Raw genomic sequence first — 72,089 nt, 5'->3', positions numbered from 1 at the left:
TTTTCAAGAGTGAATTGCATCTTTCCTAAAAGCAGGTTTAACCTCTAGTAATGAGGATCTAATCTAATCTCCTGCAAGGACTGTGTTAGGAAAATAAAGGTTGTTTTATTCTACATGTTTTGAAAGTGAATGGAAATTCTACCTCCAGCTCCATCAAGATTGGCTTAACCGCCAATGTAAATTACTCTTATTTGGTTATTGATGTCATATGCTAATGCTTTTTGAAGCAAGAACAGACAATCAGTTCAGATTTGTAATAAAGCAGACGTAGGCCTCAGCCCTGTTACAAGCTTGGTGATCATGGGAAAGCTCCTTCCTCCCTCAGCCTCAGTGTCCTCTGTAAAGTGGCAATAATGCCTCGGCTGCAGAGTGGTGAGGGTCCTGTCAAATGCCTTATACAATTCCTGCAGCTCAGAGGACACACTCAATAAGTGTGTTGTTATCTTTTTTGTATTGTTGTTATATTTGTCTAGTGTTCAGGTCTTAATTATAGGTCCTAAAGAGCCTCCGATACAAAGGTAATGACACACTGCTACTATACCTAAAATGGCAGGAGCATAATGCATACTCTTCTGTAGAACAGAGTTAGACTAATACGAGGTTTTTACTCTCTGCCATTCTAAATTCACCCATAATTCCGAGTTCCCTTCACTGAAGTTATTGCTATTTACTTGTCTCTGTCAAGTGAGCAGCAGGGAAAGCAAGGCCGACTCTTCCTTAGGCCTCAGATAGTCTTAATATTGTTATGGAGAAAACAAACCAAAGAGTGAAAATGCCCAGTACCAGCATCACAGTCTTAGGAGGAAGCAAAACTATTAGACAAAAAGCTTTTCTGAATGCGATCTTTATTTTGAAACTGGCTGGAAATTATAGCCCTCGCCTCCTCTATTCCGTTAGCCCCCTGAAGTTAATTGAAGCTAAATTACATAGTGCAAACTTAGACGAGGAGACTCCTAGGAAATGTTTGCCGCTCGCTCACTCTAGTGTATTATTCTACATGCCAACCTTGAGAATGGCAGAACTGAATAATTAAAGTTCAGCTGGGTCATAAATAAGGTAACATGAGATATAATTAATTCTCTACAGTTTAAAACCGGCCATCTTTCCTTTGAGCTCTTGTTTCAGGTCCAGTGGGAAGTAGAGAGGAACAGACAGGGTGGGTGGGGGTGGGGCAGTAGAGGAATTCTAATTCTTTGTAAGTAAAGCAGTTCTTGTATTCTGTTTTGATTCGTGTTTGTGCCCAAAGGAAGGCCAAGAGGCAACTTCATCATGTGACTGAAGAAGCAAAGCTTGTCAACTGCCTCCACAGCATTCCAATGCTTCCTCTCTTTATTTTCACTTGATCAAAATTATTCATTGTTTCCAGAAAAAGTTTTGATCATATCAAAGTAATTTTTCTCACCCTTTTTTTCACCTCTCTCTCTAATCTCATGGTTGACTGGAAAAATGAATAAATAAGTTCCTAAGAGGCCAAACCAAGGGCCTTTTGATGATACAGAGGGAATCCAGATGTTCACCCTGCCCCCACCTCCTATAAAGAGTTGCATGGAATTTGCTGCTGGTCATAATATGCCTCCTAAAAGAGAGGAAACTCTTTTATATTTACAGGTAATATTAAATTAAGTTTCTACCTTTTGTTTCAAATAGCAGATGAAAAGCGTATCTTGCAGTGCTGGCTAGATTCCATATGTTTTCATAGTTGTACTAGCTCAACATGATGTCACTTAAGAATGAATTATATTTGAGACCATCCATTTCTTTGCAAGTCTATATTTTTGTGCCTCTGACTAGTCATATGGACACGTTGCTCTGATCTTCTGCCCTTTTAGAGGAAAAGAGACACAAAGATGATCACCAGTATAAGACAATAAGAGATAGTCAGGTACAGTTTCAGTTGATGTGATTTAACTGCGGAAATTATTTTTTTTCTTGATTAATTTCAGACAATTATATCTCAGAGTTGGAATAGGCTACTTTCACCCAGCACTTTTCCAACTTTAAAACATGTGTTTTAAAAATGTGTTTATGAAGTATGCTTGTGGCAATGAGTAAGAGCATTCATAAAACCCACATACATTTAATAATTGTCCAACATTATGTACCGTTTCCTCGTATAACCCTAGCCCAACTGGGGGAAAAAACTGGGAATGAACAAGTGAACCTGGTCCTGTATCTCTAGTGTTCAAAAAACACAGGAGGTTTTTAAAATGAAATTCTTACCACCATCTCCAAGGTAAAAAAACACCCAGACTCTAACGTGTAAAAATTCAAGCCCAGTAGATTAAACAAAGAAGAATAGGAATGAGTGAGTTCTAAGGAGTCCCAGGGAATAAAGAGGGTGGGGTAGAGGGATCATCCCCGAGGCAGGGTGACGCTGGAAGGGGAATTTGAACAGGAGAGTCAATAAAGCATATTAGTGTGGTAACTGGTTTCAAGAGACAAGTCATTCTGAACCCCTGTTTTATGGATGAGTGAGATTCTGAAATTTGAGATAGGTCGTCATGAATTTCAGGGCAGCAACTAGCAAATAAAATCGCAGCTGGGATCCTCGCTTAAAGTCTGGATTTTTTTAGTGGCTTAATAATGGTAGCAATCCTTAAGATAAAAACCTTTTAGAAATGTAAGGTTGTTTTAAATGTATATGTTTGCCTAACAGACTATGGAAACTTAATATATGGTATTCTATTTGCAAGGAATAAGAAGAAAAAATTAAAAGAATGTATAAACTATCCAAAGGAAAACAGAAATCTCAGTCCAAGTTTTTCTGAAAATATAGGTTTTGTTTGAAGAATAAAAGGTTTCCATTATCACTCTGGCTCTGCCAAGAGAGCAAACACAAGCAGACAATTGAATTTATGAGACTGATGGTGTCATTTTACCTAAAACATAACTTCCCTCCCATATCTCTTCTCGCCCTTTGAGGTACAGGATTAAGATGCTATTCTCATGTCCTGGGATACGGGATTAATAGTTCTCCACTGTTATTTCTCATTCCTTATAGCTCTATTACAATGCTCCATTGAGAATATAACATTACATGTAAAACTACAGGAGAAATCTCATCAAAGAATTAATGAACAAAAAGATGTAAGAAAAGAAAACTCTGTTAACCACAGAATATATTTATAAAGTCTTCATGTCGTTTACTTAAATACTTTATATGATTAGAAATAATACAAGAAAGAGACTTGGTAGAAAGTGATTTTTGTACCAGACATGTCAATCACTTGGAATGTGTCCACAGCCCTTGCTGAGAGTGTAGCCAGGATCAGCTACATTCTGGGCCCTGAGACCCTTCCAGGATGACCACAACTGACTGGACCCGGGATGGACACCTGATCCAAGGGCTGCCAATTCATAGATGGGGCAGAAGACTGTTACCTTGTCAAGCATGAAAAGTCCTGTCTAAATAGGGATGGTAGTAATTACCTAGACTAATCAGATGCTCTTTCATTCAGGAATTTGACCCGAGAATATGAAAAGAATCTACTAGACAGCAACAGGGATGAAAGTAGATCAATACAAAGGGAAACATATCCAGAATAGCTTTAAAATCATGTGACTGAGGTACCCAAAGCTGCCCAGAACACCATCAGATCCAGTATCAATGAGACCAGGCTTAGATTTCTGCCAAAATTCTTTGTCTTTTATTGTCACACATATCCTTTTAATAAACCTCCATTGCAAAAGCTAGCCTAAGCAAGTTGTGAATTCCTGCTGTCAAAATAGCCTAAATTAAGCAGAGAGGCAGTTAACAACAAACCAACCTTTACAGAGCGTCATGTCTGTGCATTCTGGGGATGCCAAGGGAAGCTTATTGTAATGTGCTCTGATTTGAAGGATGGAAAATAAAACAATAAACAGTATGAAGTACACTGAATTCCAAATACTTGATATTCACCAAAAACCCTTTTGGAAAGTAGCACATTAGTACCAGTATACTAGTTAAAGATGCAGGCTTTGGACACCCATGCTATTTGTTGGCTGAGTAAATTTGAGCAAGTTATTTAACTCAGTGGTCTCGGAGAGTGGTCCCCAGACCAGCAGCATCAGCCCCTCTTAGAACATGTTAGAAACGCACATTCTCAAGCCCTCCTATATACCCAGGGAGTCAGGACCTCGGGGGTGGGGAGCAATAATTTTTATCTTAACATCTTATTTTTATTTTACTTTAAATAAATAAGAAAACAAGCAGGATCCAAGATAGAGAATGGGGTGGCAGGTTATTATTTACCTTATTTAATCATGGAAGTTTCACTGAAGAGAAGACACTTAAGCAAAACCCTGAAGGGTGAGGAGGAATTTCCCATTTAAAAAACTAAAAATCATAACAAACAAAGAGAAAGCAGGAGAAAAAATAAAGAATTTAACAATAAATAGATACTATTAATGATAATAACAACAATAGTAAGTTGTAAATACCAAGCATTATCCTATGGACATTACATATGGTATCTCATTTAATCTTCCCAATAATTTTCTAGAATTATTATTATTCTCACTTTAAGTAAATTTATTCCACTTAAGTAAATCATCCAAGATCACAGAGCATGGAATTGGTGGGGTCGGCATTTGAACCCAGGTCCGTCTACTGTAAACATTGCCCAGAACCTACCCAACTCCAATACCTAATGAAATCTCTAGTCACTGACCTTTAAAAACACGGTGTACATTTCCACCTCCCGGAATGACCTCATTGCCCTCCATACTTACCTGATCCTACCCACCCTCTCAACTCAGCTCAAGTACAGCCTTCTCCTCTGTACTTCAATAATAATAATAAATTAGCTGCCATTTGTGGACCCATTATGATATAACATTTGGTCTTCATAACAACACGTAACGAGGATCTTGATACACAGGTTAAGTCGTAGCTCTCAAGATTCAGTGTGCATCAGTACCCTTAGAGGGCGTGTTAAGATAAAGCTTGTCCCCTCTCCCAGAGTTTTTGACTCTGGGTGTAGAGGAGAGCCTGAGAATTTGCATTTCTGACAAGTTCTAAAAGGGGCTGATGCTGCTATTCTGGAGACCACTCTTTGAAAACCACAAGCTGAAATAATTTGCCCAAATTTACTCAGCCAACAAATGGCAGAGCCAATTGAGATTTGTATTCAGGGACATGGGTGTTCGAAGCCTACATCCTTAACTAGCAGTACTAATATGCTCCTTTCCAGTAGGGTTTTTGGTGAATACCAAGTATTTAGACTTAGTGTACTTCATACTATTTACTGTTTTTACTTTCTATTTATTTTCATTCTCCCTAACTAATAAGCAAGGCCTTCTGACTGTGGTACTCACTCTTAGAACAGTGCCTGGTACATGGTAGAACTCAATAAATACTTGTTTAATAGGTGAATGAACACTACCATTGATACCAATGTCCATGGGAGTTACACCTACCCATGGGATCTTTGAGCAAGTACTCAATTTACATCAAGCCACATTCTCCAAAAACTTCTCAATCACACTTGTGGCCAAAGGCAGATGATGAAAGGGACCATCTGGAAGGTAGAAAAATGAAAAGTGCCCACTCCTTCCCCCTTTGTCATGATTTAATGACGGCGATTAAAACAAAGTCATCTAGATACATATTGACCAAAAATGACAACCTGCATGTTAAATTTTTACACATCTCTCTGCCTCTCCTTTCCTGTTCGGTAACTTCCTCAAATACACATTCATAAGTTTCCCTGGAAAGATGTTTTTGTGGGGATTTTTTAGGAAGCAGCAATGGTTTAAGTTTTGTTAATTCCTACTGAAATTTTTGAAAATGCAAAAATCAACAAATCTCCAACAAAGGCCTTTTGGAAAGCATATATTTAGGGGAGATATTTATATCTTACTGTGGCTGAGAATATTTCTCCTATCTTATAATTCCCTCATAAAATTTTGCAAGGTTATTTCAATAAATGTAGATTACTAGTCCTGTACGTTAATACTGTGTCTGGTATTTTCACCATAAGCATGTTTGCCATAAACATCTTTGCCACAAGCATTTTCACCACGAGCATTTTTGCTACACAATTAATTGTCTGTAAGGCAATTTTGCCGTAAATGATAAAATAACTAGATGACAGCTCGGTTTACATTTGACAGACTTAACTTAAGCTAGTTGTCAGTTTGGTTTCATTTCTCCACTGATGAATTTCATTACTCCCACTTTTAAATTGAATTTTAGCCCTCAGAATGGTCAAGACAGTGGTGCTTAGACAAGGTAGTTTTAAGATAGTAGATGATAACAACTACTTATAAAGCCAGATTGTAAAGATCTGTGTAAAGCCAGGTTGTGTACTGTACTAGAAGATGGTAACATGCCAGTTTGCAAATCCTTAGGTGAGCAGAACCATCCCTCCCACTCTTCAAAAACAAAAGTTAACCATGCTATGGCAACTATGGAAGAGGTGGCTGCTAATTCACAACAGTTTTCGAGAGCATTAATTATTCCTTCTTTAATTGGAAGTTGATACCTCTCTTAGTGAAGGAAGAGACTGAAGCAAAAAGTGAGCTGTCCGCCAGGCCAGCGTGGCTCAGTGGTTGAGTGTCAACCTATGAACCAGGAGGTCACAGTTTGATTCCCGGTCAGGGCCCTGGCCCAGGTCTGGGGCTCGACCCCCAGTAGGGGGGTGCAGGAGGCAGCTGATCGATGACTCTCTCATCATTGATGTTTCTCTCTCTCTCTCCCTCTCCCTTCCTCTCTCTGAAATCAATAGACATATTTTTTTCAAAAAGTGCGTTGTTGAGTAAGACAAATCAAGCAAAAAAAGTGTAGCACTGTGAACAAAATACTTCAAAGACAAAGTGTTCTCATTTTTTACAATAAAGTCTTTTAAATTTTGTTATTAATTTTTTATGTTTTGTTATGTCTTTTTTTTTTACTGACCCTCTTTATTTTATCTTTTACGGCAAAATCACTTTATGGGAAACAGGTTTATGGCAAAGAGACTTAACGGCAAAAATACCTTGAGCCCGTTAATACATACCACACACTCATGGATAATATAAAAATTCCTGTTTAATTTAAGAGACTAACATATAGAAGAATATACAGTGGTTACATTATTGTGAAGAACCGAAACTAAACACGCATTTTAAAAGGTTAAGTGAAGTATAATAAAAAATATATATGGAGATATTTTTCTTTCTTAGTAAAGTATTTATAGAAATTTGCTTATAGAAATTATTTATAGAAGCATAACCTCCTCTGGTGCCTAAACGAAGATTCTGCTTCTTATGATTCTCATTGTCTTCCACAGGTAGCACACTTTTGAGGTGGACATGTGGAGCTGACAGGTTTCAAGCCATGTTTGAGGCATGTCAGTCAATTGTCAGAGCTGGAGGCAAGAAGAGGATGAGGTAGGAATGGGTTTTGGGACCTCCCACTTGGCAGGATGCACAGTGGGCAACTGGGGAGGGTGTGCTGAGATATTTTCTGAAACTTGCCCTGTCCACTGAGAGAAGTGTGTGACCAACTCTATGCAAAGACCCCATTTCCAAATAAGGTCACATTTATAAGTACCAAGAGGTAGGACTTGGACATATCCTTTTTAAGGGTCACTATTCAACCCATTACACCTAGATTTCCCTAATTTCAACATGTTATGCAAACATAGTATAATTATCAACTGAAAAATTAACATTGGCACAATATTATAAACTACCGATTTATTTGGATATAATCAATTTTCCCACTGTGCAGGAAAGCATAACCAGGCCTGAGTTGCTCAAGTCTTGCACATTCCAAAAAAGGTGTGTCTTCAGGAGCGGACTTTGGCTCCTAGAAGTAACCTCTAACATTATTTTGATAATATCTTTTTATTGGTGATGTCAGTCTTGATTCCCTGGATAAGGTAGTATTTGCTAGAATTTTCCACTGTAAAGTTATTGTTTTTCCCTTTGCAATAAACATTATTTGTACATGTGGGGGGACACTACATGTCAAAAAAATCATCTAATTTCAAATATTGGCAACTCATGCACATTTTTAAGAAACACAATGTTATTCCCCAGAAAGGTATCTCAGGGTTAACTCGGTTCAGGGGCAACCTCTGGACAAAAGCAAGAATGGAGGGAAACTGGGCTACCAGGCAGGGTAAAACTACAGAGCTTTCAAGTAGGCTTCGGATGGGAGCAAAAGAGATTTAGGAAACAAATTGTCGCGCACCAGTCAGCACTGTGTCACCCAAACACTGTTTAGGAAAGAGTCTGAGACTATCTCCCTTCAGATGTGTTTGGGACAAAGGGAGGGTGGCCTTCAGCTGATGTGGGTATATTTACTGTCCTGGTAAGATTTGGCCTAGGAACAGCTGTGACACAGGAGCACATCGGTGACTCTGCTGAGAAGAGCTACCAACATTGCTCCATGTTTTAAACCAGTTGCGCACTCATTGAACTTCAAACCACCTTTTAGGCTGTCCCTCCTCTTCAGTGTTATGCACTTTTGATAGTATGAGTCATATAACACGCTGTTCCCAGCACCACTCTAACATGGCTCGGCATATCATGACTTCCAGAAATGGCTAATAGGAAGGCAAAAGGAGAGAGCAGAATAATTTTAGATCTTGGCATAACTGTAGAGGAAAATTGTAAAGATGAATGACCCACACAAGGTTTTGATTTTCTGTTTCTTTTATTTGTGATGGGCTGCTTTTTCTATTATTAAGAATAATAAAGCATAATCCTGAAATAAATATCTTTTTCATTAATATAGCAGGTATTTGGTGACTTTAGGATATAAAGAAAAATACATGTTGGTAAACTATTCAAGATTCAAATGACTATTTCAGATTTGTTTCTTTGTAATTAGTCTTTAAAACTAAGGAAATTTATCCAGTAATCGGTCAATCACAAATCAAGATCCCTATTCTTATTTTCGAGCATGAATCATGTTTTCAGAACATTGTTTTTTAACTAATAGGGATCTCAGCTTTTCAACAGGGAAATCCACATGTCATAGATCAAGGCAAAGAAGAGGAAAACATGAACATTTTCCCATCCATGTTACTCCTTTCAGGGGGCCTGATAAACAAAGGGTTCAGTGATTGAAATTGGAATGATTTTTGTCTAGATTTTTTTATAGGACCCACAATTTAAGTTCACACCATGGATCACAGATAGGATATTTATAGTTGTTTCTTTCATTAAGAAAGTGATTATAAAATGCATGTTCAATCTCACTTTAATTTCTTCAGTGATAGCTCGGCAAACAAAGATGATAGTGTCATTTGGACGCAATTCAGCTATCTGCTGATCGCTAGGTCAAAATTTGTTTGATCCAGTTCCTCTTGTTGGCTCAGCTGATAAGTTAATTCCAAGTGATTGCCGTGAGGGCAAGCATTGCAAGCCTCGTCCTCTTATTGGGAGGCATGTTCTTGGCAAGAAAAGAAGCCCACGTGTGGGAAGTCTATAAGCATGCCCTCTGTTTTCCTCTTTCTGAGATTTTTATTTCATTATACCTAACTACATATTCCGTTGGAATTCAACCCCTGTGGCCTCAAATACTTTCATTTTGATTGATGGATGATTAAACATCAAACATGGGTTTGAAACTTTTGTCTGAGTTCCTTTTTTGGTGCTAACATTCCTTCAGTCAGCAAAGTTTCCCAGAGCAGTACCTGTTCCAGCCTTGATACAAAACTCTTGATCAGGTAGAGAACTTTTAATTTTCTATAGGGTGGCCAGATATGCCCCCCAAGTTCTAGCCTCTCCATGTTTGGGTGAGTTGTTTGTGTATATATAAAATTCTTTGCTACACAATTTCAATGCAACCTCTGAAGCGTCAGTTAATGAGATTCTTTTCATTTGTAAAATAAGGGGAATAAGAGTAGATTATTTCTAAGATGGTTTCAAATCCTGAAACCTTTTAAACTTAGAGCTTTTAAATATAGTGTGTGATTCAAGAATTTATCCCAACCGTATAATCTTTATTCTAGGTGATGTCGTTTAGTATTATGCACTCAATGTAAATTTTTTTTTTTCAAGTAATGCTCTAATTGCAGCTACAGAGTTACCTAAAAGTTGTCCTAAGCAACTCCTGTGTTATTTATCTTCACGGATTTGCCTCTTTTCCCCCACCCCCATCTTATTGTAAACTGTGTTATCAGAAAGTATACATCAAACTTAGAATGCTTTTGGAATCAGGGAGTGCTTAGTAATAATTTTCAAAATATGAGCACCTCTTGTGTCACAACATATCTGTCCTCCATGTAAATCTGCATCTGGCTATGTAGAATTATTTTTCAGTTTCTTAAATATTCTGCACATTTTCTTCCACTTCTAAGTCTCTAAAATAATCTGAAAAGCAGCAGAATCACCACAAAGCAGGACCAAAAAAGGGGTAATATCCATGTATAAGTTATTTTTGCAACAAACTATACTTTTAAAAAACCCCATCATATATTTAGGTGCTTGTTAAAATGTTGATATTATATATTAAGAATACTTTGGAGAAAGAAAGTAAAAAATAGAGACATGCTGGGTGTTTGAGAGTCCTTTGACGGAAATATATCAACTAAGTTCACAAATCATTGGTGGTAAATCTCTGGGGCCTGAGTCAAGCAGATTTCTCTTCTTGGAAAGTAGACGTTTGGTGACCAGCTTTTGGCCTGAAGCAGTTGCCAGGGACTTTCAACTACAATTCCTCAAACTTCCTTTACAGACTGTTTATGGTCTTGCTTTTTTCTTTGTTGGTTCTAAACAGGTAACATACATTCCATATTGATAATTAGTGTCATCCGGCTTGGGGCCTCTGCTTCTTTTTTCAGTTTCTTGTGTCCTTTGCAATGTTACATTGTCCCTGTTTTACATTTGTCACATTGAATCACCTCAAATAAATCCAATAAAGAAAACATTTTGCCTTTCTCTTCCTTTTAGTGCTTTCACTTCCTCTTAAATGCAACATTTTTCTTTTCTTTTTTTCTTATCAAGTTATGTATTAGGATTTCTCAGAGTGTTTCCTCTTAAAAACTGCATTTTTTCTTTTTAAGTTATGTATCAAGGTTTCTTAGATGATATCTGGTCAACTGTTCTAGCCTCACTGATATTTGCTGGATTCACTATCTGCATATGGTTTCAAATAGCTTCTAGTACTTGTACATACATATTTATTTAATATAAAGGCCTTTAGATCAGTGATATGGACTAGCCACTTAAGGTCAGTCAAAATGCAAATGTCATAAAACTCACCACACTGATCACTGTGGCTTAATTACTTTTTAAAATGGCTTTTCCCCTCGCAATTCAGCATGTCCATGAGACGAGAACGCCGTTTTATTTTGGTTTGGCTTATTTCCATAGCCCTCAGTGTCTAGCCAAGTGCCTAGTACCTAATAAGAACGCACTGAATTCTTGTTGTTCCTGAATGTTGGTGACACTGAACAGTCAAATAACATCAAACAATGATAACATTTATGGAGGCTTCTATGTATAACTCAAATAGGAATGAAAATTATTACTAAAGAACAGGTTTAGTGCATGACTGAGCTCTTAGAAAATTAAGGGGATTGATAAGGAGGTTTCTCCTGAAGTGATACGGCCATCCTCTACAGCCCAGAATCTGATATAAAGAGCCGTATGCCAGATATGGACACAAGACAAAGCCTGGGGTCAAATCAAGACTGGAGGTTAATAGGGATTTCCATATAAAACCAAGTACTCATCTTTACTGATTGATGTATCACCCTTACAATAAAGAAAAACAAAAAAGCAACAACGTAAAAAAAAAAAAAGGACCCAAGCCCATGGAAATAGAAAGTGATGATGGACACTTTAGCTCTGCACAGAGCAGAACAAGGAACCGCTTCTCTGAGAACGTGTAATCCCAACTTTGTACTCATTTGCGTTGGAAGTCAGAAGTCATGCTGCTTGTGTGACTCTCAAAAAAAAAAGAAGATGAAGAAAAGCAAAAGTCCCCTTTGAAGATAATAAATTTTAAACCCAGGCTTCAAACAGCTCTCCAAGGTTATGGTTCAAAAGCACATTATCTCACCATTTACAAGAATCACTAATTCACAAGAAACAAATTATTAAGTATGAGAGTCTTGGAAACAAAGCACAGAATCGGATTTGGAAGAACTGAGATAGTAGAGATAAAAACTATAGGCTATAAAGATGCTCACTACATTTAAATGAATAAAGGAAGAAATTACAATTATATTTAAGGAATGAAAGAATGTAAAATTTAGGTAGTCATTTAAAAATTAATGAGATAAAATTTCTAAAACTGAAAAATAATTTAAAACTCATTGGAATGGCTAAACAGTAGATTTGACACAGCTACAGACAATCAACTGGAAGACCTATCTGAAGTATCCACATAGTACAGAAAGAGAAAATAAGTTGCATGAACAAATTGTTAAAAGACATGATGGAAAAAGCTAGAAAATTCAACATACATCTAATCAAAGTTCTTTAAGGAAGAATTAGAAAGAATGAGTGAGAGCCATCTCTCTTTAAAAAGAACTGAAAAAATTCCAGAACTGATTCTTTAAACCTGCAGATTCAGGAATCCCACCAAGTCATAAATAAAAATGATTAAAGGAAGAAAAACATACACCTAGTTTCATCAAAATGCAGAATACCAAAGACAAGGAGATTTTCTTGTCTCAAAAATATTGATTGATGTTTAGCTTGTTAGAAACATTTTTCTTACAACTCTTGTTAAACACAACAAAGAGATTTTAAAAAACTGGTGAAAAGAAAAGAGAGAAAGGCATCATTAAGCAACATCTAAGAGCAGGAACTTTGGAGCCAAAGAGCCTGTGCTCAAATACTGGCTCAGACCCTTGCTAACAGGATGACATTAGGCGAAAGGGTGAATGAACTCTCTGCGCTTTAAATAATTAGTTTCTAAAATAGGGATGACAATTACAGTTCCTACCTCATACTTATAGGGTTGTTATGAGGATTAAATAAATTAATACTTGTTAACTGCTTAGAACAAAGTCTAGCACATGGCAAATTCTAGATAAATATTGTTTAATAAATATAATTTAAATATACAGCAGAATAGCAAATGGACAGCTGACTTCTCAACAGCCTCGAAGGAATCTAACGGAATATATTATAATATATTCAAAGTTCTAATATAATATATTCAAAGTTATATATAATATATTCAAAGTTATGAAAGAAAATAACTATTCATCTCGAATTGTGCACCCAGAAAAAATGTCAATTTTTTTTTTTTTTTAACAAAACAAACTCTGACGGTTCAACAGACACTTTGCTAAAATCCTTCTAAAGGGTATCCTTAGAGAAGACTAAAAGCGATCCCGGAGGAAAGCTCTGAGATGCAGGAAACAATGCTGAACAAAGGAAACGGTATGCAGAGGGTAAACCTGAACAAATGGTGACTCTTTAAGAATATGAAAATAATTTCTTTATCAATATGGAATAAAATACTGGATAACAATGGCATATAATTACCAATTAGGTGACAGGAGTTCAAGCAGTCTGAGATCCTTTTACTCTCTGAAAGGAGGGCAAACATACCCACCTTTACAATATGCAGAGGTAAATATGCAAGTTAAATACGCAAGATAAAATTTCTAGGGAACCTAGAGAACATCTAAGAGTAGATTACAGTCTGTAACAGGAAGAGACAAGAGGGTGCTACTATTGGAATAAAATTAACTCTCCGCAAGACCTGAAGTAAGACCACCCCTCTACAGGCCATCATTGCAGGGGCAAGGACATTGCCTGCACTTCCAAGTAAGGCCACACTTGGTAGGACTCTGGGGTTCCATCGGCAGGAGTCACTGGCAAGGACAGGCCCCCCTCCTGACCCTCAACACTTGCAGCTTCTGTAACAATCACAGCTTCTCTGCCTGGGGGCCCCTGGCCTTAATGATATTTAGCCTTTTATCTCTGTTCATGTCAGTCACCACAAAAAGCAAGAATTCAGAAGTCATCCCTCAACCACTAGATTCTGATTCCCATATTACTTTGTATATTGTCTTTTCCGATTGCTTCCAACTTTCTAAAGCCTCCTGCCTCTTACCTGAACATTCCCTTCACATTCTCGCTTTCATTAAAACCTGGCCATTCCATGGTGATCTTGCTTCTCTTTCGGCCATCTCAAAGGGTGGACATTTTCTTTCCCATGCTTCTTATATCACTGAAGCTGGAGGTTGGGTAGGTATCCTCCTGATCAGCACTGATACTTCCAGGCAATTGTTGTTCCCTCATCCGTAGATGCCTCCTATCTTTCAATAGCAGGTCATGAGATTAAACGATTGACTACTTGAACAAATGCAGTTACCTACTCCCTTTCTCAGGGACATACGTCTTCATTCCTTGAAAATGTTAGCTTCTGGCCCAGCCAGGCATGGCTCAGCGGTTGAGCATCGACCTAGGATCCAGGAGATCGGGGTTCGATTCCCGGTCAGGGCACATGCCCGGGTTGTGGGCTCGATCAATGACTCTCTCATCATTGTTTCTCTCTCTCTCTCCCTCTCCTTTCCTCTCTCTGAAATCAATAAAGATACATTTTTTTAAAAAAAGAAAATGTTAGCTTCTGGCTCACTGTCTACAAGTTCCTAAAAGCCCAAACCTCAGTGGCTTTTTCCCCCCCAGAGTTCATTTGGAGATGGTGGGCAGGAGGGAGGCTCTACTCCATGTGGTCATTCAAGGATTCAGGCTGATGGAGGCTCGGCTGTCTTTACTTCATGACTTCCAAGGTTATGATGGAGGTCAAAGTCCTAGTGGCAGATGAAAAAGACAGAGAATAGGATTGTGAAAAAGTTTTTTCTGAGACAGGCTAGAGAGTCTGGGAAAGGTAGGTGAGCATGCCTGGGGGCAAGAAAATGAGTTAATGAATAGCCAGTGTTTGCCTCAGTCTTTTTCTGGCACCAATTATCTATTGTGTTCTTCCTCCCACCCACTCATTCCCCTGGAAGGAGATAACCCAGAGTCCCATTCATTTACTGCATTCTTCCCAAAGGTCAGGATCTCTTGATGCTGTAGTACATAGCGCTGTTCATCAGGTCTAAACATGGCTCCTGAGACCTCTAAATTGAAGGCAGATTTATGGCCCCTACCCTTCCAATCCATCCCCCAACACGCATACACACACACACCACACACACATACACAATGCACCATGCTGGAGCAGGGGCAAGATTATTACAATTTAAATTTCTACTTGGAGGAGGGGGTTTGGGGCTGAGGGAGAAGGGTGAAGGGACTAAGCAAAGAAAGAAAAAAAAGACTCGTGGACACAGACAATAGTATGGTGATTGCCAGAGAGAAGAGGGGTGGGGAGGTAGGAGAAGGTAAAGGGGGATGAAAAATAAAGTTTTACTTAGAAACGGAAACCTGTGGCAATGATGAAAGGCCAAGGGGCAAGCATTGTCAAAGCCTTCTACTCTGGGTGAATAGAGTTCCTTCATTAGACCGCTTCTGCTCTGTGGCAAGAATTCTTTGGCTCATAGTCCTTTGTGTCCTCCAGTTCCACTTTCTGGGAGGTTTGTCCCTACCTATTATCTTCCTTGGCCACAACTGAAGTGGATTTGGGAGAGTATGATTTCTGGGGCTGTAAAGCTTTTGTGGCCCACTCCATTCTGGCTCAAATTTGGGACCCCTGAGATTGTTTTGTGGCGCAAACATCCCAAACCCTTTTCAGTTGAGGGTTGTCATTTCTTTGTCAATACAATTCCCTTGAAAATTGAGTAGGCTTTGGATTGATTTGCTTTTATTAGTTTTATGCATCAGTAAACATACCCACATCCTTTCCTGGACATAATACTCAAGCTTCCTTGCCTCCAAGCCTCTCAACAGAAGGGCACCAACCTTGAAGCCATTAGTTTTAGGGGGAAGGCCACGCTTTGATCTTATCGTTGCCACAGGACTGAGCCTTAATGGGGCTTTGTTCGAGGGCTTTTTACTCTTATTTCTTATGTTTGGAGTTGGTAGCAGTGAACTTTGCAAATATTTTCATGTCTCAAATCTCTATTCCTTTTTACTACTACTTCTAAATAGCCAATTTTTGCCTGAGCCTATTTCTTTCTTTGGAAATATTTCTGCATGAGTAAAAATCAACACAAACTTTTAACATTTTTCTGGCCTACTCACTTAGAGTCAAAGTTTCAAAGGCAGTTGAGTGTAATAGAAGATGTAATGTAAGTATTACAGTAATTAATTACTATCTAGTAATAGAAGGTATCAGTAATTAGCATGGTTTGTCTCTGTATAGCAAGGACCTCCATCTCTTTAGAGTCCAACATGCACCATTGTCACTTGGCCCATAAGCCGATGCCACATGTTCCTACTGTGATCTGCACCCATCGCTGTTCCGATACCATCTTTCACTATTCTCCCCCTAGCTCTTCATGCTCCACCCACACCGGGCACCTTCGCTTTTCAATACTCCAGGCACCTTCCTAGTTTAGAGCCTTTGCATTTGCTATTATCTCTCTGGGTGTAGAATTCTCTTCTGCCAGATAGTCACATGCTAGGTCCCTCTTACAGGCCTCTACTTAAAAGTCAACTTTTTTTGGTGCGGCCTTCCATAGCCACTCTAGTACCAGTCCATTTAATCATCCTCTCGTTGCTCATTTTATCTGTGATTTTGGGCAGGGTGACACCTTTTAAACTGACTCCTGTGTACTTTTGATGTGACCCCACTGATTTTGGAAAACTTCTTTTATTTCTGGCACAAAAATGTGTCCAGGTTCACATTATGCCTTCTTTATCCCAGCTTTGAAATGAATATTTCTCCAAAGAGCCTGGTCTTTTAGAGGGCAAAAGTGAAAGTTAAACCCTAGGTGCTAGAGGTACTCATTGATACAGAGGTGACACTGCTTTTAGGTTATCAATAGATGTGTGGGAGTAAGAAATTTTCCTCTACTCTTCTAGGTTCCTTCGGATGGTCTAATAATTAAATTGATATGCCTCAGATTAACAAGAAAAAATAACCAAATTAATTACATAAGTATGTCTGGGAACTCCATGTACATGAGAGGTTCAGAGACAGAAAGGGAAAATGAAGCGTCTGTGGCATCTTGAGGCAAGGTGTGAGGTAAGGTACCCTGGGCTTTGAAGGGGAGGAGGGCAATTTGTTGCATCCAAGGAGAGCAAATATTCAGTAATTAGAAAATTTCCCTGCCATATAGAAGGTCATAAAAAGTTATTTCTGCCCTTGGCTCAGTGGTTAGATCATTGGCCTACAGAAAGTATAGGCCCATAGACCAAAGGGTCTTGGGTTAGATTCCCATCAAGGGCACATACCTGGGTTGCAGGTTCAATCCCCAGCCCAGTCAGGCGAGTGCTTGAGGCAGCCAATCGATGTGCTTCTCTCACATCGACGTTTTTCTCTCTCTCTCCCTCCGTCCTTTCCACTGTCTCTAAAAATTAATGGAAAAAATATCCTCAGGTGAAGATTAACAAAACAAAAAATTTTCCTGGTTATAACTTTTATTATGATCAAGGCTCCCAATTTAGATTCTTCTAGGTATTTAAGAAAGGGGCAGAAGTTTCTCCTGAACCCACAGGGTCTAGATTGCCTTAAGCTCAAAGTAACTTGCATACCACAGAGGTGCATCTTGGGGAGAGTCATTATGAACTCCTTTATAGACAATTTCAATTTTAGATAAGTGTTTTGTAATTAGAGTTAGATTTTTAAAATAATAATTCATTTTCATGATTTGAAAATTAAAATCACATAGAAATACATGCACAGTGTTTTGCTCCCCTTCTTTCTCCCTGCATCCTACTCCCCTGCCCTCTTTCGGTACCTTACAGGCTCGTTTCTTTATGCCATACTTCTCCCTTTCCACCTTACTCGGTAACCCTATAGTGATAGGTAAATAATTTTATTCGTTTCTTGTTCATTCTTTTGTTGTTTCATTTTGCAAACACACACATGTACACATTTTCCCTTTTCCTTACCCAAAATGTGACATAAGATAGTCCTCTGCACTTGAATATATTTGCTTATGAATGTGTGCAAGCGGTCTCTCCACAACAGTGCATAAAAATCTTCCTTTAAAGAAACTGCGTATTTTGCATTCAGTGGCTGTGTCTCAGTCCATTCAACTGATTACCTATTGCTACATACCTGGGTTGTTCCTAATTCTTTGCTCTTACTAATGATGTTGCAATGAATACTCTTGTGCATATGTGACTTTATACTTGTGTGGGTGTATCAGTAGGATAGATTCTTGGAAATAGAGTTTGGGAGTCAAAGATATATCTAAAATTTTGTCAGAGATGGCCAAATTATCCTGTATGGAAGTAGTACCATTTTGTTTCCCACCGGTATGAACTTTAGGATTTTTACCAAGTTGATAAGTAAGAAATGGCACCTTGGTGTATAGTTTTACGTTACATTTCTCTTAATATAAATGAAATCAAGCGTCATTTCGTGTGTTTAAGGGTCATTTTTTTCTCCCTGTGAACTCTCTGTTCATATCTTTTCCTCATAGTTCTATCAGGATTTTTATTCTTTTCTCAATTTCTAGTGGCTCTTTACATATTACGGGAAAATTTATCTTTGTCTATGATAATTGTTACAAGTTTTTTTCTCAGTTTATTATTTGTCTTACGATTTTCTTACGGTGTTTCTCCTCATACTCTTAACATGTTTAAGTTTTTAATTTTATGTATTCTCATTTGTCAGCCTTTTCTCTTATGACTTTTAGATTTTATATTATATTTAGGAAGGCCTTCCCTAGTTGAAGATAATAAGAAAATTCACCCATGTTTTTACATAATATTTTATATGTTTTTCTTTTATATTTTATAATGTTGGATCATTATTCTTTTTGGAGTTTTTCCTGGAGCATAGAGTGAGGTATCAGTCCAAGTTTATCTTTCTCCAAATGACTATCTAGATATTCTAATATCAGTTACTAAAAAGTGAATCAGGAGCCTATTGATATGTAAAGCCTGATTTATCATATTCTTATTTCCCATGTGTATTTGAGTCTATTTATAAAATTTCTGTTTTGTTCCATTGCCATTTTAATTATTGATATTTTATAGTATGTCTTAGTATCTGGTTGGGCTAGTCCCCTGCCATTCGTTTTCAGAGTTTTCTGGATACTATTATTTATTGTTTATTTTTATATATAAACTTTAGAACACAAATTTCAGTTTTAAAAAAAATTATTTCAGCCCGGCTGGGCGTGGCTCAGCGGTTGAGCGTCAACCTGGAATCCAGGCGATGGGGGTTTGATTCCTGGTTAGGGCACATGCCCGGGTTGTGGGCTAGATCAATGACTCTCTCATCATTGATGTTTCTATCTCTCTCTCTCCCTCTCCTTTCCTCTCTCTGAAATCAATAAAGATATATTTAAAAAAATTATTTCACCACTTTTATTGGGATCCTGAGTCTCTTTTTATTATAAAATATTTGAACTAAGATGGCCAGACTGACTATTCACATCTCAGTTCTTGAAGTTCCTAACTGCTTAAAAACAGAGGCTTTTCTGATTCAAATCCAAAAATAATAATCATGTAAAACTGGTTTTTACTTAAGGCATTGCATATTTCTGGTAGCTATGATTCCAGGTTTTTCAATTTATAGGCTTAAAAGCTTTCTGGAAGCTTTGCCCATGGTCACTTGTAGGCAGGTTCACTTTGCAAGGTCACTTTGTCAGCCTCTTCCCCCAACACTCCATGCAGTTCCAAGTTTTAAGCTTTTTAAAATAAAACTATTTTCTCCTAAAATGATTAAAAGTGCTCTAGGGAAGAACCACTGGTTTGGAGGTCTGTATACAATTGTGTAATTTCTGGCTCAAATAATTTCTAGTTTGCCTGGAATTTTAACAATAGTCCTGAGGTTTTACACATTGAACAGACTTTGAGCTCTTTGGCCGAGGAGTCCTTGGTGACTGACTTGAATATTCCTGAGAGAGCTACACCTGTGAATATTGCTGGATGGATATATTTGTCTCTCTACAAAAGACTCCATTCTGAAATTTAAATTGCATTTCCTTAGAGAAGTTACTTTAAAATATATAAAAATTTTACTAATGTGCAGAAATAGTGCCATACAAAAAGAAAAAAGTCCAGTGATACAGGTGGTAAAACTCTAATAATAACTATACCTCACCCACACTGCACATTTATATTTTTTTGTGATTACTAGCTAAACTGTTAAAGAGGGTACCTTAATAGACATCATGTGCAATGTGGGCGAATATATTACAACAATTCTAACTTACACATTTCCTGACATCTGTGGTGTCCAATGCATTATGGTGAATGTTGGTCTCCTTTTGATATTTTTTAAAGGGAAGAAAACAATGCAGAAATTTGAAAAAGTGCCCAATGCCTAATTGTGTTTATGTGTCAGATATTTATGGAACTTTCAACAGTTATTTATGTGCGATATCAGATTTCACACCATTATTTGTGATTTGTTTACTCAGCACATGTCTCGAGAGGTTCCTCTGTGTTAGGCAATGAGACAGGCACCTGGCATACAAAGATGAAGATAATTCCCGCTATCAATGAACTAAAAACCAAAGTGTTGCGGGGACTCAGACATATGAGAAATGATTACAAAACACAATGATGAGAATTTTTCAAGCACTCTCGTTGAATATTTATAACAACCCAATGCCTTAAATCCTATTATAACCTCTATTTTATAGATGAGGACTGTGGTGGACAGGAAAGTCAGATATAATGTGGAGGTGCATTCAAAGCATTAGGAGAGTTCACAGTAGTGAGAAGGTTGGAGAAGTGGGGTGTGGTGGTCAGATGAATCTTTGTGAGAAGAAATTCTGGGGAGCAATATGATGGGCTCTATGCTAGGTTATGTGGTAGATAGAAGGCAATCGACAAATACGTAGAGTACAGGTTAAACATCACGTGTTGATGGACTGGATATGGTTGAGTCAAGAGAAGTAAGATATTTCTATCTTGTTTCTCGCTTAGATAATTGGTCAGAGGAAGTGATTAATGGAGATTACAGAAGGTGAAATGCATATGGGGAGAAGATAGTTTGCTTACTTAAATTATAATTTTAGATTTTTATAATTTATAATTCTTGTATAAGTATTTTTCTTTTTTGTCTTACATTCTTTTATTATATATATGCAGATCTGTTTTACGTACAATAAAAAATAAAACAGATTCAGGTAAAACAGATCTTTGTGTACTTCATGGACAAGCAAAACTTGAGACTTTATTACTGATTTCAGTCTTGAGGCCGTACACACAATTCAAAGTATACATAAACTGGGTTAAGACTGTACCCAGTGGGCTGAAATAAACCACACGATCCACAGCAATTAAACTGTGTATTTTGCTTGCATTAGAGCCACAGTGTGGACACAGCAAATGTTGCGTATGGCATAGCTCTTTCATTGTAGTGCAAGGAACTTCTGAAATCTATAAAATCTAGGGTGAATGCACGTGGGGTGGGAAGCAGCTGGTGTCCTGCTCCAAGGGCTCACTCCTCCCCCTCTCTTTGGGCTCTTGTTTCAGTCTGCAGTCAGCCTGGGAGGCCTTGATCGCATCTTCAGCCAGCATGGCGCAGTGCAGTTTCCCAGGGGAAGACTTGCTGAAACCTTAGGGCGCTTGTCCTTGGTGATATCTGTGCGTTTGATGGCCCAGGTTTCCTCCACCATCTTCCCTTTCACGCTTTTGGTGGCTGAAGAGCTGGAGGCAACCTCAGAACCACAGCCAAACGTTTTAAAGCTACACCCACTATCTTCCCCGTTTCATCCACTTGCATCTGCAATTTCTGAGCACCCACCAATCCAGTTCCAACATTTTTAGATGCCTTGTCAAGAGACCCCACGTTTCTGGGATTTCCATAATGACCAACAACCTTCCAGTGCTAGAGCCTGACCTGAGTGACAGCCCCAGGGCCAGGGGGTGTGGCCTCCGCAGCCTTCCGACCTCAAACGGCCCAATCAGCAGCCATCTTGCGGGCATGCGCCTGCGCCTGCGCACGGCCAAGCAGGAGACCAAGGGGCGGGGCGGGATGAGGCGCACCCGCGAGTGGGCGACCGGTGTCGCCTTTGCGATGCGTGTTTTCTTTGCTTATAAGGAAACACAAACATAACTTTTTTAAATACTCTTACTTCTCGCAACCGAACTATAAAATAAATCCTTAAAGAATACCTAGACTAAAGGTAAGGATAAAGAAATTGCCAACAGGCAGAGCGGGAGGGGCTTTAAAGTGTCGCCTGGCTTCTGTGGCGGGAACAGCGGCCTAAGGACACGCCTTCCTACTGTTTCACTTTTCCGGATCCAGAGTCGTTATTTTGGCCGCCCTCCCAGCCCCCGCGAGCAGCCTGAGTGCGAGAATCCCTGCGTCCGTCCGTCCCTGCTGGTTCTGTGCCCGCGCAAGGCCCTCTCCGCAGTCCCGCGGTTGGGGGAGCCGTGGGGCCTGGTGGGGAGCAGTCGCCGACGGGAACACCTGCGCTCCCGGGCTCTGCGGCCCCGCCGCGCCCGGGGCCCGGCGGCAGCTGCTGCAGTGACTCTCAGCTCATTTGGAAGTTAAAGCAGTAAAGCTTGATGCAGACTTGCTGAAACCTTAGGGCGTCCATTTCAAATCTAACTCCATTGAGCTTCCTTGATGTCGCCATGACTAAGTGGTTTTGACTAGAAATTCCGGCATGCTTCCGTGGTACAGAGTATACACAGATCTTTGGACATTGAAAAGGTTAAGTATCCGACACGCAGATTGGCATACTTCCTGGAGCTCCCCAACCCTGTTTCTTCTTCCTGTGTATCCAACTAGACTGATATTTCCAGTCTTCCTTCTAGTAGGTGTAGCCCTGTAGCAGGTTCTTACCAATGGAAATAAAGGAAGACATGTGTCGTTTAAGAAGCAGGTATACCTTCACCAGGCTCTTTTTGCCTATTGACTGGTTGCTTAAATGACCGTGAGGCCCCAGGTCATGGTGGATACTCAAGACGGAGCGCGACTTTGTTCCCAAATCTTGTAAAGAGTTACCTGCACACAAGGAATTTTAATCTTGGTCTTAGGTGAGAAGGATACTTGTCTTAGCTGAGGGATAAGCCATGCAGAAAGGTCCTCTAGGGGAGCTAATATTTAAATTAAGAAATTTAAAAGGTTGAAAGAGAGTTAGACTGATTGGTCTAAGTGAATTTTCAGTAAAGTTTGTGTTTATCTCCCCCAAATAAAAAATTCCATGAAGGATATTTTTAACTCACTTTAAGAAGCGATGTGCTTTAGAAATCAATGAGGTTGACCAAAAAAATACCCTTCGTGAAATTTTTGGATCGTTTATCAGCTTTAAGCAATGAGTAGTCGTTGAATGGGAAGGGGGCATTTTAAAAATGTGTACATTATCGATACTCACTTGACAGTCTGAGTCTGTTCTATTCATTTTTTACTAAATATCAGGTGCCGTGTTAGATCTTGGGAAATAAATTATGAATAAGACAGAGTCTCTGCCCTTATGGAACCTACAATATATTAAAAGAGATTACACCAAATAATCACAGAAATGGAAATATAAGGACAAACTGTAATTAGTATGAAGGGAAAACACAGGAAGGTATGAGGCACTACAAGGGTTTCTGAGGTAGTCAGGGAGGTAGTTAAGAAGTGCTTTCCTGAGGGAAAGTGATACTTGAATTGAGATCTGACAAATGAGCAAGAGTTAATATGGTGAGAAGAGGCAGAGGTGAACAGTGTTCCCAGACCCTTGGGCGGTCTGAGCAGAGAGGAAGAGAAAGTCAGTAGGCAGAGTGGCGGCAGCAGGGTAATGAAGGAGAGGGTGAGGCACAGGAGTCAAGGCCAGAATGGGATGACGTGAGGCCGTGAGACGATTTCACTGTATTATAATGCCAGTAGGCTACACTGACAACAGGATAACATTTTTGTTGTTGTTTTGTTTTGAAGACTTCCTTCTGATTAAAGTGTGGACAGAAATGGGAAGGAACTGGAGTGGATGGTGAGGAGACAAGTGAGGAAGCTTAGGGCAGCCCTTCAGGAAAGCAAGAATGGTAGCTAAGTAGGATAGGCTGTGGAGATGCATTAAAATAGATGGGTTAAGACGATGTTTTAAAAGACTGAATTAACTAAGCAACCAGTAGTGGCATGGAAATAATATTCTAGAGATTTCATTTTTTAAATTCTGATTTATTGCCTAAAATCTGTGGAACAGCGCTAATAGAACAGAAAATATGCTCCATGATCTTGGCATTCCATTCAGTCAATTTGTCCACTTTCCTCTCAGTGTTCATACATTATTTCTGCATATGTGTATGTATCTTAGATATTTTCTAGACTTCTACTTGTCTGTCTTCAATAAAAAATGATTTCTCTGAGTAACATAAAACTACAGTTCTTTAAAATTAATTGAAAACTTTGCAGTAGTTTTCTTAGTATAAAGAAGAAATAGTTTGAAGCTCAGAGAGGGGATTCTGGAGTTACTGTGGAAGGATCTTGGAATAATGTATTCCAGATGAAAACACAGCAAGATTGGAAAGCTTGAGTCCCTAAGGACTCTTCTCAGTTCCCTTTCTATCGCCCCCAACCTCGTCTCTCAACTGTGCAACTGGACAATTCCTCCAAATTTCCAGAATTTCTAATGCTTTTCCTGTAATTCTGCAGGATTCCCAAGTAAGAAAGTATCCTACTGTCTATTTTCCCTTACCAAAACTGCACATACACCTCTTTTAAACAACCATCTTTTAAAAATGTACTTGCCCTAACCCTGGGTTTATATCCTATGCCTTACACTGTTATTTCTCCTTTTACTTGTGAACCTTTTCTTCTGATTATTTGTATTTGACCAATTTCATTAAGTCTTTCTCATTTTAGAAGGTTATTGTGTACTTTACTTTTGGGGCCTAAGAACTAAACCACTCATGGAAAAAATTTAAAAGGTGATTGGGACACGTCTCTTAAAAAATAGTAGAGCAGCTATGAGGTTGGAATGATGTAGGTTCAGCTACACATAGTATTGGACAAATAAATGTGAGTCACAGAGTTTCAGCAGGTATTATGGAGGTGGACATAGAATCAAGAAAACAATGGAATTAAAGACAGAACATGAGTTATGACAGCATTCTCCCCAACAGCTTTTGGTTTTTAGGGTTTCATCCGATCAAAATTCTACAGCATAGAAAGCGGAAGGGGTGTGTATCTGCTTTACTTTTAGGAAAATGAAAAAATTTAACACTACTTTTCCATTTTCTTGACAGCAGAAAGTTGAATGTAAATAGCATGTACACACAGAGGTGATAATTAAAATTTCATTAGTTCTTGAGGCCCAACCTACTTCCAATCAATGTAAAGATGGAAGACTTTGCATTAACAGTGGCCATGGTCTTAGGGCAGCAAATTAAAATAGATAGAAAAGGTTGAAGTTAAATGTAGTGCCCTTGCAGCCCTGTCTTCCCAAAAGGGTGAGGCACATAATAAGTTTAGAAGGCAGGGCGCGTAATTGCCCTTCATCCGCCTCATCAGAAAAAGATGTTTTCTTGGCTAAGGTTGTGGCATTGAAGGAGAAGAGCAAACTATAAGATACTGCAGCTGTCATCTCACTTGACTATAATCACATCATAAGCAACTTAACACAGGCTCTTTGTTGGGTGAAGAAAAGCATTTCTTTCCATGGGTACTATTTTGAATCATATCCCAAAAGTCTCACTGTGAATTAACTGTTCTTCAGAAAGCATTTTACCACAAACCATATGATAATTTAATGTATATAATTATAGTTACACTTTTTTTTTTAAGGGTTCAGCTTCAACCACCCAGTGGACCATTCTTTTCCTGGCAAGGCATTCTAATTTGGAAGAAGAAGAATATCTATTTGTTACAAGGAAAGGGATCAGTGACTGGTGTAAACAAGGTGAGCAGATGATATTGTTCTGGAGGTCATATGAATGCCCGTTTCCTCCTCCTGCCCATTTCCCAGGAGCATTAGCCTTAGAACTGATGCCTATGGGTCAGTGGAGGATTCATCTGGCCCAGTGAGGAGCTGAGGGTCCAGAGCAGGGTAGACACCCCAGACACCAGTAATTTGTTAATTTGCAGTAAAAAATAATAATTTTCTAGTTTTTTTAATAATAGAATATTTTCCATAAAAGTAAATAAACTTTTTTTCCTGATAGCAAATTAATTTTATTTTTTTTAATTTGTCTTTATTGTTGAAAGATTACAGATGTCCCCTTTTTTTGCCCCATTGACCCCTTTTACCTGGAACCCACCCCCTCTCCCCAGGCCTTCACCACACTATTTATTGTCAGTGTCCATGGGTTATGCATATATGCATATAAATTCTTGGTTAATCTCTCAACCACCCACCCCTCCTTTTTATTTAAGTAACTCTCAACCCAGATGCTGTACAATGAGGAATGTTGTGGGGGTGAGAGTGAGCCTGCAGAATGGACTCCCTTCCTACCGTTTGCAAAAGTAGAGAATACAGCGATATGAAGGAGTAATTAACTTGAGATTTAGGAAGAGAAGGAACCTATTAGTGAGGCAGCAACAACATGTAGTACACATACTTAACATTAATAATTTTACATGAACACGCACACACATCTTGGTTGGATAAACTTTGAAAACCTCTATATGCCAAAGCCTTGCTTCAGCTGGCCTTCTGCCCCATGGGCCATGCCTTCACTATGGTAAGAATGTTGACGGGTTTCTATATAGATGAGATAACATTTGGGATAGACTTTGTTCTAAAGCTGTCCTCCAGATGTCTAATTTATAAACCTGCACTAACTTCTTTTTATGGTATAAAATATGTTGCAATGGTTTAATTTTATATTCTTATATTTTGAGGGAAAATGTTTATAAACGTTTTGTCCTATTCTGATCTGAAAAGTGTAAAACAATTCACAACACAAGAACAAAGATACTATAATAGTGTCAGGAAGAATAATTTTTAACATATATCAACATTAATGTGTATATTTCTGATAATTCTCTAAAACTAATAAGGAAATCTTTTGATGAGGATAATATTCTTTCATCCATAAGAAATTCACTGTAGTGTACAGAGATTTAATTAATTCATCATCTTTTATTAAATCATTCAGCTTCATATCTTTCCCTACCAAAAAGACTCTTTTAGGACACATTCCATGTCTAATTTACTTTTATACCTTCCACAACTTTAAGTATAGTAAAATATCAAATAATATTAGTTGAAGAAATAAATTTTTTCTAACACTGATACCTGTTTCCTTTTATGTGTTTGTGTTATGGCTAACAGGAACATTCTGTGGACCTGAAAATATCCTAGAGGAAATGACAACCTAGAAAATCCTTAAGAAATTTTCATCAACGTTTTTATTTTTAAAATTTTGCACTCAGGTGGACTCATAGAGTTTTCTGCTTTCTCTTTCAATCAAGAATTTATATTCTCTCCAAATTCTTTCCCATTTGACAAATAGATTTAATTTGATAAATAAGTGTAAGCTTTTACAAAGCAGCCTTTAACTTTATATATTACAAAAACATATTAAAATCCATCTACATTTGGGTTGGCAATGTATCTTCTTGATCTCTATCCTAAAGAAAACATACCCAGTCAAACGTGTGATTTACTTTCATAATTTTGTCCCAAATCCAGCTGTTTTTCATTAGTACACATATTTCCCAGATCCTAGGGTAAATTTAAAGATAGAAATTTAAAAAATAAATTAGCCCTTTTTCCTTTGGTCTTTAAAAAAACTGATTTCCAGACATTGCTGCAAAGCTGATGATCTTTCATCAGTTTGCTTATCTAAATGTGAATTTTTGAAACTGTTTGAGGATTAATTTGCCATCAAATCAATACCAATAATGTAGGTGTTATTCTTATTTGGGAAGTCATGTTATAGTGAACAGAGCTGGCCTTATAGATGTGTAGTATAAGAACTAATTACAAGGTGACATGTCAGGGACAGGCAGGTCACTTTCTGGAAAAAAAGCAGGTGAATTTTCTCTTTATCTTAAACTTTCCCCCATATCAAAAGGCAAATACTCCTGTGAGGGTGGTGCTTGAAATTCTCAACCATTTTTATTTTGGTGTAATAAAAACAAGTTTCTCTAAATCTACTGAAAGAAGAGAGCACAAAGACTGAATGACTAAAAAGAGTAAGGTGTAGCATGGAAAGCTAAAGAGGGCTTAACAAAATCCTGTGGGCAAGGACAAATGTCGAAGCCTGTCTCTTGTATTAGTTATAGTTATCAAGATCTAACTACCGTGCTTATACCAGTTACCGCATTCTACAACAAGTTACCAACTGATGTAGTAACCTCTCCAGGAGTAACATAGAAGATGCTTGCTACTTAAAATCCTAGATTTCAGTGACTACAAACCCAGGAGAATAAATGAAAGTCATGGTTGAACAACGATGCAAAAGTTGGGAGCGGGTCGTGGTGTATATTAATTGTATGGAAGGAAAATGGTTCAGAGGGACAACTGTAGAGTAATGGAAAGGGCTGCGGTGAATATCATTCTGTTGGGATGAAGCTCAGGTATTGCAGGAACGAATGCCAATATTTTTTCCATACAGGGATTAATTACACGGTCAACAGCTGGAATTTACAAGGAGGTGCATTAAATAAAATAGCAGGCAAGCTTGAACTGCATTCCCACAAAAGCCGTAAAATGGGAATACTAAGAGAACTGGCAAATGTAATCTTTCACCTATTTTTTTTAGGCACAGCTGTCCATATACAGGTTAGGGAGATGGAAATTTGCAGTAGCAAACTGTGTGCCACATTGTAAAGGTTCAGTATGAACAACGTTACACAGCTATTAAAAACAACTGTGCCTTAGAATGGGAATACCTTAAGTGAGCTTGATTTTGAGTGGGGACAATGTATATATTTTGCCGCCATTGTCCTTTCCATTCCCAAAGGGAAGTCTTCTGTTTATTCATTGGTGACATGAGCTCATCTCATACATGTTGCTGTATGAGCCAATCAGTTCTTCTGGATCTTGGCAAGTTTCTGAAAATGCAGTATGGAATCTTCAGCAATGGAGGTCAAAGGACAGACTGATTTCCAGTAATGTTAGCTGCACAGCCTAATTTAGCACAATTCAAAAAATCTTTCAGGGGCTATCCACTACATTTAGAACTAAGTCCAAACTCTTCACTCTTGCCTACAAATCCTGCCTCCCTTTCCAACCTCATTTCTAACCCCCTCTCCTCTCTCACTACAGGGAGACACGTTGGCCTCCTGCCAGCTCTTCAAAAGGCTCCTTCCAGCATCGTGGAATGTGGTCGCCTCTCCCTGGAATGCCATTCCCCCTGCCCTTGGTATGTCTGTCTTTTTCATCCTTTGGGTCTCAGCTTACTTCCCTCTTCAAAGAGGTCTCCTCTGACCACTATTTCTAAATTAGGTTTCCTAATTTTATCAGAGTTTCCATCTTGGTTACCTTCCTAGAATATATCACGAATTATAATTATTTGCTTACTTCTGGAATATCTCCCACTCTGACTACAACTACCATGAAGGTTAAAAGTAGGCACATGTCATCAGTGCCTTATATAGGGCCCAGACATCCTACGGTGCTTTTTAAAACTGGGTCATAAAATCTGGGTTGTGAGATATCATGAGCATTAAAAAAATTCAATAGAAATGAAAATATCAGAGTGCACTGCACAGGCTCAGATAAGTATTTTTTAATCAAAATACTGTTTCCAAAGCTGGAGTATGTATGTGTGTATGTTGGATCATGATGTAAAATATAGGCCTCAGGGGAGAAAAAAGTAAAAGCCACAGGGGGAGAATGTTCAATAAATATTTATTGAATTAATAACTTTTTTCAAATGGAAATGCCTGTCTATAAGTCTTCCCGTACTTAGACCGTTCAGACTAGGAACATGCTGATGTATCTTTTCAAAGGCACGGGAAAGTCTCCTTTCCTCGAGAAAAGAAAGCTTGTGCTGTTTGCAGCTTGAAATTGCTTAAAGCTCCATTGTTCTGCCTTACCGTGTTGTTTCCACTTTCAATGTGGAAGTTCCTGTGACATCTAACACTTAAAGACTTATTAATTATGCATATGTTAATATTCTTTAAGAGTCTTTCCCAAAAGGAAGTTTGGATGGAAAAAAAGATTGAGAGGAGAGCATGAAGCCTTCAGGGAACATAGTAATATTTGGAATGGGGAATATACTGTAGGCAGGGTTGAAGAATCTAGAAAGTACATGTTGAATTAGCCCACTCCAAATATTTTTCTCCTTCACAATTTGCAAAAGCAGGGTGCTAATGCTTCATGTGGTCAACTAGAAAAGTGTAGTGGTGGAAAGGAAACCAAAAGAGTGTGTTTAGTTAGTTATATGATGTGATCTGCAATGGTCCTATTGAGCTGTTTCTGGATAGGTCACTTGCTTCTAGCTCGCATGTAGAAAATGCATATATATTAGTGATATTAAAACATATTTGAAAATGTCAGTTGAGCATCCACCTTTGAAATAAAGGAGAATGGAGGATAATTTGCTTCTATTCAGCAGTGTAACTTGCTTCGGAGACTTAAGAATTCTTTTTACCCAGCATGGTTAAATTTAAAATATTTCCAAAATTCCTTACAGATCAGAAAACAGCAAAATAACAAACAAATAATTAAAATAAAAGCATTGTTGCCAAATTGGGAGTTCAATATATTTCCATTTTCCTTTGGAGTTCGGCTTCCTGGGAGGAAAGTCTTTATTTCTGTTCCACACAAGCGACCGTCATCCACACCCACTTTCCTTTTAAAGGAAAACATTTACCTTTGTGACTTGGTCATAATGAAATACAAAGGACCTCTTTGTGTGTGAAAATGAAACTGGGCGTGAGCCTTTCAAGGAAAAATTAAAGAAGGATGTGTATGTGGGGGGTGAAATTCCCAAGTCTTGCTCAGCTGTTCCTGCCTACCTCCTACTTAGAACCAGGCTGCCCTGCATGGCGAGGCCCACATGTTGTGTACTGGGAAGCAAAACAGCACCTCCAATGGCTTTGCAGATGAGGCATTCAAACAACGCCTGGCTAAGACCATTCACACCGCCAAGTTAGAGTGCCTGGCACCGAGCACATTTCAGCCAGGCAGCATCTGACAGATGCTTTCTACAAGACTGACTTGTATCTCCCTGGAATTTTTGCATCCTATTTTGATTTCCAAGCAGAACAAGAGGTTGTAGTTAACATAAAGCAGATGGGGACAACCTAGTTGAAGTAAGTCGTTATGTGAGCTGGGAGAAGTCTGAGTGGGACTGGTACATTTGTGAACGTAGTACTTTAGGGGAACAAAACAAACATGCCAAAGTAACAAAAGAAACAGCACCTCTGAGGCAATTTCTGGAGCTGGCTAGGAGATTCTAGGAAGCTTGATCCCTAGCGATTCCCCCACCCTCCACCCTGTCCAACACTCTTCCAATCTGCTGCTTTCTCTGTCTTCCTCAGTTACTCCCAGGCCCCTGGAGTTTTCTCCTCAGCCTCCAGGCACCTTGTGGCTCAGCCTATCATTTTCTCCCATTTTCCTCTAGCTTGTGCTATTGTCCTTCCTTCCACTGGAAAATGTCGTAAGAAAGTGGATTTTACCGCTGCCTCCATTTGTTCTAAAGCCACTATGGTCCCACCATGGTACCGAGACCGTGCTACAGAAATCCACCAAATAACCCTTTATGCTTAAAATTCAGTGGTCTTTCCCCAGCCTCATCGTGCTTGTCCTCTCCAAAGCATTTAACGCCATCTCGCTCTGCTTTTTGAAAATCCCCTCATGCTCTTTTTTTCTCTTTTTTTAAATACTGTGATCAGTTTACCTCTGTCTTTAGCTCCTCTTTATCTGTCTCTTTTGTTATCTTCTATTTTCTGACATTCGCTCTGTGGTATCTCTTGTGACAGCCAGATTCATTTTTGATTAGGCTACACTGCTTCCCCCTTGCCTTCCCTCCCTTCTTCTGTCTTAAAATTTCATTCTCACTATATCAGCCATAGTAATTCTTTGAAAACCTTTAATCTTATGATGTCACCTCTTCCACTCAGAGATCTTCAATGGCTTCCTGTCTCAGGCCATCAAAGCTAAATTCCTCACAGCCCTTACAAGCTCCTATTTTCCTGAGCTGAGGCCCCTGACTCCACCCCTTGCTCATTCTCACTGCACTCGATCCTTTAAGGCCTACCCCAGGGAATTGGCACTTGTCTTCTCTCACGGAAGGTTAGGTAAGTGGTTTGTTACCCTGGCTACAACATTTAAAACAGATTCCTTTCATAGCCTATGCCTTTTCCTGCTTTATTTTCCCCAAAGGACTTATAATTATCTAACTACTTATTTATTTATTTTATTATTTATTTATTTTCCTGCCACCAGAATATAAACTACATCAGGATAGAGATTTTTTAATGTTTTGTTAATAGTTATACCCCCCTCGCCCCCCCCCCCCCGCCCGTGTCCATTACAGTGTCTGGCATATAGGAGACGCCCAATAAGTATTTGTTGATTGAATGAAATTACAAGTATCTTTAATGTTGAAAATAAATGGTCATGTAAATATGGATCTGTTTCCCAACTGTGCCACATCATTGATCTATGTCTATTTTTATGCTAATACCCTGCCATTTTTTGTCGTAAATCCATATAGTAAGTCTTAAAATCAGGTACTGCAGTAAGTCCTTCAACTTTTCCCTTTATTTTCAAGATTGTTTTGGCTTTTTTAATCTTTTTTGCATTGTAATACATATTTTATAGTCAGCTTATTCATTCCTTTAAAAAGTCATCTAGGATTTTTACTGAGATTGCATTGTTACAGACATATATATTAATAGCTATATAGATCCCATTGCATACCTACTGAAATGGCTAAAGTTTAAAAGACTGACAATACGAATATTGATACTAAAAACTAAGTGTTGATAAAGCTGTAGGGCAATAGAGCTCTTACATATTGCTTGAGGAATGCAAAATTATACAGCCAGTTTAAATCAGTAGAACCATGTATTATAAAGTTACACATATACTTACCATATGGCCCAGTAATCTCACTCCTAGGTATTTACCCAAAAGAAATGAAAACATATTTCACACATAGGCTTGAAAGTGTTTATGAGAGCGTTATTCATAATAGTCTCAAACTTGGAAACAACCCAAATGTCTATCAAAAGATGAACAAATAAGTGAATTAAGTAATACTACATTTTTTGATAAAAAGAGTAAAAATCAGTGATAAAAGGAGCAAAATATTAATATATTCAACAGCATGAATGAATCTGAAAAAGAGTATGCTAAGCGAAAGGAGCTAGACATAAGAAACCACATATTGTACAATTTGATTTATATAAAATGTCCACAAAAGACAAATTTATAGAGACATAAAGCAGATTAGTGGTTGCTTGGGGCAGAAAGTGGAATTGGATGAAAAGAGTGAACAGGAATGAAGGATCTTACTGGAGTGATGAAAAAATCCAAAAACTGATTCATGGTAATGGTTGCTCAACTTGGTAAACTTATTAAAAATCATTGAATTGTACATTTAAATGGGTGAATTTTATCATATGTAAAATATGCCACAATAAAGTTGTAAAAATCATTATGCTAAATTAATGATAACAAACAATATAACTATATACTACATGATTCCACTTATATGAAATTCTAGAAAAAGCTGAACTCTAGTTACAGAAGTCATATCAGAGGATGCCTGGGGATGGGGGTCAGGGAATGAGGTTGACTGCAAAGGGGCAAAAGGAAACTATTTAGGGTAAGGGATCTATTTTACATCTTGATTTGGACTGTGGTCACATACCTGTATACATTACCAAAATTCACTAAACTGTGCATGCAAATCAGTAAATTTTGTTGAATCTAAATTATATCTCAATAAAATTTAAAAATAGCCCAAATAATAACTGTATGAAGCTAATTCTGCAATTTTGTTTAGATTAGTCTTAGCTAACACCTTCCGCTACATTTAAAAGTTCTAAGTTCTAAAGTCTTCAGTGCTTACTGGATATATACTTGATTCATATGACCCTAACTGTTCAGATAAAAATGACAGAGTAAGGGAATTTTCTGGAGATTTTCTATTGATTTTTAAAATTAAATTTTCATGAAATTATCTATAGGAGAAAACCTGCAAAACTTTCTTAAGCAAATGGCAACATTAAACAATATTCCAAAATTTAGTACACATTTCTGCATATTTCCCTTCAGCCTAAGTGATGGAAAAGTATTACACAAGAGCAATAAAATCTAATTTGAACTCCAAAGTAACCCAAATGTCCATCAGAAGGAAACTAGAAAGACAAATTATGATATAAAAGGAGTACTACTCAATAACAAAGAGGAATAAATAAATTCAACATCAGTTGCTCTCAAAAAATTTTTGAGTGAAAGAAACCAAACACAAAAGCATACAAACAATATGATTCCATCAATATCAAGTTCAGGAACATGCGAAAATAAATCTATGGGGATAGAAGTCAGAATAGTGGTTCTTCTGGTAAGGAAGGGATTGACTGGAAAGGGGGAAACAAGGGAACTTTCTAGAGGTATAACAATCTTCTCTAACTCTGTTGGAGTGTTGGTTACATGAGTGTATACATTTGTCAAAACAGTGAATTTTACTATGTATATTTATACCCCAATTAAAAAAAAATTGGCTTTCATGAGACTAGGTTTCTAATGTTCAAAAAATTACAAGGAAACATAAGAAAGTGTGAGGAAAACTATATACACATTAAATTGTATCAATCTATTGAGAAATTTGTAGAGCATAAAGGAAAATTCATAAATAAATAACCAGTCTCTAAAATGAGACTGTATGTATTAAGTTTTAGGTAAGAATTATTGGCCATTTGGAGAGGAATATAAAATACATATAAAATAATTTCTGCTAATGAAAAATCCAAATTAGAAACAGAGAATATGGAAGAAATTAAGACAGATGAGAGGAGAAGATGTTAGAGGTCAGATATTAAACATGGAACAATTTTTTAAATTAAAAATTATAAAATACAACAGAATCAATATTCAATAATACAGTTAAAATGTTCTTAGACACTTTAAAATTCTTGATATTGGAAAATGAAAGTGCTTGCCTTGTTCTAAATAAAATAAGCATTAACCAACTCTTCAGTAGTGTTCAAAATAGTGTTCAAAAGGAGAACCCCTCAAATGTGCAAAGGGAGAGTGAAAAAAAGATTAATTCCAAAGGGGATAAGACATGTACCGTGATATGGAAAAAAATTTCATCTTCCTAATCAACTTATACGACAGTTTCTTTTGAGGAAGAGTTCCCATTTTCAGAAAATATTTGATAGGAGTGGGGCTCTAAGAGCAGCAAAGCATTAAGGTTCACAAGGCTCTGAGTTGCTGAGAAGGAAATAGCACTTTTCAGAGAAACACCTAAGAGCAAGGAGGACGCAGCAGCAACATTAAGCCTTCCCACTGACTTTGCAAAAAAAAACGATATGAGCCAGAACACAATAAAATGACACAGTACTGGAAGAAAACAGCTTCCAGCTATTATTCATATACCCAGCAAAAATATCTTTTAAAAATGAAGATGAACAAGGATATTCTTAGGGGAAAAAAGCAGGAGAATTTATTTCCATGAGACCTAAATTATAGGGAGTGCTTCAGGGAAAATGAAAATAGATGGAGGGAAACTAAAGAACAGTCAAAAGAATTAATAGGTGTATAAGAGAAAGGAGTATCAACTGTCTATTGACAAAATGATGATAGTAATGTTTTGTGGGGTTAAAAATATATGGAATGAAAATGTTGTCACAACAGTGCAAAGGGGATAATGGAGTTCAGGCGTTTGACATTTCTAGTAATACCAGGAAAAGCGTAAAAGTAAAAAATTATTTTATACTGGAGTCTAAATGAAAAACTTTTATAAATAAGAAGAAAGAGACAGAAGAAAAGCAACACAATAGGCAAATGGGCACAGTAACTTTGTTTGGCACTTCATCAAAGAGGATATCCAAATTGCTAATAAACATGAAAAGATGCTCAACTTTCTTAGACATCAGAGACATGCAAATTATCCCAGCAAGATAAATTTTAAAAGGCAAAATTGAAAGAGTTGGTGAGAGTCAGCAATTGGAAGTCTCATATATTGCAGGGGGGATTGTAAATTGGTATAACTGTGTTGAAAATAGTTTGGTAGTGCTTACTAGAGCTGAATATATGCTGACCTGCTGACCTGCTTCCACTCTGATGTATGCAGCCATTTTCCTAAGATGTGTTGTAAGGTACGAGCATCAGCTACATTATTTGCAGAGCCAAGTGCAAGGTGAAAACGAAGGACTCCTTCTTCAAGGAGATGCCAATAAAACACATTCGTGTTATTGAATGAAATCTAAAGGCTTCAATACAAATCTCTCAACAGGTTAGGAAGACAAAGCTAATTAAGGATAGCTCCGGAACTGAATAATGTGGAGGAGCTCCTTCTCTTTCTCAAACACATTTGTGTCTGCGCATGCACACACACATCTTCTATAGCCATACCCACGAAATATTTATAAATGTTATTGTATATTGAACTTTAAAAGATAACCAATATAATCTAAAATAGTAGAAGCTGTATAGAATACATTCAAATATATTCTGTTCCCTTAAAGGAATAAAACCAGAAATTAGTAAAATACCCAAACTTTTTATGTTTACACTTGTAAACATAAAAATTCAGCTTTAAATCATTTTGAGTTTTATTAAATAAAGGACGGATTTTTCACAATATCTTTAAAATAGCAAAAGGAAGACACTACATAGTATGTAGTGCTAAAAGGAAAAAATTCAGAGTTAAAAAGTTAGTAGTGAAGAAAAGGTTGGCAAACACATTAATAAAGCATTACATGTCTGCTGTTTGACAAAAATACAAAATAGCCAAAATCTGAAATTAACAAAGTAAAATAGAAATAAATATGTATGACTGAAGTCAGTCTAATCAAGAAGACAAGGAAGATACCTGTGATGTGTCAACTAAGACAATGACTTCTAATAATGCCTGACTTATTATGGACTGAACCTATCAATGTTTAGAGAAAATTCTAGAAAATGGTGAAGAATGTCAGAAGGAGCTTGTAAGCACTGTTAGAACCTGTGTTTGTGAACTGACTAAATTATACTTATTGCCCATCACTGGGAAAAGCTTCTTTTATATTTATTATCTGTCTAATTAAAATGAATGCAGGCTTAATTTCCATTGTCACAATAAAAGTGTTCATGTATTTATCTCAGTGTAATTGTGTATGTGTATGTGTGTGTGTGAGAGAGAGAGTGAGAGAAAGAGAGATTTGAAAAATTTGGTTTTATATTTTTACCTACACCTGCCTCAGTGACTTTATCAAATAACTGCTGAAGTTTTACAGAGGCAGATGTCATTTTAGGATGGTCTCTAGTTATTGTACTGGGGCAATGATGGCAGCTCCGCCTGGTTGTAATAGTGCTAGTTTTACAACCATCACAAAACACTGGGGCAAAGGCTCTTCAAGTGTTGGCCTGTGAGATAATAGTATTTCTAGACTGTAATAATATTGAGACAATTGATAGGTCAATTCTGACATATCTGGGGAAGATGGAGTTCATGGAAAAGGAAGAAGCAGAAGATGATGAAGGGAAAGTAAATCTTAGCTAACATTTAGTGAACACTTACCATGAACCATGACATTCGTAAGGGGTTTCACAAGTATGAAGTAGTTACAGTTACTGCTCTCTTCTTTCAAATAAGGTAGCTGTGCCACAGAGAGGTTGAAGACTTGCCTGGGAACACACAGCTAGTGAGGTGCAGAGCAGGAATTAGAACCCAGTTCGATTCTGGAGTCCATGTGTTTAACCATGATGCTATCCTGTCTCTCAAATGGGAGCAGTCTTTATAATGAGACCAAACTGGGGGGAAATAATTCATGAAGAAAAGTAAAAGGCTGTAGAGAAGGCAGTGGGCCAGAAAGTCATTCATACTTCATACTCACAACCATTCTCTCTGAAAGGAACGTGTGCAGATGTTCTGGCTTGCATATAGTCAATTTATGACAAAGAAGATTTAACTTTAAATAGTGTAAAAAAATCATTTTTATGTTTTCCTCTTATTGTTCTATTCTGGGACATTACATTGGGAACTTTTGTTCAGTGTTACAGGATTTCTTTCAGATGTGTAATTGCACATAGCTGTCCACAGTATAGCTAGGGAAGATGCTCAGAAAAAAAGAGCAAAAATAACACCAAAGGTCTATAAAACTCTTAATCTCTTATGAGTATAAAAGAAACTTCAAAAAAGTTACATGTTTGTGACCTTTTAAAATATTTTTAAAAATCCATGAATATATGCACGTGTATGCACGTATAGATTTATATTTTGATAATATTAAATGTATTCTAAATCCATAAGTCCCTAACATTTCTTATTATTGATGAAAAGTGAGTTTAAATAATGATGTAAAGTAAATGATCATTTTGGGCATCTGAATGAAAGACTAAAAATTTATAGGAAAATATTTATAAACAAAAATAAGATAAATACAAAGTATTATTATTACTCAATATTTGCAACGGGAGCCATTAAAGTCAACCCCTAGTCAAGAAGTTTAGTATTTTACATAGGAAGCTGGTTAGTTTGGTTAAATGTCACTGATGTCCATTAGGCAAAGTGACGAGGGAAAGAAATGCTAGCTGAGTGGGAAGCTAGATGGTTAGCAGAACTTGAGCAGGTTGTTCAAAGAAGTTATTTTGCAGAGGATAAACTTTGCAGAAGAGTGGACAGAATGACCCAGTATATCTTACAGCCTCGTGAACTCTGCTCGTTGGATTTCACTTGGTGTATGTACACTGTTATTTGTCTCTCCTCCGGGCTGTGTTATTCCAGGCTCCCCATGGAGCGAGGCCCATCAAGTTAAATTTGGCTGTAGATTATTCGTATGCCAAGACAGCTTTCCCGGTTCCAGTCTAGACCAGATTTAAAAGTGTAAAACACAAGCGGGTGCACTCAGCTCATTTTATTTTGCATTTCTAAAGCTTGGGAGAACTCCAGGGCCCTCTTTGGGGCATGGTAAACACCACCAGAGCCACAAGTTGATTATGAACTTCATGACTTTTAGGCACATCACCGATTTAAGGCATTAGAGTGGTTGCTTGCTTTCTGGAGAACAGCAATTGGAAACAACTCTAGTTCAGTATAACACAAGAATTTGTGTGAGAGCACAGCATTCTCTGCAGTGAATTTTGTCCCTGGCAAAGGAATATATCGTGTAGCTAGCTGGCTTGACCCTCTCGCCCAGCTGCAGGGAGCGGTAACCAAAATGTACGTGCTGGAGCCTGCATCTCCAGTGTTGCGTGTTTTCTTTTCAAACATCCTATTTCTTTAAGGGGAACAAATGTTTTCTCCACAAAGGCCGCCTCTGCCTCCCTCCTGGCTGCTCGGGTTTCTGCCTGCCTTTTGGTTACCGCGTGGCTGGCGATCTCTCAGGGTCCCAAAGGAGGAGTCACGCTAGCTGTTAGGACTGAACAAACAATCTCAGCTGAAACCAGAACAGAATCTCAGCGCACTGCTTTCACCATCACACTCTTCAGCTCCGTTTCAGTTTTCCCTGCCAGAGGAGACAGAATATCAAACATCGAGGTGCTGCCAAACCCAGCAGTGACAGGCTCACAGTAAGCGCTGCCTCCAGGTGCCCGACCTTGTACCAGGCAGCTCACTCCAACCGCACTGCATTTAATCCCCTCAGCACTACTGTGATGGAAGCATCACCGATAGTCTTACACTCAAGAAAATGTAGATTTAGAGACCCTGAGAGGTTAAGGAAATTGTTCATGGTTACAGATCATAAGTGGCTCTGTCCTAATGTTTCAGAAATGAATGTATCTGTCTTAGCTTTCTCTTTTTCTTGACCTTAAAAAAAAGAGACAATTTGAGTTACTTCTTCTCTAGACCCTGCCTATCTCTCATTCTGAGTGAGCTAACGTTTGTGGAGCCTCTGCTACCCGACAGGCTTCACGCCAGGCACAGGGGAGGAAGTGGGCAGAGTAGACACATCCTGACTGAATGGAGCTAATCTTCCCAGCCGCATCTGTTAATACTCTCCCCATGCAACAAATGTCCCAGCCACACCGTACAGCCTGAAGTTGCTGACTGCCCCGGCCTTCCCTCACCTCTGTTTCTGAGCTGCTGCCCCTGCCAGAATGCCCTGCCTGTTTTCCTCTGCTTTGCCAGCTTCTGCTGTTCCTTCCAGACTCTGGGCACATATCACTGTTCCATGCAGCCATATGTGTTTACATCCGTGAACTCCTGCAGTCTTTTCCTTTATATTGGGGCTGTGCTAACACTGCTCTGCAGACCAAATACTGCCCTCTGTCTGTGTATTGTCTATGGCTGCTTTCCTGCTACAGTCACAGAGGTCAGTAATTGTAAAAGGGGGTTGACAAACTTTTTCTGGAAAGAACCAGAAAATAAATATCTTAGACTTTGTGAGCTAGATGGTCTCTGTCATAAAAATGCTGGAGATGTAAGGAAAGTCCTGTCTCTAGCCATGAACACTATAATGGCCACTAAACCTGGTTTAGTGAATCACATGGCTTAGCAATTATTTTAGACATCAGAGCTTAGTGTGTGAATAGCTGGGGATGTAAGAGGTAGCTTGTACTGAGGAAGCAAGAAGATCATGCTGAGAGACCATATGATATTTTTGTTTGCCACCATCTTCAAGTGGCTTATCCTCTATTCTTTGAAATCTCTCACACAAAGTTTTAGAGAAACTTGGAACTCGAAATAGCGAACACTCATAGTTCTTTGATTTATCTACTCATTTATCTACCTAAAAAGTATTTTATGAGCATCTACTACTTCTAGGTTCCACCGTGGGAAATGAAAGCATAACAATGAATAAGGCCAGTCCTTGTCCTTAAGAGACCCCTTAATAGCATGATTTTCATACACTCATTAAACCTGTAGAAAGAAAAAAATGTTTAAAATTAATATCTATCTCATTCATGCCAAAAATGCCTCCTTTTTATCATAATTTTGTAGTAAGCAATCCTCTGTGTTTGGGTGTTTTTTTTCCAGTTCTACAGACAATCTTGTAGCTTTTTACCATGCTCTCTCTCAGCTTTTGCTTTTTCAGATTTCTCCATCCTAAACATTTCATTCTTCCTGGAATTATTGCCCTATCTCTCCTATTTTTAATTATACAGAGGACATGTCTGCATGTTATGCACATGTTCTCAGAATATTTCCACAGCAGTTTCTGATCCTTTTTCTGGGCTGTGACTAATACAGAATATATCTTGCTTGGCTCTTTGCTTATAAAGGTTCCTAAGACTCCCTTTGTTTTAACTAATTAGTCTACTTACTATCTACTTATAAAATGTAGGTGTTCATAATTATAAAGATTATGCTAGCGAACTTTTCCTTACAGGAATCCATGAAAATGAAATGAAATGAGTTTTAGTACCTGCCCTTGAAGAAAACTGTTACCCAAAGAAGCATCTGTTGAATTCTTTGCTTCCTGTCCATAAATCAGTATCCTCTTCATGAAAAGCAACTCTGCTGTGATTTCAGCCACATCCCCTTTCCTCTGGTAAACATCTACAGGGAGTTTCTTCAAAAATATTTGACAAGTGGTGCTATATGGACACCAACGATTAGATACAGGCCTTGAATGGCTGGGATGGCATAAATTTCTCTGACACGCACACAGGCTAAATGTTAGCCCTACATGCCCATAAAGAAATAAAAGGACATGATTTCTGTAGGAGTTTCTTGTAGAGGTTTTTTTAAAAATTGATTTTAGAGAGAAAGGAAGAGAGAGGGGAAGAGAGAGAAACATTGATGCAAGAGAGAAACATCCATCGGTTGCCTCCCTTGCACACACTGACTGGGGATGGAACCCACGACCCTTGGGTACATGGGACAATGCCCCAACCTACTGAGCCACACCGACCAGGGCATCGAGTTTTTCATTTCCATAAAAATCAGAAATATTCAATTCTGTCTCCAATTACACTAAAGAAAAAAAGTATTCCTCTCCCTCACACCTTAACCCATTTCACTGCCAAAATATAATTAAATATTAAAATGTACCTTTTATACTCTCTGTCTCCTTCTCTTTCATCATCTTCCTTCCCCACCAAAATGTTCAGATTTGGGGATCTCTTTAGATTCTATAATCACATTCAAAACACTTTCAAACACTTCTTTTCAGATCCTTTCCAAGTCACTTTAAAGCACTGTGAAAGTAATAATCTCTTTAATTAGAACCAGAAAAGCCTTCCAAGTGAACTAGTAGTGAAGACTGCTATGTTTTTCTCCCTACTACCTGCCTACTGGTAGTTCTTACAAACTCTAATATCCAGTGGCCAAAGCCTACTTCAGGAAGCTTACCGTGATTGCTTATGTCTCCTTATATCTTGACTCAGCCTATCTCCCACTGATACACTGTATGGTTGACATATTTGAATCTGCTTTTTAAAAATTATTTAAATATATTTTAGATGCATTTGTTGTATTCATTTATCCAACAAACACTTATTGAGCACCTAACTATGTGCCAGACCCTAGATCATGTTCTAGGTACTGAGGATATAGTGTTGAACTAGACCTCTGTCCTCATATTTCAGTATATTGCTTATATTATAATAGTGTTATCTGTACAAGGGTAGGGGCTCCTCCTCTCCATATTTAACTTTTTATGTTTTACTTTATGACACATAGTAATTTAATGGTCAATAAATGCAAATGGTAGACTGCGGTTTTTGCCACCCACAGTCATTCTACATTCTTCTGATATCAGTCCCCCACATTTATCTTGGGGGATACACAGAGAGGCCTCGTGATCTGGTGGTTAAGTATTAGTCTGTACAATCAGACTGACTGTGCTGAAATCCTGGTGTGGCTATTTATCAGCACTGTGACCTTGGTCAAGATCCTTTGCTTCTCAGTAACTCAGTTTCCCCCTAAGCAAAATGGTAGCAATAACAGAACCAACCAACCTCACAGGGTCTCTGAGCATTCAATGGGCCGACATCTGGAAAGTGGTCGATATGGTTCCTGACCATAGTAATACACTATAAAACTATTTGCTCTTGTTATTATTATTATTAAATAATTTCTCTTCTTTGGGAGCCATGTTTTGGGGATTCTGAGTCGTTCTCCCTTCCCACCTTTCTAAGGGCTGGACACATGACTCCTCCCACGGACTTCAAATTTTATAGTTTTTCAATCCCAAAGGTAGTGCCCTAATGAGTTTCTGCTACTTTGGTCTCCAGAACTGCTCTGGTTGCTGACCTTTCCAAGCCTCAATCTTCAGCTTTCTACGAATTCCAAAAGCTGCTTCATACGCTTGCAACAAAATCCCTGTTTTTTTAAATTAGCCAGAATCTGTATCAGTTGCTTACAGCCAAAGAACCTGGAAGCTGATGTGATACAATGGTACATTGTGGTCCTCACCTGTGGACTCAGTTCTCACAGGGTGAGTGATTGCTTTGCCTCATCTTCTTAAATTTAGAGACCAGACTATATAGCCAAACAGTTGTAACAGTACACTCCAGTGCTTGCCAAGTACTGCTGATACGAATGTTTGAAACTTTGATTCTTCTTTACCCTATGAAAAAAGACATCTGTTCAGTGCAACACTGAAAAGTTTTTCATTTGTACAAGGGCTTTGAAGAGAACTGTAATGTTCAAACATAATCCTTGTTTGGGTTTATTTTTCCTACTGTCCATGGGGGAGGTAGGAGTTAGGCAGACCTGAGGCCCCACTGACTGCCATGTGAGTGTAGCCGGGATGTGACATCTGTCACAGGTGACCTGTTAACTTCACCTGACATAATAGAGAGATTGGGGCTCTCTCCCTTCCTCACTGATCTCTTAAGAGTAACATTTTCCCAAAGTGAAGATTGCTCTTATGTAATGATATATAGAACTCCAAGAGATTGTTTGGGAGGGAGAATTTCAGGTTCATGATCAGATTCTTTACATGTGGGCCAGAGTCCCCATAATGGGTGATAATGGTTTCACTGACTCTCTTAGAGGAGCATTAAGGGGGAAATGGAGACTGGCTCTGTATTAGTTTCCTATTGCTACTGTAACAAATTACCAGAAACTGTCTTAAAACAACACAAATTTATTATTTTATGGTTCTGGAAATCAAGACGTTGGCAGAATGTTTTTTAATGGAGGTTCTAAGGGAGAATCTGTTTCCTCGCCTTTCCCAGTTTCTCATGGCTACTTACCATACTGGGTTCACGGTCCCTTCCTCCACCTTCAAACCCAACATCTCCAAATCTCTCTCTCTGACCTCTGCTTCTGTCATCATACCATCACATTTCCTTCTCTGACTCTAACTCCTCTGCCTCCCTCTTTGCTTTATAAACATCTTTTTGTTGTTGTTACATTGGGCCCACACATATAATCTAGCACATGAGATGAAGACATCTTGAGACACAAACATCTCAAGATCCTTACCATAATCATATCTGCAAAGTTCCTTTTGCCATATAAGGTAACATATTCATAGGTCTGAGGATTAGGACGTGGACATCTTTGTGGGGACATGATTCTGCCTTCCACAGGCTCCATTCTAATGGAAATCCAGATGAGCAAATGCAGCTTTGGAACACAAAGGATTTACTAAAGAAAAAGGAACCTAAAATTATTCATCAAGCAGCACCCCTACCCTTCACAGTTTCCTGAATGGCTACAATGAAGCGCCCCAAACAGTCCCAATGCCCTTCAATAACTACACACACATACACTAGAAGTCTATACAGCCATTTATCAGGTGGCTGGAGATCTTGATCTACTGCCTTGCAGACAGTGAAGCATGTAGATTACCAGTCATCCTGTTCTGCCTGCTCCATACAAGTGAAATTGTTATTATAAATCATGTGAGCATTTATGCAGAGAGAGAGAGATGTCTGAAGAATGTTCACCAATATGCTAAACCTTGCTTTATCGTGAGTGGTAGGATTCTGGGTTATTTTTACAGTTCTATCTTTTCCAGTTGTTTTAATAATATATTCCATAAACAATATAACTTTTTTAAAAGGCAGAAGAATTATGAAGAGAGTAGAGACACCTTTTGAATCTCTGAAAAGTATAAAGAAGTTGAACTGCTGTGGACTGAAGTCTTGGCAATTGGGTAAAGGAAGGGAGAGAGAAGGCAGGGGTGCGGCGAGGGGAAGGAGCTGCTCCAGGCACCAGGGAAGCAGAGGCACCCTTCAGCAAGGGGCAGCCGAGCCAGATTTGGCAGGCGCAGCTAGAAGCCATGCCAGGAGAGGTGGACCAAAGCGTGAGCGGAGTGCGCGGGGGCTGGATGGGAGTTAAGCCAGACATTAAATGGGGGAAAGAACAAACAGATTTGAGTTAGAGGCAATGCAGCGGGGGTCGGGGTGGCAGGCAGAACTTTCTGCTCCTGTTCCAGATCCTCAGAAACGAGGTCAAAAAGGCCACTCTCTTTTTGCATTTCTATTCCTCTGTGGATTGGTGGACAAGACATTGGTTATTTGGAGGGCAGATGGAAGGGGAGAGAACAGGAAGGTGGGTGTAGCAAGTCCAGAAAGATAATGTGTGGGATTACGAACCAAATAAAACTTTTTCAAAATTTAGGGAACCAATTTTCAGTGATATGCATGATCTGGAGCAAATGGCGATGCCCACAAGCATGTTCACGTCTGGAAGCTGGCAAAGGGGCAGGCAGATCCATAGTTTAATGGACTCTGATTTCTTCATTTCAGCTCAGTGACTATTTGTTGTATATGTTACAAGTTATTGATAAAGTAGAAAAACCATAATTTTGAACAAAAATCATCAGCGTACCTACCATATGTAGATGGTATGGAACTACAAAGAAAAGTGAGAAATAAGATTCTGAATAATAGTAATTATGTTGTAGTTTAGATTTTGTGCCCCTGTGTATCCATCGGGGTGGCACAGCACTGACTGCACTGGCCAGGGCTTGACTGCCATCACCCTGCACAAGCCTTGGCGAACTCTCCCACTCCTTTCTCTTTCCCCCGTTCCCTTCCACCTCAGTCAGCACCAGCATCACATTTGGCCCGAATATGTGAGGGAGGAGGGGTAGCCAAATCTCACTTAGTATCATGTTTTCCTTCTTCCTTGTGTTTATTAAAGTTGTAATGATACATTTATCTGTGTGGTTACTTTAACATATACCTCCCACAATAGATTATAGGTTTCACGAGACAAGTAAATATATCTGTGCTCTATCACCACTGTATACCTGGTACTTAGCACAGTGCCAGGTACATTGTAGGAACTCAGTAAATACTTGTTGAAGAAATGAGAGGTATGTCTCGGCAAAAGGCTAAGTATGCCTTCACTACACTGTGTGCGGCATATGTGAGATGTTTTAAGTCACAGGTTTTTTCGTTCCCTACCAGTAAAGTATTGGTCTCTGAGGAGATTATAGCTTCGAATAACTGGAGAAATCCCGTCATTTTAGAGATAAAGAATTTCAGGTCAGAGCAGTTTAACTACTTATTTGAGGGTCTAAGGCACTCACTACTGAGCCCATTTCATAAGAATAGCGATTGAGTCAGCCAGGGATGGACTTGGCAGAAGAATCGGATCAGATTGGCTTTCAGGCCAGGACTCCATTCATTAGATCCTGATGTTTCTGGCACAACATTAACCAAGAATCACATCCCAAGACTTCTTTTCTGATTGCATAGGCTACAGAATTAATCTTAACAGTTTGAACAGATAATAAATAGATGAACCCCAGTTGGAGAAGTTTATTAGGAAAGAGTTGGCAGTGGAACAAATAACCTCCTTCTTAATCCCCGAAACCAGGCGACCATCAAACTCTAGGTCCTCGGTGATTAAACTGTTCGGGCTGCCTCATGTAAACTTTCCCCTCTGCCTTAGGATCCTGCTCTTCGTAGTGATTCATGTCTGTAAAGATGCTGCTGCTTTGAGAAAACGTGAAATTCTCTGATGACAGTTGTTGCAACAAGACAAAAGCATTTTTAGAATTATTGCTATTATCTCATGTGAGAGATGCTGACAGTCTCTCCATCTTGCCCTGTAATCCCATTAGATTTCACAAACTTTGCAAGGGCAGCCTTGAGGCCATAGTTGAGATAAAGGACTTTCAGGAATGTTTCTTTTCTGCAACTAAAATTGTGATTCATATTTCAAGGGATTTGTAAAAACAGATCCTGTCCACAAAGCATAGAAAATCCTAGAGTTGAAGGAGGGTAGCAGGGACTTCAGAAGTCATCAAATTCTTTCTCCTTTCACGTAAGTTGCTGGCAAAGAAAAGGTTTTAAGAAATAGTTAGATGATAGATGATAGATGATAGATGATAGATGATGATAGATAGATAGATGATAGATAGATGATAGATAGATAGATAGATAGATAGATAGATAGATAGATAGATAGATAGATAGATAGATAGATAGATGATAGATAGAGCAAGGTAGAGGTTCCCTGGGAAAAACAACTCTGTAACTTTCCTAGTAATCTTTTAATTTGCCCCAGAGTCTTCTGATACATGCTATATGAGTAAACATGAACTATTATAATTCTATGCTTGCCCTATGCTTGCTAGTCCTTTAATTTTTATCACCTTCTTGTAGAGTGCCTATTGTGAGCAAGGAGCTCATGCTCGGAAGGGACTATGAGAGAACAAATATGTGAAGAAAAAATATCCAAGAGCTTGTAATATTGCAACACTAACACAAAATAGCTAAGGGCAACATAGAAAGTCATAGTCATTCCTGGCTGGGATGGATTGTTCTGGAAGACAGAGTTGAATTAGGTATTAGAAGCACATTACATACCTATAAAATACAATGAAAAGGAGGAAAAGTCCTGAAAAATGTTCGGTAGTGTTAGTGGTAGGAAGGGTGGAAGCTGTGGCGGTGACAGTGCTGATACAAGGGTAGTGATGGCAATGGTGGTATAGAGGGTGTTAGTGGCAGCAGGAGTGGTGCTGGTGGTGCTGGTAGTGCTGTATGGTGGTGGTGGTGGTGGTGCTGGCACTGATGATGGTGATGAAGGTGTAGGGGGTGATAAGATGGTGCTGGTGGTGGTGGTGGTGGTGGTGGTGGTGAAGGTGTAGGGGGTGGTAGTGAGGATGGTGTGGTGGTGGTGATGTGTGTGGCTTCGTGGTGATGATGGTGAAGACAGTTGTAGTGAGGGTGCTGCAGGTAATGATAATGGTGGTATCAACATGAGGGTGGTGGAACGGTGCTGAGGAGAATGTTCCTTTTCAGTGACACTTCCAATTATCTATGAAGATTTCCTGCCAAATGACAGAGAGAAGAGACCTGATATGGTAGCAAAGTGACGAAAGTGAAAAGGGACCACTGCCATCCCTACGGGAAATTCACTGCTATTAGTGCTGTCCCGGTACCTAATTTCACAGCACAGTTTCTCTTTGAGACAAATCTCTTTGTGTTATGAGTCAGACACATAATCTTTCTTCAGTAAATGTTCTAAAATGCTCGTTTGTATTTCCAAGTACCAGTAAATGGTTTCAACAGATGGGTGTACCTTAACAGTGGGTAAAGTAAACCTTAAACAAAGCTGTTCTTTCCAGTTGTGTTATAATGTCAATTGTTTTGTGATAACTATAGAAAAGAGAACTTCTGAAGTGCGATTAGCTTCATTGCCAATATATTTGTAAAGTTCTTACAAAAAAGACATTACCTAAGTTCTTTGTCAGTTCAGAGAGAACAGTGTTTAATCCAGAATGCGCAGAGTGATGCCAAGGAAAATGTTCCCAATGGAGACTGGAGCTGCACTGGCTCTGCGTCGTTATTGAACTCAAATATGGAACACAATGTATTTCATTCTAGGAGGGAACTAAAAGCATGTTCCTTGCGTAGTGAAAGTTGGTCTCTTTCTGCCTCAGTCTCTTTCTCTCTGACTTTATCAAGAATCTAATATCTCTTTATTTCTAATCTTCATTGTGCAATGCAGGTACTTTAAGGAGGAAAAAAAGCGCAGCATGACAGTCGTTTCTAGCAGTTGTCATTTGAATGAGAATAATAAAGGGATAAAAGTTTACTTGCCATCCAGTCTTTCCTCTGTAGACCCACGGCTGTGTGCACGAGGTGTTGCTGATGTATTTCCAATAGTAACATCTGGTTCTCTGGCAGCCTGCTATGCTAACTGTGCTGACCCATTGATGGCTCTAGAACTTTTCAGAAAATGCTGGATGGGTTGGCCAGAATATGTCGACACCATGGGGTTTTTTGTTCATTCTCTTGGGTACTATTTATCTGTCAGTCACATTTATTCTGAGGAATTTACTGTACTTGTCTGTGTCTATTTGAAATGAGTAAGGAAACTCCTCATTAAAGATTGGGATTTATATGGTCCAAATGGGAGTATTCCCAGTGCTGTATTTAGGATAGTGGAGGAGCTATGCTATTGGTTGGATTGTCCTTAAAATGTTGATTTTCCCTGAGATGGTCTCAGAATGTGATACATCCAATGGAAGCCAAGATGAGGGCATTTTTTCCTCAGGGGCTTATTAAATGGGGGGATGTGCAGAATCATCACTAATAGAAATTACATTTTAGGGATTTATGTCAAAGTTCTCCGGGGAGAAAGCTCCTGGTAAAGAAACAAAGGAGAGCTGAAATCCAGTAAAAAGGAGCCAGACAATATGAAGGGGGAAAGGAAGTGATGTCGTGAGGCCAGATATGGAAAGGGACAGAGATTATGGGATAGGAGGCTGTGATGAATCAGCAGAGAATGCAGTGTTGATGGAAACACAGAGTGGTGAGCTTTGGGAAGAGAAGCAGAGAAAATGAAACGCGGGTTCAGAACTGAAAACATAAGGAAGAGATGTCTGGAAAATTGGGAAAGGTATTTGAGCAGGAAGAAATATGGGAAATGACGAAAGATTTATCAAGCTAAGATAGGAGAAAACAAATGAAAATGAATACATTTATTTAAGTTGAATACTAAACTATGAGGAATCACAACATTCTCTACAGAAGGTAAAATCGCATCTTGATTTCGAGAAGATAACCTATACAGATAACAGAAGAGTATGCATTTACTCACCCAGGTTTGGTTTTCTCCCTGGTTCGGTTGTAAGTGAGAATACCCACATGGAAATAAAATGCTCTCTTGGAATCACGTGGAAAGGGAACAAAGAACACTGAAAGTACTGCATGGTTTACTTCATGTACAGATGTATGACATTAATATTCATTATTATAATAGTAGCCAACACTTATATAGAGCTCGCTGTATGCCAGTGCTGTTCTAAGCAATTTTGATACATTAACTCATTTGATCCTCAGCAACAAAACTATGAGGTAGGTATTGTTTTATTTCCCCCATTTATGGAAGGGGAAACTGAGGCATAGAGAGGTAAGTAACTTGTCCAAGACACAAAGATGGTAAGTGATGGAGTTGAGATTTAGACTTAGGCAGTTCAGCTTCCGGGTCTGTTTCGTAACACTCCGGGGCTCAACAGTGAAGACCAAGCTTTCATGTAGAGATCCCTGAGCCATGTGTACACAAAATGAGACTAATATATTCACTTTCATGCAAGGCTAAGAATGGGAGGTTACGGTACAGCTATTGCTATCGTCCCTGCTCCCAGTGCAAGTTATTTAATCAGCATGAAAAGCGGATAGAGCTCAGATGGTACCACATAAGAGTCACAGATTTTGATAAAAGGAAACATTGCTTTGTTAGAGCTTGTATAATGTCCAGAAATAAATAGTTCTGCCATCAATCCCCTTAGTAATACTAAGACCATCAATGCTCCATTTGTTAATTGATTGAGTGATTACGGAAACCCTCAAACAAATGACTAAATCTGCATGACTGATTACTCATCTCCAAAATGGTTAAAATATCTGTACTAGGGGGAGATGGTGGTTTGTTGACATAATTTGTAAAGTCCTTTAAAACTTTTAGATAACAGGCCTCATGGAAGTGCAAAGTATTATTCTCATTTACAGTCCAGCCAGATTTAACAAAAAGTCTGAGCATCATAAACCTGCAGACAGAAGGAGTTCCAGGGGAAAAATAGAGGTTTGCTCATAAGCCAGCTGTGCAGAGGGCTGGACTCCAGCTTCCCATCACGGGTGTGCAGCCCAAAGAATGTTGGCTGCCTCTGGGGCCAGCTGGCTCACACAGGAACTGTGCTCCTGGAAATCCTGAGATGTCTGTGCAGGACTCCAGCAAACAGAATTTTGGTTAACAGAGGAGCAATCTCATCAGCCAGATTTGAGTCAAGCTCTTTTTCAAAAGCTTGCTAACTTTTAACAGGTGACCAGTGGGGCTGTCAAATGAGGCTCATAATTCCTGTCCTTTAGGGTTATTGTAAGGCTTTAGTTAAATAATTGACACAAAGCACCCAGCACAAAGCTTGGCCCCAGCTGAGAACTCAATAGCTGGGTTGTCATGGTGGTTTTGAAGCTCCCTTTCTAAGATCCTGTGCCCTTGGTGCCTCTATCTTTAGATCCATGTCCTCTTCATGGTTCATGATAGTATATGACACACAGGCACAGATTCCTTCCCAGGAAGTAGATGGAATATAGCCCTCTGCACATGCATTGCTTACTTGATACCAGTGATGGTGGTTTCTTACCACAGTCCTGCAATACTGGAGCCAGAGTAGCCTCCGATGCTACAAGGGCAGTGGGGCAAACGGCTTTCCCAGAAATGCCCTCTACCTCCCATGGCAGCCACCTTGGGTGGCCAGAAGAAACTTCTCTCCCTTCCAAAAACTTGGTGAGTGATGTTTAGTCCTATGACCAGACCCTTCATCATTGCCAAAGTAAGCTGGTGTGGCTGGTTGCCAGTGTTCCTGCTAGTTGCTGACTGAAGGAGGCATCACTTAAGATCCCTCAGACTTGACTGGAACTGATTTGGGCCTGCCTGGGTCAGAGGGCAAACCAAGAGGAGGTAACAAGTTTCAAAACTCAGCAGAACTGGTCGTCCTGCTAGATCCAGAGATTCCTCATTGTCCCCAAATTCTCTTTACCCCGATGATCTAGAGAGACGGCAATGGTGTGTGTTTTTTTTCTCTTTTCTTATTTCCCCCCATTAAAATTTGACCAATATTCAGCTAGTTCTTCTATAAAGAGGGTTCCAAGGAGCCCCTGGAAAACTTGGAGTAGCGTTTACAATTTAAATAATAACAATCTCCCATATAACATGAGGTAAAATTTGGAAACAAGACATGAAGTTGATTCTTTGGCAAAAGTTACTGGTCAAGAACCAGTGAGGAGTCCAGACTCTGCCTCATAAAAACGATTTAAACTCCACCTAATACCCCTTCAGTCAGTAATCCTGTCCTGGCACTTTTCTTAATGGGCTAAGCATGGGCACTGTTTATTCCCTGTTCAAAATACTGGTTGCAGAGCTTAAAATAAAATATGTATTATTGTTTTGTTGATAATGTGCTATGTTCTAGAATTACCCACCCAAAGACCTACAGTTGATAAAAAGGAATTAGGCTTATTGCTTTATGTAAAGATCAGACCCAAGCTGAGGTAACAAAGAATAACAGCTCTGCATTTTCAGCATTTCCAAAGTGAAGGATCTGTCTATAACCCCATCTGGATGGGGACCAGCAGGTTCTGGGAAGAATATTAACCTGAATTTGTTGCAGTCTTGTTTCCCAAACTGCTTTATAAACACTTCCCCATATGTGCTGCCAAAGCTTTGCATTTAATGAATCATCCAAATCTTTTTGCCATATACCCTGTGTAGCTATTGATGATGGCATACACGTTCCCGGTATCTGAGGAGAAATGAGGGCAACGCCTATGTTGCAAGCCAAAATTGCCTCATAAGATAACCCTATTAGAATGTTCATTTTGATTTTTTTAAATACTGATTGTTAAATTTTGGAGACTTATTTTAGACCAAACTGCCTTGTAATTTCCTAGGAATCATTTTATTTACTTGATACCTGTCTTTATTCTGATTAAGCACAAAGGAAGTACAAATTACTTTATGATTCTTTTGCATTTTTAGTTGCTGTTACCTTATTTTATGAAGAGTTCAGCAGTAAAGAACAGAGGTCAGGAGCACAGGTTTTGGGAGTCTAACATGTTGGATTTCATGTTCAAGCTCTGCCTCTGAATAGTTTTAGGAACAGGGAAAATTACTTAATATCTGTTAACCTCAGTTTCCTTGTCTGTACAAAGGAAAGCAACAATACTCTACCTTTTTTGTCTACTATAAAAATAAAATAATGAAATGTAAGTTTTTAGTCTAGTGCTTGATGTGTGACACATGTAAACTGTTGTTATTATGTTGTCTAATTAGTCACTATTGGATCACCACTGCTAAAAGGGGTTACAGGAAAAAACACATGAAAACAACTGAAAGCTTTAACAACCTTGTGTAGAGCACCAACCAGAAGCACTTCTTTGCAACATGGGGAAGGTCATTGACGTTGCTGATGGCTGCCAGAATTTGTCTTGAACAGTTAGTTTTCAGGTTCTTACCAGTACCCTGAGTGTGCTTCCTTCTCTCTTTCCTTTTAGGTGATAAGTACCCTTGTGTATCCTCCATTTCTTTACTTATAGAGACAACCATTGGCCATGGAAAATCAAGGATCTTTCCCTCTACCTAGTGTACAGCTGGTAACAGCGAAGAAGGATTCCCATCAAAGAGATCTGCGACCCTAGCTGGTTTTGCTCAGTGGTTAGAGCCTTGGCTCAAGGACTGAAGGGTCCCAGGTTTGATCTTGGCCAAGGGCACATACCTCGGTTGCAAGCCCGATCCCCTGCCCCAGTCAGGGTGTGTGTGGGAGACAATCAATCCATGTGTCTCTCTCATACTGATGTTTCTCTCTCTCAGATCTCTCTCTCTCCCTCCCACTCTCTCTGAAAAGCAATGGAAAAATATATCCTCAGGTGAGGATTAAAAAAACAGAGAGAGAGAGACCTGCAGCGATCCTGCCAGATTCTGGGCTACATGGCCCCCATTCTACTCTCAACCCTTCAGACTACCGTTTTATGATTTTTTTTTTTTTCACTTCAAATCTCTCTTTGATTTCCCCAAACCATCTTTCTGTACTTTTCACACCCCTGAGAACACGCTCAGGATTCTTAAATCAAACTACCAACCCCACTCTTAAGTTCAGGTTTTCCTCAATCATGTCCTGGAAGTTGCTATTACAAATAACGGTACCCCTCCAAAACTCAGTGTTTTGGTTTTGTTTTGTTTTATTAATCCTCACCTGAGGATATTTTTCCCATTGATTTTTAGAGAGAGTGGAAGGGAAGGGCTGGTAGAGAGGAGGGACAGAGAAAAACATTGATGTGAGAGAGACACATGGATTGGTTGCCTCCTGCAGGTGCCCCAAATGGGGGTCGGGATCGAACCTACAACCCTTGACCAGGAATGTGTCCTTGACCAGGAATCAAACCTGTGACCCTTCGGTGTGTGGGCTGACACTCTAACTACTGAGCAACACTGACCAGGGCCAAAACTCAGTTTTAAGCATTCTGTTCTTCAACAACCATCTCCTATATTTCTTTTTTTTCCATTGTGAGGATATGGGTTGGTTTTTTGGTTTTTTTTGATCATAGAGAGAGAAGAAGGGAGAGGGAGAGAGAGAACCATCGATCTGAGAGAGGAACATCATCAATCGGTTGCCTCCTGTATACATCCCAATCGGCGATTGAACCTACAACCCGCATATGTGCCCTGACCAGGAATGGAACCAATGACCTTTCAATGCACGAGACTGCGCTCAACCAACTGAACCACACTGGCCAGGGCAACCATCTCCTGTATTTCCCTAACTAATGTACACTAGTTAACAAACAAATCCAACAATTCTTCAACCTCACCAGGACTTCTAATCCACCAACCATAACAATTTTCCTCTACCACTTCTGTACATCCTCATTTTCACCCTAAACCCCATTTTACATTACACTCTGCATATAACCTCAACAGTCTGCTTTGAGTCCATCTTATCTGCTGGGAAAACTAATGAACCTGAGTTGAAGAATATGGTGGAAGAAAAACAACCTTGCTGTCTGCCTCTTTTAAATTTGTGAGCATATGCCTTAACTTTTCATCACAGTGGCCCTTTTAATCACATGAACCAGCCTCCTACTGCCTTTCTGATATCATCTCCTACTACTCTCTCTCAATATCAATTGCACAGAACTCCTGGTTGTTCCTTGAACATAACAATCGTGTTTCTGGGGCTTTTACTGCTATTTCTTCCATCTGGAATGTTGTTCTTAGTTACATGCCACTTTCCCCCACCCCCAGTGTATTTATGTGCCTCTCTAAATACCAGAGAAGTCATCTTCTACCATTCTATCTCAAATAGCACTCTCAGCTACCTTGTATTCCCTTACCTTGAAATGCATTTTCTCAATAGCACTTACCAGCTAATTTATATATTTCCTTATTTTTAAAGACTTAATACCTCTCTTGCCCCACTGGAAAGTGGCCTATGAAAGTAGTCTTATGTGTGATTCATTACTATTCTTTCAGTATATACTTGGCATGTACTAAGTATTCAAAAAATAGTTGATAAATACAGGAATGAATGCATGAAATTCTGGGGCCATGGCTGATATGAGCATGACACTCACAGTTTCAAATTTTAATTTATGGTGATACATATGTGATTACCAACCTACAGAGATAACTGTTAAGAATGTAATTTTCTGAACTCATTTGCATAGTCCTTTCATTTATGAAATGGGAAACTACTACCATCTGCTTGTATTTACTGCACAAATATGGAAGGATGTATGAGAAAGTATTTGTGACAGTTTGAGAAAGGTGGATCTTAAGTTTTCAAATTCTTGTTTTCTATTGTGGTAAAATAAAAAAAACATAAACTTTATCATCTTAGCCATTTTTAAGCATACAGATCAGTGACATTGAATACATTAAAAAACAATTCCCCACTCCCCTCTTCCCCCAGCCCTTGGAAACCACCATTCTACTTTCAGTCTCTATGAATCTGACTACTCTGAGTACCTCGCATAAATGGAATAAATGGTATTTGTCTTTTTGTGATAGGCTTATTTCATTTAGGGTAATGTCCTCAATGTTCATCTATGTTGTAGCATGTGTCAGAATATGCTTCCTTAAAAAGCTAAGCAATATTTCATTATATGTATACATTACATTTTACTTATCCATTCATATGTTTGTGAACATTTGGTTTGCTTCCATGTTTTAGCTCTTGTGAATAAATGCTACTATAAATGCAGGTGTACAATATATCTGTTCAAGGCCCTGCTTTCAATTCTTTGGGTATATACCCAGAAATGGAATTGTTGAATCATAGGATAATTCTATGTTTAATTTTTTGAGGAACTGCCATACTGTTTTTTACAGTGTCTGTTCCATTTTACATTCCCACTAGCAGTGCATGAGGGTTCCAATTTTTCCACATCCTCATCAACACTTATTATTTTCTGTTTTTTGTTTCTGATAGTTCTAAAACATGTGAGGTGGTATCACACTATGGTTTTGATTTGCATTTCCCTAATGATTAGTCATGCTGAGCATCTTATTTTAGTTGTTTGTTTAAAATATTACAGATGTCCCTTTTTCTCCTCAATGACCCATTCCACCCCATCCCACCCCTTTCCCCAGTCCCTCCCCAAACCATTGTCCGTGTCCTTAGGTTGTGCATATATGTGTATAAATTCCCTCGTCAATCTCTCCCCCTCCACCCACCTACCTTCCTTCATCCCTCTGAGATTCATCAGTCTGTTCCATGCTTCCATGTCATTGAATCTATTCTGTTCATCAGTTTATTGTTCTTTAGATTCCACCTATAAGTGAGATCATGTGATGTTTGTCTTTCTCTGCCTGGCTTATTTCACTTAGCATAATATTCTCCAGGTCCTTCCATACTGTCCCAAGTGGTATGAGATCCTTCTTCTTTACAGCTGCATAGTATTCCATGGTGTAAATGTCCCACAGCTTTTTTATCCACTCATCTACTGGTGGGCACTTGGGCTCTTTCCAGATCTTAGCTATTGTAAATTGTGTTGCTATGAATGTAGGGGTGCAATATCCTAAGAATCCTGAGCATCTTTTCATGACCATTTGTATATCATTTTTGGAGAAATGTCTATGTAAGTCCTTTGCCCACTTTTTAATAAGGTTGTTTTATTATTGAATTTTTGGAGTTCTCTATATATTCTGGATATTAATTCATTATCAGATATATGATATACAAATATTTTCTCATATTCTGGGGTTTCCTTTTTTACTTTTGATACACAAAGTTTTAAATTTTTCATGCAGTTCTATTTGTCTACTTTTTCTTTTTTTGCCTATGCCTTTAGTGTCATATGGAACAAATCATTGCCAAATCCAATGTCATGATGATTTTGCATTATGTTTACTTCTAAGAGTTTTATAGCTTTAGGTTTTAAATTTAGGTCTTTAATCAGTTTTGAGTTAATTTTTGTATATGGTGTTAAGTAAGGGATCAGCTTCATTCTTTTGCATGTGGATATCCAGTGTTCCCAGAATCATTTGTTGAAAAGATTATCCTTTTCCCATTGAATAGATTTGACACTCTTGTCAAAAAAATCATTTTGCCATAAATCTGAGGATTTATTTCTGGGCTTTATATTTTTTCCATTGGTCTATATATTCATCATTATGCCAGTACCATACTGCTTTAATTACTATTGCTTTGTGGTAGGTTTTGAAATAAGAAAATGTGAGTTTTCAAGTTTTGTTCTTCTTCAAGATTGTTTGGCTATTCAGGGTCTCTTGATATTCCATATGAATTTTAAGATGGGTTAGTCTACTTCTGAAAAAAAAACTTTATTGGAATTTTTATAGAGATTGCATTGAATAGGTAGATAGCTTTGGGTAGTGCTGACATCTTAACAATATTAAGTCTTGCAATCCATGAACATTGGATATGTTTCCAATATTTTGTAGTTTTTATTTACAAGTCTTTCACCTCCTTGGTTAATTTCTAAGTATTTATTCTTTTTAGTGCTATTTTAATAGAATTTATTTCTTAATTTCCTTTTGGGATTGTTTATTGTAGTGTGTAAAAATGCAACTGATTTTTGTGTATTGACTTTGGCTCCTGCTACTTTGCTAAATTCATTTATTGTTCCAACAATTTTTTTTGAGGAATCTTTAGGATTTTTTACATATAAGATCATATCTGCAAGCAGAGATAATTTTACTTTTTCCTTTCCGATTTAGATGCCTTTTATTTCTTTTCTTATTTTACTACTCTGGCTAGAACTTCCAGTACTATGTTGAAAAGAAGTGGCAAAAATGGGCATCCTTGCCTTGTTCCTGGTCTTATAAGAAAAGCTTTCAGTTTTTCACCATTGAGTATGATATTCGCTGTAGGATTTTCATATACGTTGAAGTAGTTTCTCTTTATTCCTAGTTTTTGGGTGTTTTTTTTTTAATCATGAAATGGTGTTAAATTTTGCTACACCAAAATTTGTTTTTTCTACATTAATTGAGATGGTCATGTGGCTTTTTTCCTTCATTATGTTAATGTGGTGTATGACATTGATCAAATTTTGTATGTTGAACTATCCTTGCATTCTAGGTATGAATGTCACTTGGTCATGATGAATAATCCTTTTAATATGCTGATGAATTCAGTTTGCTAGTATTTTATTAAGGATTTTTGCATCATTGTTAATTAGGGATATTAGTCTATAGCTTTCTTTTCTTTGTCTGGCTTTGATATCAGAGAAATGGTAGCCTCAAAAAATGAATTAGGATGTGTTCCCTCTTAATATATATATTTTTAAGTTTGAGATGGATTGGGGTTAGCTCTTCTTTAGGTGTTTGGTAAAACTCCCTAGTGAAGCCACCAGGTCCAGGACTTTTCTTTGTTGTGAGATATTTTATTACTGATTCAAGCTCCTTAGTAATTATAGATCTATTTAGATTTTCTGTTTCTTTAATATTTAGGCTTGGTAGGGTTTGTGTTTTTAGGAATTTGTCCATTTATTCTAAAATACCCAATTTTTGGTGTACAATTGTTTATTGCACTCTCTTATGATGCTTTTTATTTCCATAATATCAGTAGTCATGGCCTCACTTTCATTTCTGATTTTAATATTTTGAATCTTTTCTTCTTCTTTCTTAGTCCATCTAACTAAAGGTTTGGTGATCTTTTCAAGGATTCAACTTTTGTTCTTACTGATTTTTCTCTATTGCTTTTCTGTTCTTCATTTTATTTATCCATGCTTTAATTTTTATTTCGTTTCTTTTGCTAGTATTGGGCTTTACTATATTCTTTTGTGTTTAGTTGCCTTTTTGGAGTAAAACATTTAAATTTCTTTCTCATTTTTTGGTGTATATCTACAACTATTTTCTTTGTGGTTACAATGGGTATTACATTTAATATCCTAAAGTTATAATACTTTAATTTGAATTTATATAGGATTAACTTCAATAACATACAACAGCTATTCTCTTCTTCAGCTTCATCTAAACCCTTTTTGTTGCTGACATCACAAAATTGCATCTTTATACATTGTGTGCCTCAAATCCTTTTTATACTTTAACTTACATTCATAGAGACTTACTCCAATGTTTTTGTTATCCCCCTTCCTTGTGCCCATCTGAATGTTTAAAAATTATTTATTTATATTATTGTCAAAAAGTATTGTGATTGCTTTTTCCACTTAATAATATGTAAGGTAACTTTTATTATTCTCTCTCTCAATAGTTCCATACTGTCATATTTTATAGAATGGATAAATGGATATATCATAATTTACCTACCTATTTATTCTCCTACTGTTTGTTTTTACTTTCTAGAGAGTCATAGACAAAATTTTCAGTTGGGATTCTTAATTTCCCTACTTGCATTTCTGCCCTTTCTCTGAGGCCAATAAATATAGGAACAAGAAAGCCATAATAAAGAAGGAGAACCTCTGGCTTTTTTCTTGCAGACTCTGCTGACACAGAGTTAATGGTGGAAGGGCTTATTCCTTAAGGAACTTACAGTCTCTTAAGGACCAAGACATATAAACAAATAATTATACTAAAAAGTGATAAGTACTATGATGAAATTTTACTAGTAAGGTTATTAGATCCTAGTAGAGGAAAAGAGGTTTTTTTCTGCTTTTGTAGACTTGGAAAACTTTCAGATAGATGACATTTGGTTGATATTTGATGGATAAATGGAGTAGAGTAGGGTAAATGGAAAGGGCATTAAAATGTATGGTAGGATATGAGAAAAAGGGAACTAATTTCCTGGTAATCACAATTTGACCCCATGTTTTAAGGTGTTATTGAGGCCATTTTGGTGAGCCATTGAGTACAATTATATGAGAGTAAAAGGAAAGTGAGGGGAGAGTAGAGAGTAATGGGATTGGGCAGGTGACAGAGAAACATGGAGGCAGAAGACAGGGAGAAGGTAATCTGTGTACTCAGGGCCATAAACTGGGTACAGTTTTTTAAAGTCAGGGTCCTTGCCTAGAGAATAAGGAGAGGGGGCCAAGATGAAGGACAGGGGCATCATGGGAGAGTTCAAATCAGAGTGGTCATCAGTCAAGTGCCAGCCATGTCTTCATATGAGATCCTTTGGATCAACAACCTCACCAATTTGCCACTCCTCTATCTCTTTTTTTTTTTTCTGGGAGTGGTCATTCACTCAACACCTGGAGTCTTTACTCTGCCATAGTCTAGCTTTTCCATAAAATAATTTCCCCAAGAGTGTTCCTCAGCACAGCCAGAAAGCTGAAGAAGAGGCCTAGGCATTTACAGGAGTGACAGGAAGAAGCTCTATACCTGCATGAACTGACCATGTAGACGTACCCAAGGTGACAGTAGGGCACAAATATCACTGCTATAGGCACTGAGCATCTTTTAAATTTTACATACATTTTCGTTATAGCCTAACAGCAAACTTATGCATTGGAAATTAGTATTCTCATTTGATAAGCGAGGATTCTAAAGCTCAGTAAGGTTAAATAAGTTCCTTGTCCAAAGAGAAATATTTTTCTGTGACTGTGTTTTGCCTTACTAAAAGATTTTGTGCTTATAAGAGGTCACGATGTTTTATTCATGTTGTATGTTTGATTGTATCTAGTACAAATGCTTCTAAGTAGCAGAAAAATGTAATGTGTAGGGTAAGACTGTGGTGTTAGAAATAGTCAAATTTTAGTTCAAAGCAAGATTCTGCTAATTTCTGTCAGTAAAACCTTGCAAATTACTTTTACTTTATGAGCCTCAGTTTCTTCCTCTCTCTGGAAAAGATTCTAATACCTCTCACATAGGTGTGAGGAATAAATGAGATAATCTATGAAAAGCAATTAGCCTAGTGTTTGCTACATGGTCAGTATATAATTTTAATTATTACTGTAAGTTACTAAGTATTTTTAAATGAAAATGTCATATGCCCATCAGGGAAGATAATTCTTTGTACAAGAGTTACTTTCAATTTCATCACATCAATGTCTGACATAAGGCTATGGGAAGTAGAGTTGTTTAGGTATGTAAAATGGCATTTGGCCACCTGCAAGAAGGAACTCAGTCTCTTTCCAGCTTTGTGAGTTCTGTTCACAAACCATTAAGAGGTAACTGTTGTGGTTTATATCTTAGGTGACATCAGGCATTAATGTACGGGATTCGAGGGCCTTTTCAGCAGCTGATGGCTGACTGGAGAGACAATAACCAGGAAACCTTTTATTCTGATAAACATAGGAAAAGGACTTTCTTTATATTGTATACCCAAACCTTTTCAAGAAATTGCCTTTTGAAGATGTCACAATACTAATAGATGCTTTAATAATGTATAAAATACAGTATTATGAACAGAACAAAAGCAAAACAAAAAAACAAAGTCCCCTAATATCCCCAAAGGTTGGCCTTAGACAAATGTCTTTCACAGTACTTCCTTTTCTCACTCCCACCTTACATTCCAAAGCAGCTGATATTTTTTCTTTTGCTCCTATGACCACCCAAAGGACAAAGATAATCATGAAATACTCTACCCTGCAGGTGGCTGAGTGGCAGAGGGTAATCGCAGCCCCATCAGCATCTTATTTCTGCTTCCATCCAGAAGGGATTGTCTTAGCAACCATTCTGTAACACAAAAGGACAATTGTAAAAAATGTAATAAGTACAAAAAAATATCAGTCCCTATCTCTTTCTTGAAAAGTCCACTCCATTGAAAAGGGACTCTGCCTTCTTGGGATTTTTAAGCCTACTTTGTGAATACATTAGTTTCTACTTCTTCCCAGCTAGTGGTATTCACTAGTAATTGCATTTCCAACTCCTGTTTTGGCTAGGTAGTGCAAGGAATACAAGTCATAGAGATAGTACTTTAATTGGAAAAAAACAAAAAGGCCTGTAACTTCCATAGTAGCATGATTTCTTCTGAGTTAGGGTGACCAACTCTTGCTGGTTCTCCCAATATATCCCTACAATGCCCAGAAAACCTTTTTAATCTCCAGCAAACCAGGTGGTCAGTCACCCTAACTGAGGTGCTTTCTATACCTACATATGAATAGGCTACTCATGAAGACTTGAGTAACGACAACAATGATTTTACCCTGACTGCTTACTAAAAACCAACTATTTAAGTGTCTCATATGCATATCTCCATAAGAACACTTTGAGGGAAGTAGGATTAATTTTATTTCCATTGTACAGAAAAGGAACCTGAAGTTGAGACAGTTTAGGTATTTTGCCAATGGTCTGGAAGGAGCTTTGGTATGGGAATTCTCTGCTAATAATTTCCTGTTTTCTTGATTCCCAAATGTATGCTTTGCATCTAAGGTAAGCTGGGTGCATCATTCCCCTTTGCCCTCTGCAAGAGCTCATTTATAGGATCAGAATTGAATCAGCATGAATCACTCTAACAGTCTCTTCAGCGCTCATCGCTGCCTCCCTAACAAGCTTCCATGAACATTCCACACTGCCTGTGGTTTTAATTATTCTATTTGTGCTTATTCCCACTGACCCACATACTGCTCTAGCGGTGTTCACATCATATGGCTCATTATATAATTGAATTTAGTGTTCATGATATTTGGAGCCAGGAAAACAACATTCCGTGTGGCAGGCCAAATGAAGCTCCTCTTCTAGTATGAGGTGGGGAAGCTGGAGAGTCTGAAGACAGAACTTTTGATTAAAAGAGATTTGCTTCTTGGGGACATGGCCTTGGGCCAGGAATCATTGTTGTGAAACATTTGAAAGGATGAAGACACTTGGATAAAGAATTTAACAGTGTTCCCAATGTGTTTCTGCATACCACTGTTCAGAGTGTGATTGACTGCAGGAGAGAAAAAATATAATCCCTAAACTGCTGGAGGTATATCAGCTATGTGCAGTGTCACACAGCTTGCACTTCTAGTTCTGTGCTCTTTACACCAAGGCATGTCAGGACTATGAGAGGCTTGGTAGTAGCAATAGAAGGAGAAATGATAGAGCATATTTTAGTTTGGATTGGTGGGTCTCTAAGGGAACTGGGCAAGCAGTTTACAGAAATGCTAAATAATAAGAACTTTTCTGTAAATAGAACATTAGTATAATGGTATTTAGTTTGTTCAAGCAGTCATACTAGGGACTCTGTTGAAATTACATTAAAGAAAGACGTGCTCCCTCTACTTTGCTAAGAGTAATAAATCTAAAGTAAGATCTCTACAGTGGAGAAAAGTTAATACATTGCAATAGAATGGGATACAAGTAGGTTCTTTTGAAGAGAATGATAAACACAATTAAAGAAGGATTTTGAATTCTCAGAAATTGGCTAGAATAATTTTTAAGCTCTAAATCAAATAGACAAATTGCTACTGGGCAATATTCATGAAAATTAGCATGGATAATGGTAAGGTGATTGTTTGACCATCATGTGAATGTTACAGAAGGCGTCATAATAAGCCACAATGTGAACTGAATAGACTGGGGAATCCACTTTTTATTATAAGAGCAGTGAATTGTCAGCCCAAGCGCCCATCAGCAGATGAGTGGATATAAAATCTGTGGTACATTCACACAATGGAATACTACTTGGCTGGAAGACATAAAGGAATCTTACCCTTTGCGACTGCATGGATGGACCTGGGGATTATGACGCTAAGTGAAATAAGCCAGTCAGGGAAAGACAAGTACCATATTAATTTCACTTATATGTGGAATCTAATGAACAAAATAAACTAACAGACAATAGAAACAGACTCCCACATAGATACAGAGAACAGGGTGACAGCTGTTAGAGGGGAGGAGGGTTGGAGGGCTGGATGAAAAAGGTGAAGGGATTTAGCAAAAAAACCCAAAACTCAGACACAGGCAATAGTCCGGTGATGACCAGAGGAAAATGGGGACGGGGGTGAGGTAGAAAAGGGTAAAGGGGATAAATGGTGACAGAAGGAGACTTGACTTGGGGTGTGAACACACAATATACTATACAGATGATGCATTATAGAATTGTACACCTGAAACCTATGATTTTATTAACCAATGTCACCCCAATAAATTCAATAAATACATTTTTAAAAAAGAGTAATAAATTGCACTTTGGTGGACAGAGAAAAACATAAAATAAATCCTCTCATTAAAATAAACTCCTTTAAACTAATAAACAGGATGTGTGGTGCGTGGTACTGTGAAAGCAGGCAAGTGTCCAGTGAAAACAGAAGAGAGGAAACACTGCCCACATGAAACGAAATACAAGGATTTGGCTTGTTGGAAGTAATGTGTTCTTCATATTTGAACCTGACCTATAATTGCCAATATAGAACACTTTCTTTACGTCATTATATTAGTGATATTTGAAACATGGTAAATTACATGCCTAGAAAACTCAGACAGAATTAAAAACAAACCACAAGAATACACCTAAGAAATCATTTCTAATATGGGAGAAACTTGTGTGACAGTGTGGATGCAAAGAGATACAGTAACACACAAGCCACAAAACTTCTTACACTTTAATCACTTGTTCTTTAAAAGCATGTTTATTAGGAAGGTTTACTTTTAAGAAGCATCTTTAGTTCTAATGAATAAAATGGGCAGCTGGGAAAAATCTCTGGTGTAGTACATTTTTAAAAAACTTTTACTTAGATATTTAGATAATTGAGGAAGTGTGTGTGTGTGTGTGTGTGTGTGTATGATTGTATTTTAAAATTATTTATAGAATAGTTTCAACCTTGTATTTCATTTCAGATGTCTAGACCAAAATTTAAATGCATCCTTTTGGCATTTTTTGTTTTCTAATTTAAGAAAAATGCATACTTTATTTTAAACTCATGGTATCTTCAGTGTTAAGAAGATACTTGATGAGGAACCTTCTCAGGGGAGCTGCGGTTCTAGTTTGCAAAACATCACAATAAGCAGTAAGGATACATGACAATTTAGTAAACATTGCGTCCATTCATTTGATTATGAACAAAACTTTTGGATCAGAAACCCTTTTGTAATAAAACTGCCTAGACTGATTTAAAGGAAATATGTAGTGATATTTCCCTTGGTCAAGTAGATGTTGTTTTCAAACAAAAAACAGCGTCTTAAGCCCTGGCCAGTATGGCTCAGTGATTAGAGCATCAGCCTGTGGGCTAAAGGGTTCCAGTTCAATTCTGGCCAAGGGTGCTTGCCTCGGTTGCAGGTCAATCCCCAGCCCTGGCTGGGGCAGGTGTGGGAGGCAACCAATTGATGTGTCTCTCTCACATAGATGTTTTTCTCTCTCTCTCCCTCTCTCTCTTTCTCCCCCCCTCTCTCTTCCCCCCCCTCTCTCCCTTCCTCCCCCTCTGAAAAGCAATGGAAAAAGTGTCCTCGGATGAGGAATAAAAAAAAAAGTCAGCATCTTAAAACAAAGGATGGGGGGGACACGTCTGTAATACTTTCAACAATAAAGGTAAATTTAAAAAATAAAATGAGGAAATTTTAAAAAATCAGCATCTTCATTTATATGCACTGATTTGTTCCTCCCCATATTTTTGACCATGACGGAGACATGATCAAGAGCATGAGGTGGAAGGACAAAGATCAGACCTGTCCGGACTCAGATTCTGCTTCTCCCAGTTATCAGCTGGTTATTTGACACGTTTAGCTACTAAGCCTTGTTTCTTTAAAAGTAAAATGGAGACAGTGCTACTGAACTTTCACATTGAGGGTGGCTTGTTGTGTTAGTTGATAAGCTGGCCAGTGAAGGAATGCTGTGAGATCAGTTGATTCTGACCTCCAGTTATGGCGTGACGACTGCACATACAATTATTTGGGAGGGTTTTTATATCACTGGGGGCCTCTTCTACTTCAAAGTGAGCTTCCTCTCAGTGTATCTAACTTTCCTACTATTATTCTGCTACCTTCAACCCTGGCCAAGGGTGCAGGAAGTGGGTGAGGCCACAGGAGATTCCAAGGAGCCAGATTCAGGTCTGCAGACCAGCCATGATCTCATTCTCAATCTAGTATTAAGCATCTTCCCATTATACAATCAAAAGGAACATTGCTATTACAGACTAGTACCCATATTATAAAAATAACGTTTAGAGGGGAGTCCCCAGGAAAGTGTCAGCAATATCTTCCAATCTGTGCTAAGAAGATATACCAGCACACTGATTTAGTCATCCAACAAATGTAAATTGGGCTCTTATTTTATTCTTGCCATGCTAAGTGCTAGAGATGCAGAAAAGAAAACAGATATGATTACTCCCCTTAAAGAGCTTATAGTCTAGTGAAGAAAAGAGACATTAAACAAAGAATCATACAAGTATAGCAATTATAAAAATGTGTGTGTGTAAGAGAGAGACTCTTTGGGAGATAACTGTTCTTACTTACAAAATTGTCTTGATGGCTTTTCTAAGTGTCAAAGACAGTATTCATAAGACATGGCTGGGATAAGCGAGGTAGAGCCAAAGCTAAAAATAACTTGCTTTACATATTATTAAAGGTGGGAAGGTTTGGAATTTCTGAGGCAGTGGGGAAGTAGCAGTCTAGGAACCCAAGAGAAAAAAGGAGACAGCAAGAAAGGCATCCAACAGCATGGTGAGATGCTGGGAAATACTCAGGAGGAAAATGAGGAGTAAGAAATTCTAAAGCACATTAGACAGAATAATGGAGAAGAATCTTACTATTGAAACATGAAGCTCGCTTTTCCAAATCAGGGCCCAATTATAGCAAGAATCTTCAAACACCTACTGATGTTTCTTATCTTAGTATAATCAATTTTGTTTAAATATTTCAACTTTTTTCTTTTTCTGTCTTGATGCATGTGACATTTTTTTCTCCCAAATTGGTAGTCCATGATCACTGTGCTGGAGTCGGTTCAACTGTGTTTGGAAAGGTGTGTCTTTCCAAGTTGGCATTCTCATGGACCCAACTTTCATTTGGACTTGATTATACTAGAGGGTGGCACCTTCTCTTGGGTATTTAATTTGCTTGTGTTGGGCACAAGTGTCCGTGCCTTACAAAAGTGTATACCTTTCTGTGCCTTTCATTAGATGATGCTTTTATTTGCCTCGAGAGGGCCTATCTCTCCTTGTGATCAAATCAGTGTCCCTCTCAAGGACCTCTTTGGTCTGAAATTCTTATTTAAGGTCTCATTAGTAAAGAAGTGTGATTTGTCTGTCATCATGGTGGAATTTTCTACACATATTTGTATTTACTATGCATTTACATAAAAAGGAAAATATCAGACTCTTCAAATTTGTGAACATTTAAAATCCTCCCCCCACCAACCAACTCCCTATCTTCTTGATCAGTTCTTACATGCATGACATTGTGACAGAATTCAAAGTATATAAATTTTACAACTCACAAATTTCACAAAATCTATAAAATCACATTACTCATTATGAAAGAAAACATTACTGAGGTCCCTCGAGCGCCACAAAGCCAATTTTGATACTGCAGAGCCTATATTTTACGTACAACCACGTATAACATATTTGAGATTTGCTGGAGATGATATCTAACAAGTTTCACATAATGTAACAGAAACTGTTACCGACCAGGGACCGAAACCAGCTTCCTTCTGCACAGCGTCGTTTGCTCCAATAGAACAGGACGTTCGGTAAAAGCGGAGCAGAACCGTTCTTCTCCGATCAAGGGAACGGGAAGGGCGCGCTCCCGCTCTAACAGCACCTTCCCCGGGCGGGAGCCTCCCGTCTCCGGGCAGAGGCGCCGGGTCTAGGCTCTTCCAGGCATGCGCAGTTACCTCCGCTGCGCTCGGCCCTTCGGCGCTGGTCGTTTTGCACACGACGCCCTGCCGCCGGCTTGGTCTCTGCGCTGGGCACCCCGGTCTTTGTGCCCCACTCCTCACCTCTTCATTTCGCGGGAGGGAATGCTCTTCAGTTCCTAATAAGCAAGCCCAGCTCCGGACATCGTTTAGGCGCCGAGAAATGTTAGGGTCTTTTGGACAGAACTAAATTATATTTTTAGATATTAAAGGAAGGGTGAACCTACAAGACTAAGTGATTTGGAGTCCCAAGTGACTGGACAGGCATAGATGTGATGTAATAAGTGATATGCATGAATAATATGGAATACTTTGTAATCACACAACAGAAGAACCTGCTGTATAATGCAGTGTCAGGAAATGTTTCTCTGAAGCCGTGAAATTGAAACAGGGACTCCAAAAGTGGCATTAGGATTAAGAACTAAGGCCAATAGAGTGGGAGTGGAGGCAGAGACATGAGAGGAAGTGTTTCAGCTAAAGGGATAGGATGGGGGGAAAGATTGCAAGGGAGAAAAGAGAGCAATCTATAATTGGGGAACACAAATAGGTCAGTTTGGAGTCAAAGGCTGGAGGGTTCACAGGGGTCGGATTTTTGAGTCTGCAAGATCACGCTGAGGGACTTTGCCTTTATTCTAAAAGAAATGCGATGACATTGAAGATTTTTAAACACATGACTGACTTACAGAAATGTATTGGAGAGTGGAAATAATTTGGTAAGAAACATCAGTGTGGTCAGTTAGAAGGCAGTTTCCATAGTTAAAGTCAGCATCGCTAGTCTTGAACTGGTAGAGTGGTGGAAACCCAGAGAAGCTGAAGGATTTGAGGGATGGTAGAAGTTTTTAAGATATATTTGAAGGTAGAACCATCAGGTTTTTCTAGCTATAGAAAGTGAGAGGAGAGGAATATCAGGGACGACAACTTGGATTTTCAGTAAGAGCAAGTGGGAGAATCATCAAAAGGGAGAGGGAAAACTGAAATTTTAGGTACATGAATATATTGTTAAATTTTTTGTTGTCCTTTAGTTATGCAGAGTTCTTAATCATCTATTTCACTTTACATAAACTTACAAAATCTCACTTGATTCAAACTACGGTATCTTTGCTGACCCCTGGTGTTAGTTAGATTCTTTAGTTGCAGGTAACAGAAACCACTCAAAGTAATTCAAGTCAGGGGAGTTTTATTACAAGGATTTACAGAGAAAAATACACTTCTCAGCCACAGTGGCCAGGCCTCACAGACACCCAGGTAAACCTACTGATGCTTAGAGAAGGACTGGCATCCAGAAAACAGTTTAACAAATGCAATGTCATTCAGGGACCTGGTTCTACTTTTTCAAGCATGATGATGATGATGATGGCCCTCTTTTAGCAGTTAACAAGAATAAGCTATTCTTTCTGTCTCTACTTTTTTCTGTGTGTCTTTTCAGTTTTCTGCCTAACTCTTGAGTTCCCATACCCGCTGATTCTCTGAGTTCCCAATTCTAATTCCTGAGAGACATTTATTGTGGTAGCTATTGAGTGAAGCTCTAATGCTAGGCTACCTCACAAGCTACTTGTCTGTCTATAGATCGGTTTCTTGTCTGTCATAGCTGCCCTAGTCCAGTTATTTCTACCAGAGGGTCCATGTACATGGTCAGAACACTGCCACTTTTAAATAAGGGATTTTTTTTTTTTAATACGGGCTTTTATGAAATGCTTCTGGCAGGGACTGAGGAGGTGACAGTATCTCGCAAAAGAAATCTATAGGCAAGGCAGGCACCATGAGGATAAAAGATTTTGCTCCAGCATCTTTTAATTTTATGTACTTTCTCTTAGATTTTATTTAATTTTTTTATTTCCTCTGAGCAATGACTAAGTAGACCCAGGCTGGCCATGAAGAACCCCATCACTTCAAAACACTGAAATAGAAAAGAACAGTTGCTTTATGATTAGGCTGAGATGTGAATGGGGGGTGCAAACAAATGGTGCCAAGAATCCCTCTAAAGTGGGTGACATAGAAGAGCCACTATGAAGAGTCTTCTAAGAGACGGGTCTCACTGGGGACCCCTTTTGTACTTACAATCACTTTAATTTATCATCACATTTCAGGAAATTAAAAAAATGGAATAGCAGTCATTTCCTGCCTTTCTCTTTTGCTTTGAAAAGCATGAGGTGTCCTGGTGAGCTCAACATACTCCAATGATGATGACAAAACTTCGTTCTAACAGCTAATAATTTAATAAAATGACTGTGTAAAAGGCTGCAGTTGTTACAAATGGGTTGGAAGGCACATGTTTCAAAAATGTTTTTCTCACTCTCCCCCCACCCTTCTCTCTTCCTTTCTGTTTTCAAAGTCCAGGTTTTTGGACATCCTGAGCTCTTTGCATGTAAATCTGCGTGGGTGGATGTGATGAGAAGCAGTTGAATAAACTTCCCCTGGAGCCGCTAAAGTTCTCATAGAGGCTAACAGGTCAGGAGCTGATCAAATGGTCCAGCGGTAACAAGAGATCCCCGAACGCTGATTTTAATTCATCAGGTTCCTCTTCCCCCAGATGCAAAAGGAAATACTTTCTTTAAAATAAAAAAAATGGAGAGCCTGATTAAGGTTTATTGAGGAATTATGACTCTCTGCATGTCATAACCTATGTGTGTAATCATTAAACTGTAGATTTTTGCTTATTTGTAGTAAATAAAATTGGAAGCACTCAAGACACTTTGGAGTACCTAAATTTATAATATTTAGACTCTCATTGTATAACTGTATAGCTTTGCATCTGTTTTTTGAATACATACACATTTGTGTGTGTTCGGAATATACTTCACATCCGAGGAAATGGTATATTCAATTCCTGGTTTCAGGAATTTAAAATGTGATAAGAATAGATAGATAGACAGAACTCTAGACTCAGGCTATAAATGCAACTCAGCAAATTGGTTTTATCTCATAAACTCAAGGTTTGAAAGAAATTAAACCTACCCAAAAGAAATGGTTGAGGTTGGTAAAGAGTCTCTGAAGACTGGAAAAAAATACTTATTAGGTGTATTTCTTTTCATTGTTTCTGTAGTTTTTTGTACATATTAGGCATTCAAGATATGTTAATTCTTTCCCTTTTACTACTTTCCATTCTCTGTTTCCTATGCTGGAACTTATTTTCCAAACATTTTTTTTCATCACTACCATAAAAATCAGTCTCAGTAGCCTAAGATATGGTGGTATTCATCTGGCTAAAATGGAATGAAGTGGATCATGTAATTCTTGTTACACATGATGTTTGTTTACTCATTACTCTCCTTACCCAGGTGTACATCAGTCTCTCTAAAATGAATGCTTGGATTTTGAAGACCATGCTAAAAATAAATACACACCATACTAGTTTTATTCTATAAGATGAAGAAAGCAAGAATTTGAGAAGATAAATATCTTAAGTCAGGAGTTAGAAGTGCAAAAATATATTTATTTGTTTTTTTTGCTGATGCATAAAATAGTTCATATAGTTTTTGTTTTATTTTTTTAAATACAGGAATTCATTTTTTTCTTCTTTTTCCTTTTCATTGAATTTATTGGGGGGACACTGGCTAACAAAATTATACAGGTTTCAGGTGCACAGTTCCACAACATATCATCATTGGTACACTGTATTGTGTTCACCACCCAAAATTCAGAAATTCTTAAAAGGGAAAGTGATATAGAAAATTGAGCTCAGCGGGAGTAATGGAGTTAAATGGGGAGGCAGTTTATATAAGGCTACTACATTCCATGGGAATTGGTGTTATTTTTTGAGAGCATTAAATTTAGACTTTTTCTGTTTCTATTTATTGTCTATTTGGGTCACCACCTAAATATGATAATGTCCTTTTGATGAAAGAAAAGAAAAATAATAAATGTTCCTGTATGGAAAATTGAAAGTGAATTTTCTTCTTTCTGTTGAGAGAGCATAATTTGTTAAATTGTATAAAAATTGGCCCCATGCCTTTTTAAAACTTTATTATATATTAAATTTTAAAATATAAATTCTCAGTATTTAAGCTGCTTTCAAAAGAAACAGCTAGGGAGATTCTGGTGGCTCAAATAACATTTAGAACCCCAGATGGAATGGCTTCATGGATTAAACATGTGCTTCATA

The sequence above is a fragment of the Miniopterus schreibersii genome (assembly GCF_964146895.1).
Source record: "Miniopterus schreibersii genome assembly, chromosome: 3".
Classification (NCBI taxonomy): Eukaryota; Metazoa; Chordata; class Mammalia; order Chiroptera; family Miniopteridae; genus Miniopterus; species Miniopterus schreibersii.
This window is presented reverse-complemented; position numbering follows the sequence as displayed.